This window comes from Rutidosis leptorrhynchoides, chromosome 3, assembly GCF_046630445.1.
Source record: "Rutidosis leptorrhynchoides isolate AG116_Rl617_1_P2 chromosome 3, CSIRO_AGI_Rlap_v1, whole genome shotgun sequence".
NCBI lineage: Eukaryota > Viridiplantae > Streptophyta > Magnoliopsida > Asterales > Asteraceae > Rutidosis > Rutidosis leptorrhynchoides.
Window position 1 is genome coordinate 118,909,957 of NC_092335.1, and position 72,089 is coordinate 118,982,045.

Sequence of the window (72,089 nt, forward strand, 5' to 3'; positions counted from 1 at the left end):
TATATCCAAAAATTATGATTAAACTCAAAGTGGAAGTATGTTTTCCAAAATGGTCATCTAGACGTCGTTCTTTCGACTGAAATGACTACCTTTACAAAAACGACTTGTAACTTATTTTTCCGACTATAAACCTATACTTTTCTGTTTAGATTCATAAAATAGAGTTCAATATGAAACCATAGCAATTTGATTCACTCAAAACGGATTTAAAATGAAGAAGTTATGGGTAAAACAAGATTGGATAATTTTTCTCATTTTAGCTACGTGAAAATTGGTAACAAATCTATTCCAACCATAACTTAATCAACTTGTATTGTATATTATGTAATCTTGAGATACCATAGACACGTATACAATGTTTCGACCTATCATGTCGATACATCTATATATATTTCGGAACAACCATAGACACTCTATATGTGAATGTTGGAGTTAGCTATACAGGGTTGAGGTTGATTCCAAAATATATATAGTTTGAGTTGTGATCAATACTGAGATACGTATACACTGGGTCGTGGATTGATTCAAGATAATATTTATCGATTTATTTCTGTACATCTAACTGTGGACAACTAGTTGTAGGTTACTAACGAGGACAACTGACTTAATAAACTTAAAACATCAAAATATATTAAAAGTGTTGTAAATATATTTTGAACATACTTTGATATATATGTATATATTGTTATAGGTTCGTGAATCAACCAGTGGCCAAGTCTTACTTCCCGACGAAGTAAAAATCTGTGAAAGTGAGTTATAGTCCCACTTTTAAAATCTAATATTTTTGGGATGAGAATACATGCAGGTTTTATAAATGATTTACAAAATAGACACAAGTACGTGAAACTACATTCTATGGTTGAATTATCGAAATCGAATATGCCCCTTTTTATTAAGTCTGGTAATCTAAGAATTAGGGAACAGACACCCTAATTGACGCGAATCCTAAAGATAGATCTATTGGGCCTAACAAACCCCATCCAAAGTACCGGATGCTTTAGTACTTCGAAATTTATATCATATCCGAAGGGTGTCCCGGAATGATGGGGATATTCTTATATATGCTTCTTGTTAATGTCGGTTACCAGGTGTTCACCATATGAATGATTTTTATCTCTATGTATGGGATGTGTATTGAAATATGAAATCTTGTGGTCTATTGTTACGATTTGATATATATAGGTTAAACCTATAACTCACCAACATTTTTGTTGACGTTTAAAGCATGTTTATTCTCAGGTGAATATTAAGAGCTTCCGCTGTTGCATACTAAAATAAGGACAAGATTTGGAGTCCATGTTTGTATGATATTGTGTAAAAACTGCATTCAAGAAACTGATTTCGATGTAACATATTTGTATTGTAAACCATTATGTAATGGTCGTGTGTAAACAGGATATTTTAGATTATCATTATTTGATAATCTACGTAAAGCTTTTTAAACCTTTATTTATGAACTAAAGGTTATGGTTTGTTTTAAAAATGAATGCAGTCTTTGAAAAACGTCTCATATAGAGGTCAAAACCTCGCAACGAAATCAATTAATATGGAACGTTTTTAATCAATAAGAACGGGACATTTCACCTAACACATGTGGGAACCATCATTTGGCAACTAGCATGAAATATCTCATAAAATTACAAAAATATGAGTAATCATTCATGACTTATTTACATGAAAACAAAATTACATATCCTTTATATCTAATCCATACACCAACGACCAAAAACACCTACAAACACTTTCATTCTTCAATTTTCTTCATCTAATTGATCTCTCTCAAGTTCTATCTTCAAGTTCTAAGTGTTCTTCATAAATTCCAAAAGTTCTAGTTTCATAAAATCAAGAATACTTTCAAGTTTGCTAGCTCACTTCCAATCTTGTAAGGTGATCATCCAACCTCAAGAAATCTTTGTTTCTTACAGTAGGTTATCATTCTAATACAAGGTAATAATCATATTCAAACTTTGGTTCAATTTCTATAACTATAACAATCTTATTTCAAGTGATGATCTTACTTGAACTTGTTTTCGTGTCATGATTCTGCTTCAAGAACTTCGAGCCATCCAAGGATCCATTGAAGCTAGATCCATTTTTCTCTTTTCCAGTAGGTTTATCCAAGGAAATTAAGGTAGTAATGATGTTCATAACATCATTCGATTCATACATATAAAACTATCTTATTCGAAGGTTTAAACTTGTAATCACTAGAACATAGTTTAGTTAATTCTAAACTTGTTCGCAAACAAAAGTTAATCCTTCTAACTTGACTTTTAAAATCAACTAAACACATGTTCTATATCTATATGATATGCTAACTTAATGATTTAAAACCTGGAAACACGAAAAACACCGTAAAACCGGATTTACGCCGTCGTAGTAACACCGCGGGCTGTATTGGGTTAGTTAATTAAAAACTATGATAAAATTTGATTTAAAAGTTGTTATTCTGAGAAAATTATTTTTATTATGAACATGAAACTATATCCAAAAATTATGGTTAAACTCAAAGTGGAAGTATGTTTTCTAAAATGGTCATCTAGACGTCGTTCTTTCGACTGAAATGACTACCTTTACAAAAACGACTTGTAACTTATTTTTCCAACTATAAACCTATACTTTTTCTGTTTAGATTCATAAAATAGAGTTCAATATGAAACCATAGCAATTTGATTCACTCAAAACGGATTTAAAATGAAGAAGTTATGGGTAAAACAAGATTGGATAATTTTTCTCATTTTAGCTACGTGAAAATTGGTAACAAATCTATTCCAACCATAACTTAATCAACTTGTATTGTATATTATGTAATCTTGAGATACCATAGACACGTATACAATGTTTTGACCTATCATGTTGACACATCTATATATATTTCGGAACAACCATAGACACTCTATATGTGAATGTTGGAGTTAGCTATACAGGGTTGAGGTTGATTCCAAAATATATATAGTTTGAGTTGTGATCAATACTGAGATACGCATACACTGGGTCGTGGATTGATTCAAGATAATATTTATCGATTTATTTCTGTACATCTAACTGTGGACAACTAGTTGTAGGTTACTAACGAGGACAGCTGACTTAATAAACTTAAAACATCAAAATATATTAAAAGTGTTGTAAATATATTTTGAACATACTTTGATATATATGTATATATTGTTATAGGTTCGTGAATCAACCAGTGGCCAAGTCTTACTTCCCGACGAAGTAAAAATCTGTGAAAGTGAGTTATAGTCCCACTTTTAAAATCTAATATTTTTGGGATGAGAATACATGCAGGTTTTATAAATGATTTACAAAATAGACACAAGTACGTGAAACTACATTCTATGGTTGAATTATCAAAATCAAATATGCCCCTTTTTATTAAGTCTGGTAATCTAAGAATTAGGGAACAGACACCCTAATTGACGCGAATCCTAAAGATAGATCTATTGGGCCTAACAAACCCCATCCAAAGTACCGAATGCTTTAGTACTTCGAAATTTATATCATATCCGAAGGGTGTCCCGGAATGATGGGGATATTCTTATATATGCATCTTGTTATTGTTGGTTACCAGGTGTTCACCATATGAATAATTTTTATCTCTATGTATGGGATGTGTATTGAAATATGAAATCTTGTGGTCTATTGTTACGATTTGATATATATAGGTTAAACCTATAACTCACCTACATTTTTGTTGACGTTTAAAGCATGTTTATTCTCAGGTGAATACTAAGAGCTTCCGCTGTTGCATACTAAAATAAGGACAAGATTTGGAGTCCATGTTTGTATGATATTGTGTAAAAACTGCATTCAAGAAACTGATTTCGATGTAACATATTTGTATTGTAAACCATTATGTAATGGTCGTGTGTAAACAGGATATTTTAGATTATCATTATTTGATAATCTACGTAAAGCTTTTTAAACCTTTATTTATGAAATAAAGGTTATGGTTTGTTTTAAAAATGAATGCAGTCTTTGAAAAACGTCTCATATAGAGGTCAAAACCTCGCAACGAAATCAATTAATATGGAACGTTTTTAATCAATAAGAACGGGACATTTCAGTTGGTATCCGAGCGTTGGTCTTAGAGAACCAGAAAATTTGCATTAGTGTGTCTTATCGAGTTTGTTAGGATGCATTAGTGAGTCTGGACTTCGACCGTGTTTTCTTTAAAAATGATTGCTTAACATTTTTGTTGAAAACTATATATTTTTAACATATGAATATTATGTGATATATTAATCTCTTAACGTGTTTGATATTATGTGATAGATGTCTACGTCTAGAACAAGTCCCATTGACTCACCTAATAATAATGAAGAGTCAAATGTAAATTGGAATGATTCGTGGACTGATTCACAAGTTCCCGAAGAGGAATCGGAAGAAGAGTCGGAACCGGAAGAAGAATCAGAACCGGAAGAAGAATCGGAACCGGAAGAAGAAATAGAACCGGTGGGGGAAATAAAAAAACGGTTAAGTAAAAGAGAATCCTCAACCAACCGACCAAGGTTAATTATGGTCAATGGTGTTTCCACCAAGGAAGCAAAATATTGGGAGGATTACCAATTCTCCGATGAATCGGATTCCGACGAGAATTCCGATGATGTTATAGAAATTACCCCAACTGAATTTAAAAAGGCAAAAGAAAATAATAAGGGAAAGGGCATAAAAATAGAGAAATCTAATTCCAACCCCGATGAACTTTATATGTATCGTCAACCCCCGAAGTCCTTAAGTTGTAACAATGACCCGGGAACCTCTAAACCACCAGGTTTTTCTAAACCAATGTGGACAACGACGGCTCGTATTAGGGGAACATCATATATCCCTAGAAACTTGGCAAAACGAACCAAAACCGAACAAGAAGAAATGAGCGAGTCGGAATAAGATAGTTATATTCGTGTGGTGTAATATATGTAATATAGTGTGCTTATGCTTTATGATATATGTAAAAATTGCTTGTATTAATAAGTATTTTTTTTATGAATCTAACTCTTGTCTATTTTACAGTATAAAAACACAAAATGGATAGACAACCCAATATTTTAAGAGACCTACCCGGAGACATGATTGATGAAATCTTGTCTAGAGTCGGTCAGAATTCCTCGGCACAACTATTTAAGGCGAGATCAGTTTGTAAGACATTCGAAGAACGTTCCAAGAATGCCTTGGTTTATAAAAGGCTTTCGTTCGGAAGATGGGGGATATCACATTGGGAAATCCATAAGTTACGATGTGTTTACTTTGACGCATATATTGCGGGGAACCCAAATGCTATTTTACGCAACGGGTTAAGAAATTATTTTGACTCAGTATATCCGAATATAGGACTTCGTGATTTAGAAAAAGCGGCTAACATGCAACATAAAGAAGCATGTTATGCTTACGGGTTAGTAATGTTCGCTTCTCACCAAAGTGAGAACAAGAACATCGGGCTACAACTATTAAACAAAACGTTCCCACAAGTAACGGAGTCGGTAATTGGGATAAGAAATGAGGTTTTTAGGTTATTACGAGACTGTTGGTCATTACGTAACCCTCGTCCCTTTGACGACGTTACAACACGCTGTCTTATCAACGGCCATAACGGTTATGTTCCACAAGACCAAGGATGGGAAGTAGTCCTAGTAAAACCAGAATGCATGACTTGTTTCTGGACGTATGAATTACGTGTCTTTATTGCCTTTGCTGAACGACTTGTGTACTAGCTAGAATTATCTTCACAACTATCTTGTATCAAAGTTATTGTGTGCTATATTTCATGCTTTATGTAAAATAAGCGGTATTGTAAGTTTGTAAAATATTGTATAAAAGTTTGAACGTGAAATATTATTACAATCAGTTTTTCATATAGAATTGTAGTAGTTGAATTGTATATTAGCTACTAAGTATGAACTTAACGGGTAGGTACTACCCGAATTTAAACTTATAAAATGCTAATATGAAGAAAAAGCTTTTATAAATGAGTTCATATTATGCTACAAAATACTATTAACTACTCTTAATATTCTGTATGATTAACTTGTTCCATTTGACTATTTTGAAGGAAATGGCACCGACTACTCGACACACCGTGAATATGAATGAAGAGGAATTCCGTACTTTTCTAGCATCAAACATAGCCGCGGTACAGGCTACGCTACATACCAACAATAACCTTGGATCTGGCAGTACAGGAAATCGTGTAGGATGCACCTACAAAGAATTCACTGCCTGCAAACCTTTGGAATTTGATGGAACCGAAGGACCGATCGGATTGAAACGGTGGACTGAGAAGGTCGAATCGGTGTTTGCCATAAGTAAGTGTACTGAAGAGGACAAAGTGAAGTACGCTACGCATACCTTCACAGGTTCTGCGTTAACATGGTGGAATACCTATCTAGAGCAAGTGGGACAAGATGATGCGTACGCACTACCGTGGTCAGCATTCAAGCACTTGATGAACGAGAAGTACCGTCCCAGAACCGAGGTCAATAAGCTCAAGACAGAACTTAGAGGGTTACGAACCCAAGGATTTGATATTACCACGTACGAAAGACGATTCACAGAATTGTGCCTATTGTGTCCGGGAGCATTCGAAGATGAGGAAGAGAAGATCGACGCGTTTGTGAAAGGATTACCGGAAAGAATCCAAGAAGATATAAGTTCACACGAGCCTGCCTCCATACAACAGGCATGTAGAATGGCTCACAAACTAGTGAACCAGATTGAAGAAAGAATTAAAGAACAGACTGCTGAAGAGGCCAATGTGAAGCAAGTCAAAAGAAAGTGGGAGGAAAACGGTGATAAGAATCACCAATACAACAACAACAGCAATTACAACAATAATCGCAACAATTATCCCAACAATCGCAACATCAATCGCAACTACAACAAACGGCCCAACAACAACAACAACAACAACAACAACAACAACAACAGCAGCAACTACAACAATCATCCCAACAACAATAATAACCGCAACAACAACAACAATCAGAAGCAGCTATGCCAAAGGTGTGAAAAGTATCACTCGGGGTTCTGCACCAAATTTTGCAACAAGTGTAAAAGAAATGGTCATAGCGCGGCGAAGTGTGAGGTCTACGGACCAGGGGTTAATAGAACGAAAGGAACAAATGGTGTCGGAACGAGTAATGGCGGAGCAAGTAGTGTCGGAGCAAGTTATGCCAATGTAGTTTGTTATAAATGTGGAAAACCGGGCCACATTATTAGAAATTGCCCGAACCAGGAGAACACGAATGGACAAGGCCGCGGAAGAGTTTTCAATATTAATGCGGCAGAGGCACAGGAAGACTCGGAGCTTGTTACGGGTACGTTTCTTATTGACAATAAATCTGCTTACGTTTTATTTGATTCGGGTGCGGATAGAAGCTATATGAGTAGAGATTTTTGTGCTAAATTAAGTTGTCCATTGATGCCTTTGGATAGTAAATTTTTACTCGAATTAGCAAATGGTAAATTAATTTCAGCAGATAATATATGTCGGAATCGAGAAATTAAACTGGTTAGCGAAACATTTAAGATTGATTTGATACCAGTAGAGTTAGGGAGTTTTGATGTGATAATCGGTATGGACTGGTTGAAAGAGGTGAAAGCAGAGATCGTTTGTTACAAAAATGCAATTCGCATTATACGAGAAAAAGGAAAACCCTTAATGGTGTACGGAGAAAAGGGCAACACGAAGCTACATCTTATTAGTAATTTGAAGGCACAAAAACTAATAAGAAAAGGTTGTTATGCTGTTCTAGCACACGTCGAGAAAGTACAAACTGAAGAAAAGAGCATCAATGATGTTCCCATTGCAATAGAATTTCCCGATGTATATCCGAAAGAATTACCGGGATTACCCCCACATCGATCCGTTGAATTTCAAATAGATCTTGTACCAGGAGCTGCACCAATAGCTCGTGCCCCTTACAGACTCGCACCCAGCGAGATGAAAGAACTGCAAAGCCAATTACAAGAACTTTTAGAGCGTGGTTTCATTCGACCAAGCACATCACCGTGGCGAGCTCCTATTTTGTTTGTCAAGAAGAAAGATGGTACATTCAGGTTGTGTATCGACTACCGAGAGTTGAACAAACTTACCATCAAGAACCGCTACCCACTACCGAGAATCGACGACTTATTTGATCAACTACAAGGCTCGTCTGTTTATTCAAAGATTGACTTACGTTCCGGGTATCATCAAATACGGGTGAAAGAAGATGATATTCCAAAGACTGCTTTCAGAACACGTTACGGTCATTACGAGTTTATGGTCATGCCGTTTGGTTTAACTAATGCACCAGCTGTGTTCATGGACCTTATGAACCGAGTGTGTGGACCATACCTTGACAAGTTTGTCATTGTTTTCATTGATGACATACTTATTTACTCAAAGAATGACCAAGAACACGGTGAACATTTGAGAAAGGTGTTAGAAGTATTGAGGAAGGAAGAATTGTACGCTAAGTTTTCAAAGTGTGCATTTTGGTTGGAAGAAGTTCAATTCCTCGGTCACATAGTGAACAAAGAAGGTATTAAGGTGGATCCGGCAAAGATAGAAACTGTTGAAAAGTGGGAAACCCCGAAAACTCCGAAACACATACGCCAGTTTTTAGGACTAGCTGGTTACTACAGAAGGTTCATCCAAGACTTTTCCAGAATAGCAAAACCCTTGACTGCATTAACGCATAAAGGGAAGAAATTTGAATGGAATGATGAACAAGAGAAAGCGTTTCAGTTATTGAAGAAAAAGCTAACTACGGCACCTATATTGTCATTGCCTGAAGGGAATGATGATTTTGTGATTTATTGTGACGCATCAAAGCAAGGTCTCGGTTGTGTATTAATGCAACGAACGAAGGTGATTGCTTATGCGTCTAGACAATTGAAGATTCACGAACAAAATTATACGACGCATGATTTGGAATTAGGCGCGGTTGTTTTTGCATTAAAGACTTGGAGGTACTACTTATATGGGGTCAAAAGTATTATATATACCGACCACAAAAGTCTTCAACACATATTTAATCAGAAACAACTGAATATGAGGCAGCGTAGGTGGATTGAATTATTGAATGATTACGACTTTGAGATTCGTTACCACCCGGGGAAGGCAAATGTGGTAGCCGATGCCTTGAGCAGGAAGGACAGAGAACCCATTCGAGTAAAATCTATGAATATAATGATTCATAATAACCTTACTACTCAAATAAAGGAGGCGCAACAAGGAGTTTTAAAAGAGGGAAATTTAAAGGATGAAATACCCAAAGGATCGGAGAAGCATCTTAATATTCGGGAAGACGGAACCCGGTATAGGGCTGAAAGGATTTGGGTACCAAAATTTGGAGATATGAGAGAAATGGTACTTAGAGAAGCTCATAAAACCAGATACTCAATACATCCTGGAACGGGGAAGATGTACAAGGATCTCAAGAAACATTTTTGGTGGCCGGGTATGAAAGCCGATGTTGCTAAATACGTGGGAGAATGTTTGACGTGTTCTAAGGTCAAAGCTGAGCATCAGAAACCATCAGGTCTACTTCAACAACCCAAAATCCCGGAATGGAAATGGGAAAACATTACCATGGATTTCATCACTAAATTGCCAAGGACTGCAAGTGGTTTTGATACTATTTGGGTAATAGTTGATCGTCTCACCAAATCAGCACACTTCCTGCCAATAAGAGAAGATGACAAGATGGAGAAGTTAGCACGACTGTATTTGAAGGAAGTCGTCTCCAGACATGGAATACCAATCTCTATTATCTCTGATAGGGATGGCAGATTTATTTCAAGATTCTGGCAGACATTACAGCAAGCATTAGGAACTCGTCTAGACATGAGTACTGCCTATCATCCACAAACTGATGGGCAGAGTGAAAGGACGATACAAACGCTTGAAGACATGCTACGAGCATGTGTTATTGATTTCGGAAACAGTTGGGATCGACATCTACCATTAGCAGAATTTTCCTACAACAACAGCTACCATTCAAGCATTGAGATGGCGCCGTTTGAAGCACTTTATGGTAGAAAGTGCAGGTCTCCGATTTGTTGGAGTAAAGTGGGGGATAGACAGATTACGGATCCGGAGATTATACAAGAAACTACCGAGAAGATCATCCAAATTCAACAACGGTTGAAAACCGCCCAAAGTCGACAAAAGAGCTACGCTGACATTAAAAGAAAAGATATAGAATTTGAAATTGGAGAGATGGTCATGCTTAAGGTTGCACCTTGGAAAGGCGTTGTTCGATTTGGTAAATGAGGGAAATTAAATCCAAGGTATATTGGACCATTCAAGATTATTGATCGTGTCGGACCAGTAGCTTACCGACTTGAGTTACCTCAACAACTCGCGGCTGTACATAACACTTTCCACGTCTCGAATTTGAAGAAATGTTTTGCTAAAGAAGATCTCACTATTCCGTTAGATGAAATTCAAATCAACGAAAAACTCCAATTCATCGAAGAACCCGTCGAAATAATGGATCGTGAGGTTAAAAGACTTAAGCAAAACAAGATACCAATTGTTAAGGTTCGATGGAATGCTCGTAGAGGACCCGAGTTCACCTGGGAGCATGAAGATCAGATGAAGAAGAAATACCCGCATCTATTTCCAGAAGATTCGTCAACACCTTCAACAGCTTAAAATTTCGGGACGAAATTTATTTAACGGGTAGGTACTGTAGTGACCCGAACTTTTCCATGTTTATATATATTAATTGAGATTGATATTTACATGATTAAATGTTTCCAACATGTTAAGCAATCAAACTTGTTAAGACTTGATTAATTGAAATAGGTTTCATATAGACAATTGACCACCCAAGTTGACCGGTGATTCACGAACGTTAAAACTTGTAAAAACTATATGATGACATATATATGGTTATATATATAGTTAACATTATATTATGATAATTAAACATATCATTAAGTATATTAACAATGAACTACATATGTAAAAACAAGACTACTAACTTAATGATTTTGAAACGAGACATATATGTAACGATTATCGTTGTAACGACATTTAATGTATATATATCATATTAAGAGATATTCGTACATCATAATATCATGATAATATAATAATTTAAAATCTCTTTTGATATTATAAACATTGGGTTAACAACATTTAACAAGATCGTTAACCTAAAGGTTTCAAAACAACATTTACATGTAACGACTAACGATGACTTAACGACTCAGTTAAAATGTATATACATGTAGTGTTTTAATATGTATTTATACACTTTTGAAAGACTTCAATACACTTATCAAAATACTTCTACTTAACAAAAATGCTTACAATTACATCCTCGTTCAGTTTCATCAACAATTCTACTCGTATGCACCCGTATTCGTACTCGTAAAATACACAGCTTTTAGATGTATGTACTATTGGTATATACACTCCAATGATCAGCTCTTAGCAGCCCATTTGAGTCACCTAACACATGTGGGAACCATCATTTGGCAACTAGCATGAAATATCTCATAAAATTACAAAAATATGAGTAATCATTCATGACTTATTTACATGAAAACAAAATTACATATCCTTTATATCTAATCCATACACCAACGACCAAAAACACCTAAAAACACTTTCATTTTTCAATTTTCTTCATCTAATTGATCTCTCTCAAGTTCTATCTTCAAGTTCTAAGTGTTCTTCATAAATTCCAAAAGTTCTAGTTTCATAAAATCAAGAATACTTTCAAGTTTGCTAGCTCACTTCCAATCTTGTAAGGTGATCATCTGAGACGTCCCGTCCCAATCCATAGGGACGAAAACAATAACATATGATTACATCGCGAGGTATTTGACCTCTATATGATACATTTTACAAACATTGCATTCGTTTTAAAAGACAAACTTTCATTTACATCGAAAGTTGACAGGTATGCATACCATTTCATAATATCCAAACTATAAATGACCTAATCTGTCATTTACTTAATAATAATCTCTAATGAACCTCAACGACTCGAATGCAACGTCTTTTGAAATATGGCATGAATGACTCCAAGTTATATCTTTAAAATGAGCTAATGCACAGCGGAAGATTTCTTTCGTACCTGAGAATAAACATGCTTTAAAGTGTCAACCAAAAGGTTGGTGAGTTCATTAGTTTAACTTAAACAATCGTTTCCATCATTTTAATAGACCACAAGATTTCAGATTTCCATTTCTCATAAACATACGTCCCATGCATAGAGACAAAAATATCATTCATATGGATTGAACACCTGGTAACCGACATTAACAATATGCATATATAAGAATATCCCCATCATTCCGGGATCCTCCTTCGGACATGATATAAATTTCGAAGTACTAAAACATCCGGTACTTTGGATGGGGCTTGTTGGGCCCGATAGATCTATCTTTAGGATTCGCGTCAATTAGGGGGTATGTTCCCTAATTCTTAGATTACCAGACTTAATAAAAAGGGGCATATTCGACTTCGATAATCCAACCATAGAATGTAGTTTCACGTACTTGTGTCAATTTCGTAAAACAGTTATAAAAGTTGCGCATGTATTCTCAGCCCAAAAATATATATTGCAAAAGCATTTAAAAGGGAGCAAATGAAACTCACCATACTGTATTTTGTAGTAAAAATACATATAACATCATTGAACAAGTGTAGGGTTGGCCTCGGATTCCCGAACCTAAATTATTTATATATATTTATGTATTTGTCAATATTTGTCTAATAAATTAAGTTAAGTCATAGTGTACCACAATCCTAATGCTCGAGTCTAATATGCAAAGATCGACGAAAATTAGTTTGACTCAAAATAATTTTCAAAAGTTTATAAATGATTATTATATAATTTAAATATCGTCGTTTTATATTTTTAAAATATTTAAAAGATTTAATAGAGTAAATAATATAATTCATTTATTAATAAATATAATTTTATATTAAAGTATACTTTTATATATCTTAAGTAATAAAATTTATAAAGTTCATTTAATATCATAAAAATATTGTGATAGATTCTATTGAGATAATTTTATTTGATAAAATAGCATTGATAATAATAATTAAAAGTCGTATTGTTTTGTAATTATAACAATCGATATTTATATTTACTAACAATGATGTTATTGAAAAATGATAATTCTAATTATGATATCTTTAATATTTACGATATTTTTAATATTAACTTTAAAGTAATAATTTTTATTCAAAATGATAATAATAATGATATTTTATAATAACAATGACATTTCTATTAAATTGATAATTTTTGAATAACTGATAGTTTTTATACCAACGGTACTTTTAATAATACTAGTAATATTGAATATTATAATAATGAATATACTAATAACTATTTTATGTGATAATAATAATAATACTAATTATAACTTTAACGATGATAACTATAAAAATAACAATTCTTAATAATAATAATAATAATAATAATAATAATAATATTGGCAATTAGATTAAAAATTAGATCAACGATATTAACGACGATAATAATAATCATTTTTACGAAATTTCAATTGGCTATAACTTCTAATCCGTCCATCAGATCCCTTTGTCATCTAAAGGAAAAGTTCTTAATTTCTCACTAGCTTTCCAACGACATGCATATCTTATATCTTATCCCATCCCTAGTATAACAACCTTTAAGATTCAACATAACCTATCTAGGGGCAATATCAAATATACAAGCATGCATAATTTTATTTTCTCGAGCACTAGTCAGGGATACACTATTGATAAATAAAAGTTAAGTTATGAGTGCTCACGTATCAATATTGAGGTTCAATATTGTAGGAAAGGTACGTAGACGCAACGGAGATGACAAACACTAAATTGACCTCACGGGCATACCCATGAACCATACCCATCACCTCCATAGCCATAACTCATAATTTCCTTAGCCCTATCCTACTCATAAAACTTGTCTTGAAATGACCCGCTCATGACCTCGTCGTAATATTTTATGTATAATACTAATAATATTACTCCTAATAATACTAATAATAATAATAATAATAATAATAATAATAATAATAATAATAATAATAATCTTAATAATATAAATAATATAAGAGTAATATATAGATTAGAGAGATATCGATCAATTGATATGAATGGAACTAGAACCAAATTTCGTTCAACTTATAGCAATTTTTTTTTTTTCCTACCTAACCCCATCATTGTCCAGCATAAAAAAAAAAAAAAAAAAAAAAGAGATAAAACTTGCCGACACTCATATTTACATACATTGCACACATAACACATAAACTATATTTTATTTAATATAAATTATATTTAATCTTTAGAATTAATTAAATATTATATTATATTTACGCTCATGGTAAAAATTTAATTTTTATAAAAATGACACGGTTGTGGTCTCACGACTCATGTACCACTTTCGGTTTTTCGGGCGCACTTTCGTACGTTTAGAAAACTAGCCTTTTACGTTACGTGACGTGTACCTTTTACAAAAATCAGACTTACTCAACAATAAATTACCTTATAAAAATGTAATTTATAAAATTGAGTGTTGTGGTCATTTACTTTTATAAATCAGTGACTCGTTGTTTAACAAAATATTTTATTTTAAATTAAACGTTTTGTGACATGTACCTTTATTATGAACTAGACTTAAATTAATTAAAAACTAACCCACTCAAAGTGTAACTTAATCTTTTGAGTGTTTTGGTCATTTACTTTTATAATTCATACCCTCGTTAGTTATCGAAGTATATTTAATAACATTAACTTAAACCAAAACGTCTTTTGACTAAATTGAAATATATTTATAATATATAGGTTTGAAATACTTTAATAAAATATTTAGATTTTAATTATATTTCAAAGTATATTTGAAGATCGTTTATAATATTATATCCTATAACGTTTATAAAAAAAAAAAAAAATTTCCTTATGCGTCAACGTTTAGTTTGTTTTCCTTAAACTTTCTAAATAATATAACTATATTCCCAAAATTTCACTTTCACTCTAAATAATAGGAAGGTTAACTAGTTAACGTTTATTTTAGTTTTCTTAAACTTTCTAAATAAATACCTTAGTATCAATTGAATCAAATAACAAGGGTTATGAAATTCAATCCTCCACCAACTTATGTCTAATCCTCAATAATTAAAACTTTTGTTCTTATATACAATCACTTTTCCAAATATTCCGAATACCGTTAAAAGTAAGGGTTTCCTAATTCAAAGTGGACCTCATAACAGAGACTCTTCATCCTAATTCAATGTATCTGATAATTCAATCATTTGATATTATCTTTTAATCTCGTCGATAAACTTACATCGAACAAATACGTTCGTATAAAGTATTATTAATTCAATACCTTGATAACATTTCTAAATTCATAAAATAGATCTCATAGCTTATATTCATATCAACTAATCCATTCAATGTTTTATAATATATGTCAATCTAATAAGCACACATGTATATATACATAAATATTTATTTACACATAATTGTTCGTGAATCGTTTGGCATGGTCAAAGGGTATTTAATTAAATGAATATAATTTCAAAACTTTCGAGACTCAATCATTACAGATTTGCTTATCGTGTCGGATACATATAAAGATTAAAGTTTAAATTTAATCGAAAATTCCCGGGTCATCACAGTACCTACCCGTTAAAAGAAATTTCGTCCCGAAATTTGATCGAGGTCTTCATGGCTAACTATAAGAATGTTTTCATGACGAATATGAGTTGATAAATAGAGTTTTATCATCATGGAGTAATATGGATAAAACAATTCATTTATGTGAAGATTACGAATGAAGCTATCACATAGGATTGAAAATGAATAAATGCTGGTTTGACTTAACCGGCGGTGTAGTCAAGATTGATTTCCAGAATTTAAGGAATTTAGAAGAAATCTTCATAATAAGATTTGATTCTTCGGTAATTAAGGAGATTTAGATCTTCTTTGGTTGAACGCGATAATCTGCTTCGATTGTTATGTCGGATATTTCCTTATAAATCCGCCTTCTTCATTTCCTTACGACTCACACCCTCTATTCTTTCTTCCTCAATTCATACTTTAAAACATTCGTTAATATGCTCCATCCCATCCTGATCCTTGATATCCTCTTAACGTTCATATCCGTCATTCTTCTTTTTAATCTGCCACCAGAAAAATCTATTTACTTTTACTATACCCTAGGGTTTATAGTATTTTTAGTTCTCCCGTGTCTTTACGTTGCTATATGCATCGATATATACGGTTTGTAATTTTTCGGGTTGTTGCTAGATTTTTATATCTTCCCTGATATTTCGATGTCCCTGCTTCTGTCTTCTATAATCATCATCATCCATAGTTAATGCTCTCTTCTATTTGCTGCGGTTTATACCCCACATTTCCATTTCGAAGCTTTGTCCTTTCGTTTCTTCTTCTTGCGATTAAATAGCTCTTGTAATGGTCCGGAATTCATATGTATGGATTTAAGAAGGAATATAGTAATTGTTCTAAGAAGGAAAGGGTAATGGTAAATCCTGATTTTTTTAAATTACCAGAATACCCTGAAAAAGACCGAATCATCAAGAAATAGTTCCTTGATATGTTTAGAGATTAAGTAGAATGTAAGAGTCGTGTAAATGGTACATGATGACGGTATGTCCTGTGAATCATCACATCCATTAGAAACTCAGCATGAATTACTTTAATATAATGACGTTGATCAAGTGTCATTATATTATACTAACTCATGCATCAGTTCCCAACACTACTTCAAAACATTCATATTTGAATTTTTCAGAATTTAGAAACTAACACAGTTTCTTTTATGTTGCAGATATTACCGAGAGATAAATGATCTCAGATAAGGATAGTGGTGAAGATATCTCCAGAAATATGAAGAATATGTATAATGGGAGATACGAAGATATCTTATAATATTTAAGATATGATGATGATGAAGAATATCTGTCCGTGAAGGTTTAGAATAAGAAGTAAGGTGTTTGCTAACGAGTTCATTAGGCACTGAATCATTTGGATCCTTTGAAGGCAGAATCAGTCTCTGTGATTTGTCCACGGCTTCCTTCATACTTTGCTCAATTCATTTTTCAGTACCAAATCCTTTCTTTTTCTGAGCTTTACCAACTCACTATCTTTTATCATCAAACTTTTGACCGTTTAAACCATCTACCATTTTTATGTTTCCTCTGCATTTAATGCTATAATATCTGAATCTCTGGTTATCAATCCGAGGTGGGTTCAGAAGAATCGTGTTTTAGATGATTAAACGCTGGTGGTAATATGGTGGAATATGAAAGGTTCCCCAGTAATAATGACGAAAGGGCAACGTATCTATCGGGGTTATAATAAGACTGGTCCGACTGAAAAATCGAAGTTGACTTGCTGGAGCTGTGACAAAACTGGCTACTTGAAATGGAATTGTAAGGTTGTTTTTGCTAATAAATGATAAAGAATTGGATGTGGGTACGTGTCAACCTACGACCTTGGTTTCGAGAGCTTTTCAGGTACAAAACTTCAGGTAATGTGTGGTTGGATCACCATCTCGATTGTTCAATGTTTGAAGTGTCTTTCAGAATTTCGAAGGGTTTTAAATGCAGATTGTCATAGTCAATATCCAAATGATGGAATTGTCCTGACTCCCGAATGATTTTCATATCCATCTTGTGTGTTACGATTAAAAGTGATGTTCTATCACAGTTTTGAAGTCAAAGTATAGCTTTGAAAAATGTAAAGATCTAAGAGTGATGATTTTGGTTGTATCTCGAGTTGAATTCTGAAATTTCCAAAATCAGAATATGTATTTAGATTCGAATGAGTATGGTTGTTTTGATTTATTATAGAAGAATGTATATTGGTTTAGTTGATGATTATTGAATCAGAATTGAAGACTGTAACATATTAATTGTGATTTTATATATCTCTCGGGTATTACCTACCCGTTAAAAATTTTCACAAATAATATTTTGAACAAGAATTCTCATTACAATCTTTATGAAAATATAGGTGGGTATATTTTCTTCAGATGTAGTACATATTCAATGAGTTAATATCATACTAAGCTCATTTGATTTTTGGATTGAATTAGAAATGAATTTTCTCTAAAACATTAGAGATTACATAATCTTTGCGGAGTATTTCACTAATGTAACCAATGCTTCAATATTTATTGGTATTTCCTTAGTGAATCATGCTGATGCTCATAGAACTCTTGCTAACTTCTCAAGGTACGAATATTGTGTTCCCGTAAATTTCGGGTATATCGAAGATGAAAGTGTAATAATCAAACATGTTATTGAATGGTACACTTGATTTATTATGAAATAAAATTCATTGAGTTGAAGTAGAGATTGTAGTTAACAATGATTAAATTGTTAACGAAGAAAGTACATCATAGCAAATTAGTAATATGAATTAACCAGATAGTTAAGTTCCATACATAATAGCTTAGTACATAAAGATTTATTATGGTAAAAAAAATTTATATATATATATATATATATATATATATATATATATATATATATATATATATATATATATATATATATATATATATAATATACATATAAATTCTTTGGAGAGACTGAGTTAATACTTCATAACTCATTGATACAATATACTCGTTATTAATTCGTAATGGTTTCCACAGTGATTCTTAAATTGGCGAAACTTGTGAGGTTGGAGGTGCTGACGATTCTAACAATGTTGACAGCATTGACTGTGTTGGTGAGGCTATTGGTACTGCTGATGCTGTTGGTAAAACAAGTCTAGCTTGTACCTTACGCACTAGTCTTGTTAGGGTTTCGGTTCTTCTCTCGATCCTCTCTGTCCACTCATCTGATTTAGGGTTAGGGTGGAAATAGATAATCTATAAGACTTTAGAGATTACATAATCGCCGTAGAATATTCCTCAGATGAAGTTATGAATCAATACTTCATCGTTTGTTGTTGTTGGTACTCCTTGGTATCTATGATGCGTATGATGTTGATATCCGAGGTATAGATTATGATGTTGAGGCGTGTGATGCGAATGTGATTGTTGATGATGGTAATGGTGCTGTTGGTGTTAATGATGATGATACCGTTGATGCCGGTGATGCTGCTGATGTCTAGAGTATTGAGGTTTGCGATGTGGATGTTACTGGCGGTACCGGTTATGCTGCTGGTGCTGCTGATAATGTTTGTAACCTTCGCACCGTATTTTCCAAAGCCACCACCTGAGCACGAAGCTCGTTGACTTCTTCTATCACACCGGGATGGTCAGCAGTTCGGACGAGCGGATAGATATAATCTAGAATTTGGTGTAGTATATAATCATGACGAGATACTCTGGAAATGAGAGAGAAAATTGTTTCTCGAATAGGTTCGCCGGTAAGTGCTTCAGGTTCATTGCCAAGAGGGCAATGTGGTGGATGGAAGGGATCACCTTCTTCTTGTCGCCAATGATTGAGGAGGCTACGAACCCATCCCCATTTCATCCAGAATAGATGATGGCTGATTGGTTGATTCATTCCGGTCACACTGTTGTCAGAGCTCGAATGAAACTCCATATCGGAATAGCTATCGTAATCTGAGGAGTTCGAACTGGTTGAGGGATCCATCTCGTATGATCAAGGGAATGAATTTTGGTATAAAATAGATTGTAGAATTTAGATTTGGTATTCCTCAATACATAATTTACATATGTATATATAATACCAAAATCCCATAGATTTCGGAGAATCTTTGAAAGATGTTAGTCAAAGTTCACAGTAATAAATACGCTAAGATATTAATTAGCAGATATGCTAAGATGTGAATTTCGTCTATACGCTGTTATGCAATAAATGCAGGAAAACGCGTCTAGACTTAAGATGATAAGCAGATAATTTCCTAAGGATGATAAGTAGATGATTTCCGACATAAAATGATAAGCAAAACTTTTGACATGCAGACACGGTCGAAGTCCAGACTCACTAATGCATCTTAACAACTAACAGTAAGACACACTAATGCAAGACCTGGTTCGCTAAGACCACCGCTCTGATACCACATGAGACGTCCCGTCCCAATCCATAGGGACGAAAACAATAACATATGATTACATCGCGAGGTATTTGACCTCTATATGATACATTTTACAAACATTGCATTCGTTTTAAAAGACAAACTTTCATTTACATCGAAAGTTGACAGGTATGCATACCATTTCATAATATCCAAACTATAAATGACCTAATCTGTCATTTACTTAATAATAATCTCTAATGAACCTCAACGACTCGAATGCAATGTCTTTTGAAATATGGCATGAATGACTCCAAGTTATATCTTTAAAATGAGCTAATGCACAGCGGAAGATTTCTTTCGTACCTGAGAATAAACATGCTTTAAAGTGTCAACCAAAAGGTTGGTGAGTTCATTAGTTTAACTTAAACAATCGTTTCCATCATTTTAATAGACCACAAGATTTCAGATTTCCATTTCTCATAAACATACGTCCCATGCATAGAGACAAAAATATCATTCATATGGATTGAACACCTGGTAACCGACATTAACAATATGCATATATAAGAATATCCCCATCATTCCGGGATCCTCCTTCGGACATGATATAAATTTCGAAGTACTAAAACATCCGGTACTTTGGATGGGGCTTGTTGGGCCCGATAGATCTATCTTTAGGATTCGCGTCAATTAGGGGGTATGTTCCCTAATTCTTAGATTACCAGACTTAATAAAAAGGGGCATATTCGACTTCGATAATCCAACCATAGAATGTAGTTTCACGTACTTGTGTCAATTTCGTAAAACAGTTATAAAAGTTGCGCATGTATTCTCAGCCCAAAAATATATATTGCAAAAGCATTTAAAAGGGAGCAAATGAAACTCACCATACTGTATTTTGTAGTAAAAATACATATAACATCATTGAACAAGTGTAGGGTTGGCCTCGGATTCCCGAACCTAAATTATTTATATATATTTATGTATTTGTCAATATTTGTCTAATAAATTAAGTTAAGTCATAGTGTACCACAATCCTAATGCTCGAGTCTAATATGCAAAGATCGACGAAAATTAGTTTGACTCAAAATAATTTTCAAAAGTTTATAAATGATTATTATATAATTTAAATATCGTCGTTTTATATTTTTAAAATATTTAAAAGATTTAATAGAGTAAATAATATAATTCATTTATTAATAAATATAATTTTATATTAAAGTATACTTTTATATATCTTAAGTAATAAAATTTATAAAGTTCATTTAATATCATAAAAATATTGTGATAGATTCTATTGAGATAATTTTATTTGATAAAATAGCATTGATAATAATAATTAAAAGTCGTATTGTTTTGTAATTATAACAATCGATATTTATATTTACTAACAATGATGTTATTGAAAAATGATAATTCTAATTATGATATCTTTAATATTTACGATATTTTTAATATTAACTTTAAAGTAATAATTTTTATTCAAAATGATAATAATAATGATATTTTATAATAACAATGACATTTCTATTAAATTGATAATTTTTGAATAACTGATAGTTTTTATACCAACGGTACTTTTAATAATACTAGTAATATTGAATATTATAATAATGAATATACTAATAACTATTTTATGTGATAATAATAATAATACTAATTATAACTTTAACGATGATAACTATAAAAATAACAATTCTTAATAATAATAATAATAATTATAATAATAATAATATTGGCAATTAGATTAAAAATTAGATCAACGATATTAACGACGATAATAATAATCATTTTTACGAAATTTCAATTGGCTATAACTTCTAATCCGTCCATCAGATCCCTTTGTCATCTAAAGGAAAAGTTCTTAATTTCTCACTAGCTTTCCAACGACATGCATATCTTATATCTTATCCCATCCCTAGTATAACAACCTTTAAGATTCAACATAACCTATCTAGGGGCAATATCAAATATACAAGCATGCATAATTTTATTTTCTCGAGCACTAGTCAGGGATACACTATTGATAAATAAAAGTTAAGTTATGAGTGCTCACGTATCAATATTGAGGTTCAATATTGTAGGAAAGGTACGTAGACGCAACGGAGATGACAAACACTAAATTGACCTCACGGGCATACCCATGAACCATACCCATCACCTCCATAGCCATAACTCATAATTTCCTTAGCCCTATCCTACTCATAAAACTTGTCTTGAAATGACCCGCTCATGACCTCGTCGTAATATTTTATGTATAATACTAATAATATTACTCCTAATAATACTAATAATAATAATAATAATAATAATAATAATAATAATAATAATAATAATAATCTTAATAATATAAATAATATAAGAGTAATATATAGATTAGAGAGATATCGATCAATTGATATGAATGGAACTAGAACCAAATTTCGTTCAACTTATAGCAATTTTTTTTTTTTCCTACCTAACCCCATCATTGTCCAGCATAAAAAAAAAAAAAAAAAAAAGAGATAAAACTTGCCGACACTCATATTTACATACATTGCACACATAACACATAAACTATATTTTATTTAATATAAATTATATTTAATCTTTAGAATTAATTAAATATTATATTATATTTACGCTCATGGTAAAAATTTAATTTTTATAAAAATGACACGGTTGTGGTCTCACGACTCATGTACCACTTTCGGTTTTTCGGGCGCACTTTCGTACGTTTAGAAAACTAGCCTTTTACGTTACGTGACGTGTACCTTTTACAAAAATCAGACTTACTCAACAATAAATTACCTTATAAAAATGTAATTTATAAAATTGAGTGTTGTGGTCATTTACTTTTATAAATCAGTGACTCGTTGTTTAACAAAATATTTTATTTTAAATTAAACGTTTTGTGACATGTACCTTTATTATGAACTAGACTTAAATTAATTAAAAACTAACCCACTCAAAGTGTAACTTAATCTTTTGAGTGTTTTGGTCATTTACTTTTATAATTCATACCCTCGTTAGTTATCGAAGTATATTTAATAACATTAACTTAAACCAAAACGTCTTTTGACTAAATTGAAATATATTTATAATATATAGGTTTGAAATACTTTAATAAAATATTTAGATTTTAATTATATTTCAAAGTATATTTGAAGATCGTTTATAATATTATATCCTATAACGTTTATAAAAAAAAAAAAAAAAAATTTCCTTATGCGTCAACGTTTAGTTTGTTTTCCTTAAACTTTCTAAATAATATAACTATATTCCCAAAATTTCACTTTCACTCTAAATAATAGGAAGGTTAACTAGTTAACGTTTATTTTAGTTTTCTTAAACTTTCTAAATAAATACCTTAGTATCAATTGAATCAAATAACAAGGGTTATGAAATTCAATCCTCCACCAACTTATGTCTAATCCTCAATAATTAAAACTTTTGTTCTTATATACAATCACTTTTCCAAATATTCCGAATACCGTTAAAAGTAAGGGTTTCCTAATTCAAAGTGGACCTCATAACAGAGACTCTTCATCCTAATTCAATGTATCTGATAATTCAATCATTTGATATTATCTTTTAATCTCGTCGATAAACTTACATCGAACAAATACGTTCGTATAAAGTATTATTAATTCAATACCTTGATAACATTTCTAAATTCATAAAATAGATCTCATAGCTTATATTCATATCAACTAATCCATTCAATGTTTTATAATATATGTCAATCTAATAAGCACACATGTATATATACATAAATATTTATTTACACATAATTGTTCGTGAATCGTTTGGCATGGTCAAAGGGTATTTAATTAAATGAATATAATTTCAAAACTTTCGAGACTCAATCATTACAGATTTGCTTATCGTGTCGGATACATATAAAGATTAAAGTTTAAATTTAATCGAAAATTCCCGGGTCATCACATCATCCAACCTCAAGAAATCTTTGTTTCTTACAGTAGGTTATCATTCTAATACAAGGTAATAATCATATTCAAACTTTGGTTCAATTTCTATAACTATAACAATCTTATTTCAAGTGATGATCTTACTTGAACTTGTTTTCGTGTCATGATTCTGCTTCAAGAACTTCGAGCCATCCAAGGATCCATTGAAGCTAGATCCATTTTTCTCTTTTTCAGTAGGTTTATCCAAGGAAATTAAGGTAGTAATGATGTTCATAACATCATTCGATTCATACATATAAAGCTATCTTATTCGAAGGTTTAAACTTGTAATCACTAGAACATAGTTTAGTTAATTCTAAACTTGTTCGCAAACAAAAGTTAATCCTTCTAACTTGACTTTTAAAATCAACTAAACACATGTTCTATATCTATATGATATGCTAACTTAATGATTTAAAACCTGGAAACACGAAAAACACCGTAAAACCAGATTTACGCCGTCGTAGTAACACCGCGGGCTGTATTGGGTTAGTTAATTAAAAACTATGATAAACTTTGATTTAAAAGTTGTTATTCTGAGAAAATGATTTTTATTATGAACATGAAACTATATCCAAAAATTATGGTTAAACTCAAAGTGGAAGTATGTTTTCTAAAATGGTCATCTAGACGTCGTTCTTTCGACTGAAATGACTACCTTTACAAAAACGACTTGTAACTTATTTTTCCGACTATAAACCTATACTTAAAACATCAAAATATATTAAAAGTGTTGTAAATATATTTTGAACATACTTTGATATATATGTATATATTGTTATAGGTTCGTGAATCAACCAGTGGCCAAGTCTTACTTCCCGACGAAGTAAAAATCTGTGAAAGTGAGTTATAGTCCCACTTTTAAAATCTAATATTTTTGGGATGAGAATACATGCAGGTTTTATAAATGATTTACAAAATAGACACAAGTACGTGAAACTACATTCTATGGTTGAATTATCGAAATCGAATATGCCCCTTTTTATTAAGTCTGGTAATCTAAGAATTAGGGAACAGACACCCTAATTGATGCGAATCCTAAAGATAGATCTATTGGGCCTAACAAACCCCATCCAAAGTACCGGATGCTTTAGTACTTCGAAATTTATATCATATCCGAAGGGTGTCCCGGAATGATGGGGATATTCTTATATATGCATCTTGTTATTGTCGGTTACCAGGTGTTCACCATATGAATGATTTTTATCTCTATGTATGGGATGTGTATTGAAATATGAAATCTTGTGGTCTATTGTTACGATTTGATATATATAGGTTAAACCTATAACTCACCAACATTTTTGTTGGCGTTTAAAGCATGTTTATTCTCAGGTGAATACTAAGAGCTTCCGCTGTTGCATACTAAAATAAGGACAAGATTTGGAGTCCATGTTTGTATGATATTGTGTAAAAACTGCATTCAAGAAACTCATTTCGATGTAACATATTTGTATTGTAAACCATTATGTAATGGTCGTGTGTAAACAGGATATTTTAGATTATCATTATTTGATAATCTACGTAAAGCTTTTTAAACCTTTATTTATGAAATAAAGGTTATGGTTTGTTTTAAAAATGAATGCAGTCTTTGAAAAACGTCTCATATAGAGGTCAAAACCTCGCAACGAAATCAATTAATATGGAACATTTTTAATCAATAAGAACGGGACATTTCACAGTGGTTACCTCGATAAGTTTTTATTTTTCTTACCCTTTCGATTTTAATCTATTTTTGATCTCAAGTAATGGGGACATTGCTTGATCTCAAGTGTGGGGAGGGGATGTAAAATCTTTCGGGTTGGTTGTTAATGGAATCATCATCATACTAGTTTTGATATTAAAAGACTTGACGTTTCACGGGGTTTTGGTCGTAAAAAAAAAATTTGAAAAATTTAGGGGAAAAAAACAGAAAAGTTAGTTCAAAAATAAAAAAAAGTAGAAAAACAATTGAAAATTCGGCCAAAACCTTAATTTTGAAAATTGGCTTGGAATTTTATGGTATAATTCGTGTTTTCAAAGAAGCCAAAAGTGTTCCACATGTTCATTTCCATTGGACATGAAATCCTACTAGTTTGGGGAACTCAATAGTAGGTCACCTGTACCAAAACGGGTGTTAACCGTGAGAGAGCGGTGATTGCATAGCGTGATTGTGACCGAATCACGTGCTAGATCAAAAACTTTTGGTTACTTGGTATAGCAGACTTTCGAAACTATATCATTTTATTATTACATCATTTAATGGTGTGATACTGTGGGAAGAGGAACCTCGAGTTTCACCAGTGCTGTCCTTTTTAGGAGCAATAGCTACGTGCTTGTGTTTGCTTAGACAACACAACCCATAGCCAAAAGCTATGGCACCCAAAAGTTTTTGGGATTTATTGAAAGGGTAGTATCTACTTCTTACCTTTCTTAAAACAAGCAGAAAAGCTTGTAATGTGGGAAGTAGGCAAACCGGTGTCAATTGAAATAGATTGGCACTTCCGAGTGACTCAGATCCACTCATTAAGGAAGTAAAGTCTTCCAACCGTTTCACTTGGTACGTATACCTATTAAGCGTGCCATTTCATTACCCATCATTTCACGATGAGGTACTGTTAGAGGAGAAAGTCTTGAACTTTCAAAACATGTTCATTATTTTGAATGTGAAATCCTACATGAACATTAAAATTCATACGTAGGTCACTTGTACAAAAACGGGTGTCAACCGTATGAACGGTGATAGTGGCGTATAGTCGAAACCGGACCATTCGCTAGATCGAAAACTTAAACAGGGCGATCCTCATTGTTTCTCCTAACAAGGACAATGTTGCACACGACCACCTTATTTAACCACACAGGATGTATCTTTTCCATCCTTAAGGGAGTCAAGTCTCCCGAACGACACACTTGCTGATTTGTTTCAGAAGATGTAGTCCAGACCAGTTGTAGGGTGACGAAAAGTCTTGAAAAGTCATTGCTAAAATCGACTGGAAATCTACCAGGCCTCAACGTCAAACAGGGAAGCTGGTAGTCAAAGCTTATCTCAATGAGGGAGATTTGCTAGCCAAATGGGAAGCGCACCATGATACACAAAATGTCAGTGATTGATCAGATTCCCAGTGGATAACCTCCGAAAAAATAAGATATCAGCTTTTAAGCCTGATGAACCTCAATCTTTATGGTTGACTTAACAGATTAGATGATCACCTCATGATTATCGATGATATCTGGACGTAATGTGTATCCTCCTAAGCACATTATTTTCTTACCGACATCTCGCGATGTTAGGTACTGTGGGAGGCTTGGCTTGACCAATTGCGGGGTAGCCCGTGCGTTCTTTTGGCACATTTGTTCGATTGCTATACTTTTTGGTGCTCGGTTCCCACTTGATTCCCGTTTACTTTGAAGACTTATTTTTCGAGATTTTCTACTTCATCATTATGGTACGTAATTCGAGGTTAATTTTGGTTGATATACTAGTTACATATTGTTTGCAGTTTAGGAAGTTATTTCGGGGGAATGCAAGTGGGAACCATGGTTGTTACTTACTCCAAATCGTGCCCACGCTAGTTGTTAGTTTGGTTTCTTGTTCCTTTGGTTCTACATACATTTTTGAAGACGTTGTTATATGGTAGAAGATTATTATCGAGTTTAATTGCTTGAGGACAAGCAAAACTATAGTGTGGGGTGGTTTGATATCGCATATTTTATACACGTTTTCCTTAGCGATATCGATCATAATTTAGTCCGTTCGGATACGATTTGGTGTTTATTTTGATAATATTGAGAATGTTCGAGTTTGAAGAGCTATTGGTAGAAGAGATGCGGTTTTTGAAGCTTTTGAGGCATTTTGTCGATTGGTTGATATTATTAGTGCATCGAGGATTAAAACGTTAATGTTTTATTGATTAATGAGGTTTTGAGATTATTTAAGCAAGTAAAAAGAGAAAAATAGACGAAGGAATCAGTTTACTTGTTATGCCGCGGCGCGACAATTGCTTCCGCGGCGCGACGAATGACGTGTTTCCAGATCAGAAGTTGGTTTAAAGAGGTCAAAAATTCAAGCTATAGTTTTGGCCGCGGCGCGACCATGTGTCGGTTCAGGTGATTTTGGCAAGTTATAAAAGGCCCGAAAAATACCCTAATTATTCATTCTTCCATCCAGACGAATTGGGGCAGCTTTTGGACGATTTTTGGTGATCTTTGGAGAACTTCAAGGTCATTCTAACACATCCATCATTCCGGAAACAAGTCTCGATCCGTTTATCATTCAAGATTCAATCATTAATTAGGTTAATCTCTTTGTTTAAAACAATGATTTCTTCTATTACTTTGATTGTGATTTTTGTTCTAGCCATGATTATTGGCTAAACTTTTAATGTTTGACTAGATTGAATATTTGCATGTGTTTGGATGATACTTTGTAGTTTTATTAATTAATGCATGATAATTATGAGTTTTGATTAAGAACCATTCTTGTGGGTGTTGATTATTGTTACTAGGTTGATTAGTGAATCTTGTTTGAACAAAGGGAACTCTGTTTCAATTTAGTGATCTAATTTCCAATTGATTTGTCTTAAACGATTGGGTACTTACTGGACCAAGGGGGTAAACCGGGTAACATTGATTGAACAAAATAGGCGTGAATTGTGTGGAGCGAACGCGTAACCAATTGAATCTTAATCTTATAATTAGCTAATTACTAAGTCACAAACGAAAGAGGTCTTTGGTGAAAGGGAACCCTAAGCCAATAAATCCAAGTTTGACGTGTTTGCTAAAAGAGAACTCTGGGTGAACCGACTCTGTAATTGCATGCATTGATAAATAGAACTAGTGCTTAATAACAAATCATCCAACACTGCGAATAGGAGATCTAGGCGAACATTCTTCTATCTATTGAATTCAAATATCTTTACTTTTTGTTGAGTCAGTATTTATTTTTATAAACTTAAAAAAATACAAAAATATCGTCTTTTACTTTTAATCAATCTTTGATTTGGCTAATCGTTAAATAGCCACCAAAACAAACTATCTCGTACTTTCGATTTTCATAGATTAACTTAGTTTATTTTATTAGTTTCAATCTTAATTCTCACGTTAAAACTGTCCTTGGAACGATTTCGGAATTACCAATTCTATACTATTACACGATCGGGTACACTGCCCGTTAGTGTGTAGTAATCTTTAAACCGGCATTTTCCAGAGATAAATTATATACTAGATTTTACACATCAGGAACAGATACTCTAATTGACGTGAATCCTAAAGATAGATCTATGGGCCTAACAAATCCCATTCTGGAATTTGGAATGCTTTAGTACTTCGAGTTATTATCATATCCGATGATAGTCCCGGAATGATGGGGATATTCTATATGCATCCTTGTTAGTCGGTTACCAGGTGTTCACCATATGAATGATATTTATCTCTATGCAGTTTGCGAAATGCATGATATGATATGTATATTTATGGAAAAAACAATGAAATCTTGTGGTCTATTAAAATTATAGAAATGAATGATTATGATAAACTAATTAACTCACCAACCTTTTGGTTGACACTTGTAAGCATGCTTATTCTCAGGTATTAAAGAAATCTTCCGCTGTGCATTTGCTTATTTTAAAGATATTACTTGGAGTCATTCATGACATATTTCAAAAGACGTTGCATTCGAGTCGATCGAGTTCAAAAAGATTATTATTAATTAAATGACAAATTAAGTCATTCATAGTTTGGATATATTGTGAAATGATAGGCATATTTGTCAACTATCGTTGTAATGAAAGTTTTTTTTTTAAAACGAATGCAATGTTTGTAAAACTTATCATATAGAGGTCAAATACCTCGCAATGGAACCAGATGTTATTGTATTCGTCCTTATATATTAGGACGGGTTGTTTCATGTGGTATCAGAGAGGTGGTCTTAGCGAACCAGGTCTTGCATTAGTGTGTCTAACGGATAGTTATTAAGATGCATTAGTGAGTCTGGACTTCGACCGTGTCTGCATGTCAAAAAGTTTTGCTTATCATTTCTTGTCGAAAATTACCTGCTTATCATTCTTAGTCTAGATACATCTTACTGCATTGATTGCATGAATAGTGTATAGACAAAATTCATATCTTAGCGTATCTGCTAATTCATATCTTAGTGTATCTGTTACTGTAAACTTTGCCTGACATATTCCGCAAATTCCTCCGTAATCTACGAAATCTTTTGTTCTATATATATAGATATTCTATGTAATTAGAATACCATCCGATAGCCGGAAATCATTTCATATCCAAAAATCCTTTATTCAATCGTACGAAATGGAACTCGCCACTAGTTTAAGTCCCTCGAATTTCGATATGGAGTTTCACTCAAGCTCCGAAAGCAGTGTGACCGGAATGGATCAACCAATTAGCCATCATCTATTCTGGATGAATTGGGGATGGGTTCGTAGCCTACTTAATCATTGGAGACAAGAAGAAGGCGATTCCTTCCATCCACCACATTTCCCTCTTGGCGAAGAACCTGAAGCACTTACCGGCGAACTTGTCCGAAACACCATTTTCTCTCTCATTTCCAGAGTATCTCGTCACGATTATATACTATCTCAAATGCTAGATCTTATTCATCCGCTCGTCCGAACTGACAATCATTCCGGTGTAATAGAAGAAGTCAACGATCTTCGCGCTCGAGTATTGGCTTTGGAAAATATGGTGCAAATATTACCAGCACCATCAACAACACTAGTACCACCAACAACATCCACATCGCAAGCCTCAATAACACAAGCACCATCAGCATCACTGGCATCAACGGTACCACCATCATGAACATCAAGGGTACCATTACCACCACCAGCAACAACGTCCACATCACAATTTGTCCCACGAGCATCAACTTCATATGCACCATAGATACCAAGGAGTACCAACAACAATAACCGATGAAGTATTAATTCATAACTTCATTGGAGAAATATTTTGCGGCGATTATGTAATGTCTAAAGTTTTAGAGATTATCTATTCTAGCCCTAACCATAAATCAGATGAGTGGATCGAAATGATAGAAGGAAAAGTAGAAACCCTGACAAGAATGGTGCGTGATTTACAAGCTAGATTTGTTATACAAGCACCACCGATAGTACTGATAATGCTAAAAACGAACATATATTTCATAGCATTATCCCTCAAGAAAGACAAGCTATTAGTTGCAATTGTTCTATTTACAAGTGATATTCGTTTAAATAATAAAAGGTAAAGACAAAAGACAGATTCGACGAATTGAAGATGTAAACGACCAAAAAGCTCAAAAGTACAAAGTACAATCAAAGTAGTTCCAATTATTGATAAGAAACGTCTCAAAATTACAAGAGTACAAGATGCGAAACGCAAAGTACAAGATATTAAATTATACGCAAGGACGTTCGAAAATCCGGAACCGGGACCAAAGTCAACTCTCAACGCTCGACGCAACGGACTAAAAATTACAAGTCAACTATGCACATAAATATAATATAATATTTAAATAATTCTTAAAATTTTTTATATATTATATATTATATATTATATTTAAAACCGTCGGCAGAATGCAAACAAGCTCATGTGAGCTGGAAAAAGTGGCCATGCGATCGCATGGCCTGAAAGCCTAAACTCCATGCGATCGTATAGTGAACAGTGACACGCGACATCCTATAAATTTCGCAGTTTTGGTTGATCTTTTACACAATATCCATCCTATCTCTCTATCTCACTCACGTATATATATATATATATATATATATATATATATATATATATATATATATATATATATATTTATATTATAATTTTAAATTTAAATTCTAATAATAAGGGTATGTTAGCGAATGTTGTAAGGGTGTAAGTCGAAATTCTGCCCGTGTAACGCTACGCTATTTTTAATCATTGTAAGTTATGTTCAACCTTTTTAAATTAATGTCTCGTAGCTAAGTTATTATTATGCTTATTTAAGCCGAAGTAATCGTGATGTTGGGCTAAATATTAAAATTGGGTAATTGGGCTTTGGACCATAATTGGGGTTTGGACAAAAGAATGACACTTGTAGAAATTAGACTATGGGCTATTAATGGGCTTTATATTTGTTTAATTAAATGATAGTTTGTTAATTTAATATAAAGATGTACAATTGGACGTACCTATAAATAACCATATACACTCGATCGGACACGATGGGTGGGATATTTATATGTACGAATAATCGTTCATTTAACTGGACACGGGAATGGATTAATAGTTAATGGAATTATTAAAACAAGAGTGAAATTATGTACAAGGACACTTGGCGTAATTGTTAACAAAGTATTAAAACCTTGGGTTACACGCAGTCGATATCCTGGTGTAATTATTAAACAAAGTATTAAGACCTTGTTACAGTTTAAGTCCCCAATTAGTTGGAATATTTGACTTCGGATATAAGGATAATTTGACGAGGACACTCGCACTTTATATTTATGACTGATGGACTGTTATGGACAAAAACCAGACGGACATATTAAATAATCCAGGACAAAGGACAATTAATCCATGGAAATAAACTAAAATCAACACGTCAAACATCATGATTACGGAAGTTTAAATAAGCATAATTCTTTTATTTCATATTTAATTGCACTTTTAATTATTGCACTTTTATTTATTGTCATTTTATTTAATTGCACTTCTAATTATCGTTCTCTTTAATTATCGCAATTTTATTTTATCGCACTTTTATTTATCGCAATTTAATTATCGTTATTTACTTTACACTTTAAATTAAGTTATATTTATTTTTAATATTTTACATTAGGTTTTAACTGCGACTAAAGTTTTAAAATCGACAAACCGGTCATTAAACGGTAAAAACCCCCTTTTATAATAATAATACTACTTATATATATTTTTGTATTTTTACAATTATAAGTTAAAAATATAGCGTTAAGCTAGTTTAAGTCTCCCTGTGGAACGAACCGGACTTACTAAAAACTACACTACTGTACGATTAGGTACACTGCCTATAAGTGTTGTAGCAAGGTTTAGGTATATCCACTCTATAAATAAATAAATCACTTGTGTAAAATTGCATCATTTTTAATAGTATTTCCTTGTAAAAATTAATACTATTTCATATACCCCTCTCATAACATCAAGTATTTTTGGCGCCGCTGCCGGGGAAAGCTAAAACGCCGAAAGCACAACGCTAAATATAAAAAAAAAAGATTTTTATAAAGTTCCTTTTTTTATAAAAATATACGTTTTAATTATTAAAAACCAAAAATATAAAAAAGAAAAACAAAATCTATATATTTGTTATTAAGAGTTGTTAAAAATTTATAAAAGTATTTTTATTTTAGTTTTTAAAATTAAATTTTTATTTAAGTTATTTATTTTTTTTATTTAAATTAAAACAGAAAAACAGAAAAAAAAAAAATAAAAGAAATCAAACGGCTCGGTACTGTAGCAGCCCAGAACCTGGCCCGAAACCCTAGCTCATGCGATCGCATGAGCCCGAAGGCAAAACTTCATGCGACCGCATGAAGCTGTCTGACACGCCACAGTTGACTGGTTCCAGCAATAATTACGTAATAATTATTATTATTATTTAATTAAACCCTAATTAGGTTTAGTATTTTTAATTATTTGTTTTAGTTTTTATTATAAATTTGTATTATTTAGTTTATTTAGTTTTAATAATTTATAAAATTAATAGTTTTATAAAATAAATAATATAAAAATAATACTTTTATAAAATTGTACTTTTTACAACTTTAAGTTTATTTTTATATTTTGTAACTTTTTGTTTGTTTTAGCGTAATATTTGTATTTTTCGCTCGTATTTACTTTTAAATGTAGTATTTTACCATAGTTATTTTTATTTCTAGTTTTTAGGATTTGCCGTAAAATCCCTTAAGTGCTTTTTCTTTAGACTAAGATTTAGGTGCTTTAGAATTTTGCGACGCCGTTTTATATTTTAGTACCTTTTTAAGTTATTGCCATTTGGGATATAGTTTTTCTTTTAAGCTTTAATATTTTTAGACGCGACTTTTAATTCTTAGTTTTAAGTTCCTTTTTAAGTTTCGACGCGTTACTTTCTTATTTTTATTTTTCGACACCTATTATTTTTCGACCTTTTATTTTTCAACGTTTTTCGACGCGCTCTTTTTCTTTTTTATTTTTCGCCGCTCTAGTTTTTAGGACTTAGATTTTTTTTCTATTTCTTATCTAAAATTTCTTTAAACTTCAACGAAAAATTATTTTAAGTGGTTGAATTGATAGACATCCAAATTTTCTGCTTCGTAGTAATAGTTGGATTTGTTAGTGGCTGAGTTGTGAGCTTCCGATTTAAAGGGTTCTGGCTCCCTACTGCATCTATTGGCTATTCGAAACGTGGGCAAAAGCAGAAAAGTCTGTTAATTTGATAACTTAAATAATTTTTATCTTTTATAACAAATAGGATATTCAATGAATGCACCGAGCAAAACGTTCACCACCTTTTGTACGTTCACCACCTGTAACTCGATCAAGACAACAAGCAAATATTGTCGCCTTTGATTTTTCTTTAGAATCGTCATCCAGTCAACCAAGTACTCCAATTCAAATTTCTGATAATTCATTTTTTGAACCAGACCTCACAATTGAGAATCCGGAGAATATTCAGGGACAATTCAGAGATCCTGAACCATTAATCTTTCTTCCGGAACCACCAATCATTCAAACAGAGATTGTTGAGGAACCTACCATTAAATCAGAATCCTATAGTTATTCAGATTCAACAAATTCAATCATGGAGAATCTGGAACCTCTAAGTATGGAAGATCAAATGAGAGCCACACGCAAGGGCCAAGGTCACGCCATTATTAAGCCAGATATTAATGCACCAGATTATGAAATCAAAGGACAAATCCTACACATGGTAACTAATCAATGCCAATATAGTGGTACGACAAAAGAAGATCCAAACGAACATCTTCGAACCTTTAATAGGATCTGTACTCTATTCAAAATCAGAGAAGTTGAGGATAAACAGATCTATCTCATGTTATTTCCCTGGACTTTAAAGGTAGAAGCCAAAGATTGGTTAGAATCGTTACCTGAAGGGGCGATTGATACATGGGATGTTTTAGTTGAAAAATTTCTTAAACAATTCTTTCCGGCATCTAAAGCCGTGAGACTTCAAGGATAAATTGTTACGTTCACACAAAAGCCAAATGAAACTCTATATGAGGCGTGGACAAGATTTGGAAAGTTATTAAGAGGATGTCCGCAACATGGTTTAGACACCTGTCAAATAGTACAAATATTCTACCAAGGATGCGACATCACTACAAGGAAAGACATCGATATAGCAGCCGGTGGTTCTATTATGAAGAAAACCGCAACTGATGCTTACAAAATTATTGATAACACTGCTTCCCACTCACATGAGTGGCACCAAGAAAAAGATATCGTTAGATCATCTAAAGCAGCTAGAGCCGATTCTAGCCATGACTTAGATTCTATTTCTGCAAAGATAGATGCTGTCGAGAGACGAATGGAAAAGATGACTAAAGATATCCACTCAATACGAATTAGTTGTGAGCAGTGTGGAGGACCACATTTGACAAAAGATTGTCTCAGTATTGAACTAACAATGGAACAAAGAGAGAATGTTTCATACATAAACCAAAGGCCTGAAAATAATTATCAGAATAATTATCAACCGCCAAGACCAATCTACAATCAAAACCAGAATTATAACCGAAATATTCCATACAACAACCAACAAGGTCCTAGCAATAAACAAATATCCAATAATACTTACAATCAACAAAGACCTAATTTTCAAAATAAACCACCACAAACGGATGATAAAAAGCCAAATTTAGAAGACATGATGTCAAAGCTAGTTGAATCTCAAACTCAGTTTTTCACATCTCAGAAACAAACCAATGAACAAAATGCTCAAGCATTTAGAAATCAACAAGCTTCTATTCAAAATTTGGAACAAGAAGTAAGCAACCTAGCAAGGTTGATAGGTGAAAGAAAACCAGGAAGTCTACCTAGTGATACAAATGCTAACCCCCGGAATGAAACAGCTAAAGCTATTACCACAAGAAGTGGTATTACACTTAAACCACCTGAAATACCTGTAATCTCTGATGTAGCTATTCCTACTCCACAAGAACCACAACCTGAGCAAGATAAGGAAAAAGAACCGGTAGTTGAAAAGGTTAATGAAGATAACACGGTTAAGGCTAAACCTTATGTTAAACCATACCAACCACCACTTCCTTACCCGAGTAAAATGAGAAAAGAGAGACTTGAAGCCGAGCAATCCAAATTCTTGGATATGTTTAAACAAATAAATGTCAATCTTCCTTTCATTGATGTGATTTCAAGAATGCCTAGATATGCTAAATTCTTGAAAGATTTAATCACAAATAGAAAGAAAATGGAAGAACTCTCGGCTGTTACAATGAATGCTAATTGTTCTGCAGTGCTGTTGAATAAGATACCAGAAAAACTTTCAGATCCAGAAAGTTTCACAATTCCATGTTTTCTGGGTAGTCTTAGTTCAATAGAAGCATTGGCAGACTTAGGTGCTAGTATAAATCTAATGCCGTATTCACTATACGCTAAACTAGACCTTGGAGAATTGAAACCAACATGAATAAGCATACAACTAGCCGATCGATCAGTAAAATATCCTAGAGGGATAATGAAGAACATGCTAGTTAAAGTTGGTACTTTAGTATTTCCAGTAGATTTTGTTATTCTGGACATGGAAGAAGATTCTCGAGTTCCTCTCATATTAGGAAGACCATTCTTAAACACGGATAAAGCAATAATAGACGTGTTTGGTAAGAAATTGACCCTAAGTATAGAAGACGAGAGTGTTACCTTTTCAGTTGATAGAGCAATGCAACAACCGCAATCTGCAGATGATACATGTTATTATATTCAAACTATAGATTCACATGTAGAATTGTTAGAAGAATTTCCAGAATTACAAGGAACAGGAGAATGTTCTTTAGGAGAAAGTACTGAACCAATTGATGAAACTGAAATGTTAGCTACACTTATGGCTAATGGATATGAACCAACAACAGAAGAAATTCAAATGCTAAAAGAAGAAGACAGATATCGATACAAATCATCGATAGAAGAACCACCGACATTAGAGTTAAAACCACTTTCAAACCATTTGGAATATGCTTATTTACATGGTGAATCTGAATTACCTGTAATAATATCGTCTTCTCTTACTGAAAATGAAAAATCACAACTCATTTCTGTGCTAAAAGCTCATAAACCAGCTATTGCATGGAAAATTCATGATATTAAAGAAATAAGTCCTTCGTATTGCACACATAAAATCCTTATGGAAGAAGGTCATAAAATGTATGTGCAACGCCAACGAAGACTAAATCCTAATATGCAAGAAGTTGTTAAGAAAGAAATAATTAAACTACTAGATGCAGGTTTAATTTATCCAATCTCTGATAGTCCATGGTTAAGCCCAGTTCAATGCGTACCTAAGAAGGGTGGCATGACTGTCATCACAAATGAAAAAAATGAGCTTATTCCTACTAGGACTGTAACAGGATGGCGTGTTTGTATTGATTATAGAAAATTAAATGACGCCACCAGAAAAGATCACTTTCCCTTACCTTTTATTGATCAAATGTTGGAAAGATTAGCCGGAAATAGTTACTATTGTTTTCTTGATGATTTTTTCGGGTATTTTCAAATTCCAATAGCACCCGAGGACCAAGAGAAAACCACATTCACGTGCCCTTATGGTACTTTTTCTTACAAACGCATGCCATTTGGACTTTGCAACGCCCCTACAACCTTTCAAAGGTGCGTGATGGCAATTTTTCACGACATGATAGAAGAATGCATGGAAATTTTCATGGATGACTTTTTAGTCTTCGGTGATACATTTGAATCATATTTAGTTAATCTGGAACGAATGCTTATTAGATGTGAACAATCAAATCTAGTACTTAATTGGGAGAAATGCCATTTCATGGTTAAAGAAGGCATCGTTCTTGGTCATAAAATTTCAAAAGAAGGAATTGAAGTGGATAAAGCTAAAGTAGATGTAATTGCTAAACTTCCACATCCCACCAATGTTAGAGGAGTTAGGAGTTTTCTAGGGCATGCCGGTTTTTACCGACGTTTTATAAAAGATTTTTCTAAAATTGCCACTCCTATGAATAAACTCCTAGAAAAAGATGCTCCATTCATCTTTTCGGATGAATGTATCAAATCTTTTAATATTCTTAAAGAGAAACTCACTAATGCGCCGATCATGATAACACCAAATTGGAATCTACCATTTGAACTAATGTGCGATGGAAGTGATTTTGCAATGGGAGCTGTTTAGGACAAAGGATTGAAAAACGATTTCAACCTATATATTATGCTAGTAAGACGTTACAAGGAGCACAAACGAATTACACAACTACTGAAAAAGAACTCCTTGCTATTGTCTTTGCTTTTGACAAATTTCGTTCATATCTCGTTCTAGCTAAAACGGTGGTCTATACTGACCATTCTGCTCTTAGATACCTATTTTCGAAACAAGATGCTAAACCAAGATTAATCCGTTGGATCTTACTCTTACAAGAGTTCGATATTGAAATCCGAGATAAAAAGGGAGCAGAAAATCTCGCCGCTGATCATCTTTCTCGTCTTGAAAATCCCGAATTAGAAGATCTGAATGAATCAGCCATACAAGACAACTTTCCTGATGAATATCTATTGAAGATAGATTATAATGAAATTCTATGGTTTGCAGACTATGTAAACTACTTAGTATGTGGATTCCTTGAAAAAGGGTTGTCGTACCAAAAACGAAAGAAATTCTTTAGTGATATAAAACACTATTTCTGGGAAGATCCACATTTGTTTAAAAGTTGTCCCGATGGAATAATACGCCGATGTGTATTCGGAGATGAAGCCAGTCAAATCTTAAACCATTGTCACACAGGACCAACAGGAGGGCATTATGGGCCTTAGCTCACAGCAAGAAAAAGTTTACGATGCTGGATTCTATTGGCCTACAATTTTCAAAGACGCACAACTTCTTTGCAAATCATGTGATGCTTGTCAAAGGGCCGGAAAAATAAGTCAACGTGATGAAATGCCACAAAATGTCATTTAAGTATGTGAAGTATTTGACATTTGGGGTATTGACTTTGTGGGTCCATTTCCAAAATCTCATAATAATCTCTACATTCTCGTTGCCATTGATTATGTATCTAAATGGGCGGAAGCAAAAGCTCTCCCAACTAACGATGCACGAGTTGTAGTCAACTTTTTAAAACGTCTTTTTGCAAGGTTCGGAACACCGAAAGCTTTAATAAGTGATCGGGGTACTCATTTTTGTAACAATCAACTTGAGAAAGTTCTTAAAAGATATGGAGTAACTCATAAAATCTCCACTGCTTATCATCCACAAACAAGTGGACAAGTTGAAAATACCAACCGAGCTTTAAAATGTATTCTAGAGAAAACCGTAGGATCAAATCCGAAGGAATGGTCCATGAAATTGGAGGATGCACTCTGGGCTTTTAGAACAGCCTACAAAACTCCAATTGGAACCACACCTTTTAAACTAGTTTACGAAAAATCATGTCATCTTCCAGTAGAAATTGAACACAAAGCATTTTGGGCTTTGAAGACATGTAATCTTGATTTACATGAAGCTGGACGTCTACGATTAAGTCAACTAAACGAATTAGAAGAATTAAGACATGAAGCATATGAAAATTCGTTAATCTATAAAGAAAGAACGAAGAAATGGCATGATAAAAGAATCAGAAGTTCAAAAGAATTTAAAGAAGGAGACAGAGTTCTTCTTTTCAATTCATGATTCAAGCTATTTCCTGGAAAATTGAAATCAAGATGGTCTGGACCATTTATAGTCAAAAGAGTTTTCCCGTACGGAACAGTAGAGTTAATAAATTCAAATAGGATTGAATTTAAAGTTAATGGTCACAGAGTTAAACATTACATACATGGTCTGATAGAAGTTGACAACGAAGTTAATCACAATTTCAACACCACAGCTAACTAAGTGTGGGGAGAATCAAGTCTTTTAAGGATAATATGTATTTCTGTTAGAGTTAGATATTCTGTTTTCGTGTAGTTCTCGAGAATGGAATCCGAATGGTCTTTTCCTAGCAGACCCTAAAGAACTAGTCTTCTCCCCCTATTCTGAATTTTTATTTTTTTTAGGTTTTACGAGATGAAGACTTCCTGTGAATTAAACCATGGTCTAATGCTACACGCTTTGATCACTAAACGTAATAATGACACCCTTCCAAGTGAATTGGTATCATTAATCAGAGGTAAATTAGATGGAGTAAGAAAAGAATCCAGGAACAAAAATAATAAGTTACAGTTTGGTAAAGGAAAATCAAAATCCGCAGCGAAAAGAAGAGCACGACACCTTAAAAGATGTCACAAATGTGGAAAATGGTCACACGAAGGAAAATGCTCGACAAATCAGACATATTCCAATATCGAGTTCGTTACTTTATGCAGAGAAGGACCGTTCATATGTTTCAAAGAAAAATCGTTGAATGCTCGAGGTTATTCCTATGTAGCTATGGAAAACCAATTAGTCCGACTATCTTATGAGTGGGCTAAAGCAGATCACTGAGAATTCTATCTCACAGGTAAGTATGTACAGTTTTTATTTTTATTTTATTGCTTTTAACCTTTTGATAATAAACGCTGAATCATTCGCTATAAAGTATTAAATTGGTATTCAATAAAATTAGGTATGCGTAACCGAAATTATTGATATCATACAAAAATTTATTACATCACTGTGAAATTTACCGTTTATTCTTAAGGTATAAATATCTTTAATCAATCAACCCAAAATATTTCAGAAATTCGTCAGGAGTAAAACTAGGTAATATAGCCGAAATTACTTTACCGAAAAGAGGGACGTATATTTTTGATAATATTTGATTGATTAAAGTGGGATAAAAGACCAAAAAGATTTTTAATTTTTAATTTTTACTTTATTTTTAAAATTAATATATAAATATTAAATTATTATTGTAAACTTTTTAAATCAATATATATTTAAGTTTGTAAATATTTGAAAAAATTAATATTTTTAATATAAGTTTGTATGTATAAAAACAAAAGTATAATATTAGTTTGGTGTGAATTTTTAATTTTAATATGAATTTTTAATTTTATGCATTTAAGTTTGTTGTGAATTTAAAAACAAAAAATTTACTTTATTTCGTTAAGTTAAAAATATGATTTTTAAAATTCGTCGTAAGTTGAAGACTAGGTCATTGAACCGAAATTGCTTTACCCAAGGGAGGGACGAGAACTTTTATTATCATTATTTTTAGCCTTATTGAATTAAAATATGCCAAAAATATTTAAAAAAAAAACTAAAAATCTTTGCTTTTAAAACTAAGCTTAAAAATGACAAATTTTAAAGTTTTGTCGAGGGACGGACTAGGACAACGATCCGAAACGCCCTCATCCTAAAAAGAAACAAATTTTTAAAATTTAATTTGATTATATGTCTTAAAAGTTATAAGGTTTTTTTTTTAAAAAAAAGTGAAAAGCACTGTACCCGGACCCCATGCGATCGCATGGGGTTTGCACTGCAACTCCATGCGATCGCATGGAGCTGGAAAACAGGCCAGAAACAAAAGGCAGTTGAGCTGTGTTCTTCACCACAATACACACATACACATACGAAACTCTCTCAAATTCTCACCAAATTTCACCATTTTTTCACCATAAATCGTCAAATTTCTTGCTCTAATCATGCCTAGGTTCGGATTCTTCAAGAAAAAGGTAAAAATTGCACCCCTAAACTCTAACAATTTCTAGTTTTTGTGATAATTACTAATATTTTATCTAATGCAATTTTGTTAATTTCTATTGTAATTAGTGTTAAATTGTTAGTATATTATGCATGTATAACCTAGATTGATGCTATTTAATATGATTTGAAGCAAAAAACTTCAAAAATTTTAGAAATCTAGGGTTTGTGTTCTTGAGCAATTTGGGGCTTTTTGATATAAACAGGTTATGGCCGATTTTTGTCATGAATTATTGCTAAATTAAGTAGTGTAACATGTTTAGGTAGCTAAATGATCCAAACATTGATCCTAAACATGATTTTTGGAGATTAAAGTAGACTTTTTAAGTCTAAAATTCATGAACTTGATTAATTTGATATAATTGCCATTTGAGACTTGTTTAATTGTTTGTAATGACTATTTTGACATGTTATTTGAGTTAAATGCTTATGGACTTTGTATACATTTTCATATGTGCTTATTTGAAAAAGTGTAGAATTGTAAAAAATGTGAAAATGTGTATAAGTTTAATTTTGATTGAACATATTATTGTGGTTAATTTAAGTTGTTATTTTGCTAACACTAATGCATATTTGGATGCACAAATTTTATGTTTAATGTGTTTTGCAGAAAATCGATACTGCTGGTGCTTCATCATCATCTAGACAACTACAACAGGAGCCTGAACCAGAATATGAGCCGCAATACGAGCCAGAACTCGAACAAGAACCACAACAGGAACACCAACATCAGCCTGATCAACACGTACCTTATTATGATCCGCTACAGTTTGTTGATGACTTCATAGTATTTTCGATGCATCCGCCAGTAGAATACCCAACGATTCCTGAACACACGTTGCATCCTAATCTGAGATTCGATAGAAGCTGAAGAGATTACCCGGCATATCAAAGTAATAAATTCAAATTAGTAACGAAAGATGTAGAGGTGCCTAGGGTAATTGATTGGAATCCTTTGGAAACGGTACATCTAGCTGACCGTGTTAGACTGCTACTGATTCAAAGGTATGGCAGTTCTTCTTTTACCGATTGGGAACGCTTATTCACCATTCGTAGACCTGTATATAAGGAATTGTGTGTTGAACTTATGAGTACTATAGCGTTAAATGTAGATGTAGATAGATTAGATTATAGAAGTTTTCTTAGATTTATACTTGGACGTAGGATGTACAGGATGTCCATGCTGGACATGGCCAGGGCTTTACAGATATATACGCCCGCTGAATTACTACTACCCGATTGTATTAATTTGATTTATCGTGGTGAAAGGGTAGATAGGAATTTTGATGCGAACGCCGTCTGGAGGCGTATGTCAGATTATAATATTTTTGGGCGGGCAGGAACACATACCTACTTACATATTAACAGAGCCGAGCTTCGTATAATTCATAGATTTTTGGCTAACTCGATTACACAGAGAGGTCATAACAAGGAAAAATTGACCTTATATGATTTATTTTACCTAAAGTGTATTCGAGACCCAAGAGGCTTTGTTAATAATTATTATTATTAATACGTGTGATTAAACGAATGTATGTTATTACATTTACATGTTGCCATGATTGCCCGTACTTGACTTTAATTGCCCGAAATGTCTTTGTGACACGCGAAACTTACACGAATAATATTTTCAAGTATTATTTACATTCATGATTAGTTTTATTAATCATTTTAATTAACTATGGTTATTAGTTAATTACTTGGGCTTTAATTGGATTCATTTGTTAATTACATACAACTTGGGCTTTTAATTGAACATGGGCTTATAAAGCCCACCCTACACCCTTAAGTGGACTAGTTAGCCCATACATACATGTAAGTAATCCATTTGAACTTAACTAGTTAGTTAAAGACTTAAGGAATCTAGTTAACATACAATCCCCATGCATGGCCATCCATTAACCAACTTTTTTCAAGCTTTACATACAAGTGACCAAGGAACAACTCTCTCCTCCCTTCCCCACTTCTTGACCGACAGTTTTGGAGTATTATAAGGGGAGTTCAAACTTTTTTTTTTCATTACTCACTTGCTAGCATTTTGCTTTCACTTTCACACACAAAAAAAATACTTGTAACTTCTCTCATTTTTCTCTCAAGGTTTCTTTCTTTCTTGTAAGTAAATGGAACTTATTTTCTCTTCTTCTTTTCTTACAAAAATCGAACCATACAACACATATCATCATCATTCTTTTGTTGTTGTTACTTATCTTTGGTTATTATTTACTTACTTGTTCATTGATTAATTATTACTTACAAGTTACAAGATCAAAATTACTAGTTTGATTCTTCATTTATCTTGTATTTACAAGAACACTCAAGAACATAAACTTACTAGTTTATGTTCTACTTTTAAAGTTTCAAAGACTTAAGTTCATGTGTTGTGAAATCATACTTGTAATTCATGTTAGTAAACTTTAAAGTTTACTTTCTTAAAGATCAAACTTTGGTTTGAATCTTTAAAGTATGCAACCCATGAACTCATTACTTAGCTTATACTTGCACTTTAATTTCATGATTTATGTTCTTGTTGGTCAAATGTTACTAGTTAACTTTGATCTCATTAATCTTGAACTAAAAGTTAACTTTAAAAGTTCAAGAACATGTAAATAAGCTTTCTTTAATTATAACTTTCTACACTTATGTTAGATCTAGACTTTTGAGTCTTGGATCTTCAAGATCAAACTAAGAACTATGTTCTACATCTTAAGATCTTGATTTCATAAGTTTACTTTCAAGTTTGTAGTTCAATATTACTTTTAAAGTTCATGTATGTGTTAGATCTAAGACTTTGATGTAACTTTGGTTCATCAAAACACTTGCAACACTTAAGTGAGTTGTGCTTCATGTCTTAGACTTACACTTGGGTTATGATAGTCAAACCTTGGTGAAAATGATGCAAACACATCAACGAGTTGTACACTTGAAGCTATATGCATCAAGGATGAGAACCGTGATAAGCATCGAGCACCAAGACCACCGGAAGCCACTATTTTTCTGTTTTCTGTCTTCTGCCTAATGTTTTCTGGGTTCTGTAACAGACCAGTACACCTGGGATACTGTAACCTTGATTTTCAGATAGATCTTTTCTAGTAGATAATTTTTCATATAGGACTCGTCTTAATCCGAGTTACGGTTTAGGCTTTAAGGCCCTCCGATCGTCACTATGTCCTTTTAATGTTGTGCAGAAATTTCTGACATACTCGCACTTAGACTGTCGCCACGGTCAAACGAAGACGAGTTTGCTTCTGTAAATTTTACCACACTTAAAGGACTCATATACAGAGCCATGGCCACTGTTCTCACCTTATTTCAGTAGGTGTAGAGGCCGTGGTGACTGACCGAACTCAGCCTTTGTTTTAAACTACTTTTATGAACGAAATTTACTTTACGCCTTTTGTTTGATGATGAATGATGATGACCCTTAAGACCTTATTTACATACTTTTAAACCTTTTGGAACAATTTACTAACTTAGTACTATTTGACTTAGGTTGAGGACCCGTTTGGACAACCTTCATTACTTGCTTACTTTCCGAGTCATACTTTACCGCTACTTTATCATTGTGAGTTATAGCATTCCCTTTTTACTTTAACTTATTTTGGGAACTGAGAATACATGCGGATTTTATGTTTTACATACTAGGCACGAGTACTTAAACTTTATATTTGTGTGGGTTATATAACGGCAGAAACATTCCCTTTAGCTCGGTAACGTTTAGTCATTGGTTTTTGAACCGGTGAACGCGAATCTTAGATATGGATCCATAGGGTTTGACATCCCCACTCGGGCTAGTAGTGCTAGTATTTAATGAGTGTTTAATACTTCGTAAATATACTTTATCATACTGTTTTGAAATGCTCTTTATAGCACTGAAATCTCGTGGCCTACCTCACATACTGTTATACTTAAACTATAGCTCACCAACCTTTGTGTTGACGTTTTTAAGCATGTTTTTCTCAGGTGCTTAAGGTTATTTGCTTCCGCTGTCGTGCTAGTCTTGCCGTAGACACCCGCTGCTCTAGTGTTATCACCACATGAACTGTTTATCTTGCATTCAAACTTTAATACATTTGAAACTATGTTTTGTAACGACCTAAGGGTTACATACATTTATTCATGCTTGCTATTCGTAGAAGCATATTGTTGGTGTAAAACAATTGACGTCGGTTATGACATCATCTTTTTATCGTGCATGCAACTTCTTTTATTACAGCATATAGTACTTAACCTTGTAATGATCCTCCGAGCTCGGGTAGCTGAGCTTAAGGATCAGATGTCTCAGGTTATGGACATCCTTCACCCACCTTCACCGTAGGACTTTTGTATTTAGATTTCGTTATGTAATCTAGTTGTAGTTTTATGTTTCACTTATGTATTGTACGAACTTATTCGGATGTATGAAACTTATTATTATTAATGGAACTTTGCATTATTTAATTCTTGTACGACGTTCTATTTACATTACAGTTTGATGATTCTGTGACATTTGTACCTAGATGCGTTATTTAATAACATGTGATGTGTTGATTCCGTGTTGGTTACTATATACTGTATTATTACTACTTGCATACTGGATTTTGACTTGAGTCAAAATTTTTGTTTAGAACACCATGGCTAACTGTCGATCCACACCTACTGCTGCTCAAATTGAAGAGATGATCCAAGAACGTGTAGCCACAGCCATTGCGGAAATGTAACCCCAAGCTCCACCGCCACCGCCACCACCACCGGTTATTCAACCCGTTCGAAATGGGTGTACTTACAAGGAATTCCAGAGCTGTAAACCACGTAACTTCAGCGGCACTGAGGGACCGGTTGGTCTCACCAGATGGTTCGAGAAACTTGAATCAGTATTCCGAGTTAGCAACTGTTCGGAGGACAACAAAACCAAATTTGCTTCTTGCACGCTGTCTGACGGCGTGCTCACGTGGTGGAACACAATGGCACAGGCACAAGGCATTGATGAGACGTATGCTACGCCATGAGAAGAATTTAAATTTGCCATGATTAAGGAGTATTGTCCGAGAACCGAAATCCAAAAGATGGAGATGGAATTCATGCAGTTAAAGGCCGTTGGGAACGACCTTGATGGTTACAACAGGAGATTTTTGGAACTAGCCCTGATGTGTCCGACAAGGGTCACCCTAGAATTCAAGCGAATGGAGAGATACTTCTGAGGACTCCCTAAGAGCATTAAGGGAAACGTCACCTCATCCAAGCCACCAAATGTTCCCAAAGCGATGCGCATGGTGCATACTTTAATGAATCAAATAACCATTGATGAACCGGAGAAAACTAAGTCTGAAGCGGGTACTAGTGAGAAGCGCAAATGGGATAACCACAACAACAACAACAACAACAACAACAACAAGGGGAGGAAATATGAACAGAACCCGGCGAAACGACATGAGGGTTTCAGGGGAAACAACAACGGTGGAAACCCCAACCCCAACAACAACACCAACTCCAACCAGAACTATAAGGGAACCCTACCTCAATGCAAGAGGTGTTACAAACACCACACTGGGTATTGCAATGTTGTCTGCGAGAAGTGCCAATGATCTGGGCATGTTGGAAAAGACTGCAAGGTCACCACTTTGAATGGGAAGCCGAACACCAATGGATGGAAAAAGTGCTATGAATGCGGACAGACGGGCCATTTCAGAAATGCGTGTCCAAACAAGCGAAAAGATGGCGGACCACCCCATGGTAGAGCTTTTAATGTTAATGCAAGGGATACACGCGATAATCCCGACTTGGTGACAGGTATATTCATAATCAACAATCATTTAGCTTCTGTCTTGTTTGATACTGGTGCGGATAGAAGTTATGTATGTAGACATTTTTGCGATAAGATTAATTGGTCGTTAGTCCCATTAAAAGAGAGTATGCTTGTCGAGGTCGCCAATGGAAAACTTGAAAAGGTTGACCATGTTAGTCATGGAGCTATTATCAACATAGCTGGTGCAAATTTCAAAATTGATTTGATACCTATCAAACTGGGAAGTTTTGACGTGATCGTTGGTATGGATTGGTTGAGTAAGATAAGGGGCGATATTATCTGTAGAGATAAAGCACTTCGCATACCACAAGGAGACGGTGAGCTACTGATCATCTATGGAGAGAGATGTACCTCGAAGTTGAACCTCATTAGTTGTGTGAAAGCGCAAAAGATCATGAAGAAGGGACGTTTTGCTGTCCTAGCACATGTGAAAGCGGTAGAAACTGAGGTGAAGAGCGTGAACGACGTTCGAATTGTGAACGAATTTTCCGATGTTTTCCCAGAGGAATTGCCTGGATTGCCACCGCAGATTGCAGTAGAGTTTCATATCGACTTAGTGCCGGGAGCTGCACCTGTAGCTCGCGCACCTTATAGACTCGCACCTTCCGAGATGCAAGAATTACAGGGCCAACTACAAGAACTATTAGACCGTGGATTTATCCAACCAAGTTTCTCGCCTTGGGGCGCACCTGTGTTGTTTGTGAAGAAGAAGGATGGATCCTTTCGTATGTGTATCGACTACCGTGAACTCAACAAATTGACTATCAAGAATGGGTATCCTCTTCCACGAATTGATGATCTTTTTGATCAACTACAAGGATCGAGCGTTTACTCAAAGATCGATTTACGATCCGGTTATCACCAGTTAAGGGTGAAGGAAAGTGACGTGATGAAAACTGCATTCAGGACCCGTTATGGTCATTATGAGTTTCTCGTGATGCCATTCGGTTTGACAAATGCACCTGCCTTGTCCATGGACCTCATGAATCGTCTCTGCAAGCCGTACTTGGATAAGTTTGTTATCGTCTTCATAGATGATATCCTCATCTACTCTAAGAGCGAAGAAGAGCATGAGCAACACCTCCGACTAGTGCTTAAACTCTTGAGACAAGAGCAACTTTACGCCAAATTCTCCAAGTGTGAATTTTGGTTGAAGGAAGTACAGTTTCTGGGTCATGTTGTGAGCGACCAGGGTATCAAAGTTGATCCCACCAAGATTGAAGCTATCAGCAAGTGGGAGACCCCCACTACTCTGACGCATATTCGCCAATTCCTAGGTATCGCAAGTTACTACCGAAGGTTCATTGAAGGATTTTCTCTGATTGCGCGTCCTTTGACCGCGCTGACTCACAAGGGCAAGAAGTTCATTTGGGAACCCGCACACGAAACAGCATTTCAAACTTTGAAAAAGAAGTTAACCACCGCACCTATCCTATCACTTCCTGAGGTCAGTGACGACTTTGTTGTTTATTGTGATGCATCGAAGAGTGGTTTTGGTTGTGTACTGATGCAACGATCAAAAGTTATTGCCTATGCCTCCCGCCAATTGAAGATTTACGAGCGGAACTACACTACACATGATCTTGAACTTGGAGCCGTTGTCTTTGCACTTAAATTATGGAGACACTATTTGTATGGAATTAAGAGTACTATCTTCACCGATCACAAGAGTCTCCAGCATATCTTTGATCAGAAGCAACTGAATATGAGACAGTGTCGATGGATCGAGACGCTCAATGACTACGATTGTGAACTCCGTTATCATCCCGGCAAGGCCAATGTTGTAGCTGACGCTTTAAGCCGAAAGGAGAGGATGGCACCTCTTCGTGTTAGGGCTCTGAACATCACCATCCATTCGAACCTCAACAGCCAGATCAGAGTAGCCCAAGATGAGGCTCTCAAGGAGGAGAATATATCTCACGAACATTTGAACATACTTGTCTCTCGATTCGAGGTTAGGGAGTCTGGACTCCGATGTTATGCCGGAAGAATTTGGGTACCTTGTTATGGAGATCTATGGAACCTTATACTTGATGAAGCACACAAATTGAGATATTCGTTTCACCCCGGTGCGGGCAAGATGTACCACGATCTTAAAGAACAGTATTGGTGGCCGAATCTTAAGAAGGACGTTGCGACTTATGTTGGTAAGTGTTTGACTTGCTCGAAGGTTAAAGCCGAGCATCAGAGACCTTCTGGTTTACTTCAACAACCAGAAATCCCACAATGGAAGTGGGAAAGGATAACGATGGATTTCATCACCAAGCTACCAAAGACGGTGGGTGGATACGATACTATTTGGGTTATCGTTGACCGTCTTACCAAATCTGCACACTTTCTAGCGATGAAGGAAACAGATACAATGGAGAGACTTGCTCAACTATACATCAAGGAGGTTGTATCTCATCATGGTGTACCTTTATCGATCATCTCGGATCGCGATCCCCGTTTTGCTTCTAGATTTTGGCGTTCTTTGCAAGAAGCCATGGGAACTCGTCTTGACATGAGTACTGCTTATCACCCTCAGACTGATGGGCAAAGTAAACGAATGATTCAGACCTTGGAGGACATGTTACGTGCATGTGTCATTGACTTTGGAAAAGCCTGGGAAAGGCATTTGCCACTAGCCGAATTCTCGTACAACAACAGTTATCACTCAAGCATTAATGCCGCACCTTTTGAAGCATTGTATGGCCGCAAGTGCCGATCTCCTATTTGTTAGGCCGAAGTAGGCAAAAAGCAAATCACCGGACCCGAGGTAGTCCATGAAACCACAGAGAAGATTGCTCAGATTCAAGCTAGACTTAAGACTGCCCGTGATCGCCAAAAGAGTTATACTGATCTTAAACGTAAAGACTTTGAATTCAACGTTGGTGATCGTGTTATGTTGAAGGTGGCACCTTGGAAAGGTGTGATTCCTTTTGGAAAACGTGAAAAGTTAAACCCACGATACATTGGTCCTTTTGAAATCTTGGAACGTGTGGGACCCGTTGCTTACCGTTTGGATCTACCAGCACAATTGAGCTCAGTTCATCCTACCTTCCACGTGTCAAACTTGAAGAAGTGCCTTGCAGCACCGGAACTTATCATACCACTGGAAGAACTTACGATTGACGACAAACTTCACTTTATGGAAGAACCTGTTGAAATTATGGATCGTGAGATCAAAACTTTAAAACGCAACAAGATTCCGATCGTCCGAGTACGATGGAATGCCAAACGAGGACTTGAGTTTACTTGGGAGCGAGAGGATCAAATGATGCGGAAGTATCCTCACCTTTTCCCGACTCCTCCATCTACCTCAGCTTAAAATTTTGGGAGGAAATTTTCTTTAACAGGTGGGTAATGTAACGACCCTGGATTTTCCAATGTTTATTTATTAATAATTATTATTATTAATACGTGTGATTAAACGAATGTATGTTATTACATTTACATGTTGCCATGATTGCCCGTACTTGACTTTAATTGCCCGAAAAGTCTTTGTGACACGCGAAACTTACACGAATAATATTTTCAAGTATTATTTACATTCATGATTAGTTTTATTAATCATTTTAATTAACTATGGTTATTAGTTAATTACTTGGGCTTTAATTGGATTCATTTGTTAACTACATACAACTTGAGCTTTTAATTGAACATGGGCTTATAAAGCCCACCCTACACCCTTAAGTGGACTAGTTAGCCCATACATACATGTAAGTAATCCATTTGAACTTAACTAGTTAGTTAAAGACTTAAGGAATCTAGTTAACATACAATCCCCATGCATGGCCATCCATTAACCAACTTTTTTCAAGCTTTACATACAAGTGACCAAGGAACAACTCTCTCCTCCCTTCCCCACTTCTTGACCGACAGTTTTGGGGTATTACAAGGGGAGTTCAAACTTTTTTTTTCATTACTCACTTGCTAGCATTTTGCTTTCACTTTCACACACAAAAAAATACTTGTAACTTCTCTCATTTTTCTCTCAAGGTTTCTTTCTTTCTTGTAAGTAAATGGAACTTATTTTCTCTTCTTCTTTTCTTACAAAAATCGAACCATACAACACATATCATCATCATTCTTTTGTTGTTGTTACTTACCTTTGGTTATTATTTACTTACTTGTTCATTGATTAATTATTACTTACAAGTTACAAGATCAAACTTACTAGTTTGATTCTTCATTTATCTTATATTTACAAGAACACTCAAGAATATAAACTTACTAGTTTATGTTCTACTTTTAAAGTTTCAATGACTTAAGTTCATGTGTTGTGAAATCATACTTGTAATTCATGTTAGTAAACTTTAAAGTTTACTTTCTTAAAGATCAAACTTTGGTTTGAATCTTTAAAGTATGCAACCCATGAACTCATTACTTAGCTTATACTTGCACTTTAATTTCATGATTTATGTTCTTGTTGGTCAAATGTTACTAGTTAACTTTGATCTCATTAATCTTGAACTAAAAGTTAACTTTAAAAGTTCAAGAACATGTAAATAAGCTTTCTTTAATTATAACTTTGTACACTTATGTTAGATCTAGACTTTTGAGTCTTGGATCTTCAAGATCAAATTAAAAACTATGTTCTACATCTTAAGATCTTGATTTCATAAGTTTACTTTCAAGTTTGTAGTTCAATATTACTTTTAAAGTTCATGTATGTGTTAGATCTAAGACTTTGATGTAACTTTGGTTCATCAAAACACTTGCAACACTTAAGTGAGTTGTGCTTCATGTCTTAGACTTACACTTGGGTTATGATGGTCAAACCTTGGTGAAAATGATGAAAATACATCAACAAGTTGTACACTTGAAGCTATATGCATCAAGGATGAGAACCGTGATAAGCATCGAGCACCAAGACCACCGGAACCCACTATTTTTCTGTTTTCTGTCTTCTGCCTATTGTTTTCTGGGTTCATAGGTTTATCGTAACAACCGTTATCAATAGTTTCAATAGACCACAAGATTTCATAATCATAAACATAATACACTCGCAAGTGTGTGTAAAGCATTCTAAGTGGTTGAGCACTTGGTAACCATACTTAACATTTAATCAACGTCGCATATTCCCTTTATTATGAAATCTCACTACACCGTACCAAGTGTAGTTACCGAAACGAAGTACTGTGCAACCGTTGAATACTGGTCGTCCAGTCCGGTTGGGGTTGTCATGCCCGATAGATCTATCAACAGGATTCGCGTTTACAATACCCATGTAAATAGTAGTTACCAAGCTACAGGGAAGTATGTCAGTGGTACAACTCAACGTAGAATATATTTTTGAGTACTTGTGTCTATTTTGTAAATATTTATAAAAGCAGCGCATGTATTCTCAGCCCAAAAATATATATTGCAAAAGCAATTAAAAAGGGAGCAAATGAAACTCACCTTTGTAGCCCAATAAACAATTCACGTAGATGTAACCAATACTCGGAATGCAAGTAACCGTAGACCTCATCCTAAAGAATATATGTTGGTTAATAAATGTCTAACAAGCTAGGTCAGGTCATAGGGTTCGTATAGTCCTATTGCTCAAGTCCGACTCATAAATTTATCAAAATTTAGCAAAAGTCAACAAAAGTCAACGCAAGTCAAAGTAAGTCAAATGTAAGTCAAACGCAAGTCAAACACAGTCAACATGATTAACACAAGTCAACAACCGCATAAAATTACACAAGTTGATCAAGTAGTCAAACATAGGTCAAACTTAAGTTATTCATTTTTACTTAGAAAAATTTATATTATTTACATATATGTATTTTTTAGTATTTTGCAGCTGATTCCGGGTCCCACCAAATTTGATATAATACCTTAGGTCATGACTATTGGAAATTATGTCATCCCACCTTTCTATAGACAGTTTATTTGACAAAAATGGAGTTACGGTTTTAAAGTTATGACCTCGCGAAAACAGTCTCCCGAAACATAAAATGCTGATAAAATTTTTGTTAAGTGTTCAAAATCAGCAACGATTGCCCATTTTCTCGCTTGTTTTATACCTATTTAAACTCAACAAAATTATACAAATAATATATCGTTTTAAAGCTTGTCGCAAATACTTTCAATACCAAATAATAGTTTTTATCTAAACTTAACTGATTTCAACTTGCGAGTCCTCAAAGTAGGTCCGAGAGTCATTTTGACAATTTTGTTAAAATACTAAAATTTTCGGTTGACGATCCAAATTTGAATCCGGCTGACCTGACTTAACCAAATTTTTATCACAGCTCAAAAATGACATTTTAGATGTGTTGGTGACTTTCGTTTTCCAAAATTATGCATATGGGTCAATTTATGCACGTTTAACCCGAATGAGTCATAAAACTTTCTTTAAACCAAATTTGACCCAACCTCATTTTTAAAGCACCAAAACTTGCAAACATACTTAAATCAATATACGGGATGTGTTACATACCTTTGGTTCTCAAAATTTCGCATATGGGTCAAAGTAGGCTCGTATGACCCAAATGGGTCATAAACACCCATTTTGACCAAAACATGCCACAACTTATTTTTTAAACACCACAACCTTTAAACTTACTTAAATCGACGTTTGGGACTTTTCTACACTGACCGTTACCCATTTTGACCCACTAAACCCATTTGGTCAAACAAAGTCAATTGCACATATTATTTAGCTTAAATAATGTAGTCAACTTCCAGAATTTTTATAAAAATAAGTACACGTCCATTTGACTTGAAATACGCGCCAAAATCTCTGAAATTTAGTCGAATATAACATATCCGAAGCACAACCTCTAACCCTAAACAGAAAGCTTGCAGTGACTAAAAATGTACCAGGCTTTAATGCTGAATCGTTTCAGTACTTATGTATAAACTTTGAAAAATCATATAAGATCCAAAAAGTATCCAAATGACGCGTTTCTGGAGTCTAAACTTATTAATTTTTCGATACGCACGCAACCATGAACCCAGAATTCTGAGATCAGGTCGCACGCATCCCAATGAAACTGTTCTGTCCGGTTTTAAATAATATAAAATTCTAACTTTGATTTGGCCATAGATTTTGACTCTTTTATCGGAATTGGACAATATCTAAATGAAAACTAAATATTTTTTTTTTTGCAAGCAATACAACTATATACCTCTCCGGACCTGAATATATAGCATACTTTCCCAGATTCACAGTTTCAATTACGAATTTTTAAACCGAAATAAATTTTTAAGCATCAAAATCACAAACCTTTAATTAACCATAACGAGGGCTATACATATCCGATTAACATGAATCTTAAGTCTATCTTGGGTGTTTTTCAATTATCTATACATCTAACATCAGTTCACAAACTCAATCATAAAGCATTCATCTCAGAAAATTCGGATTCATAGCAAGATCACATGAAAACTTCAATTTAACATATCGGGAGCATATGATAACGAAATCAATTGATTCTTGAGCCTAAAATTAGTAATTTTTCAATAGTAATCCATCTACATACTTATATTTACAGATAACAAAGTCAAAATTCCAGAAACATGGCAAAACAATTCGGATTTCATGTAATATCATGTTAAACTTCAATTAATCATACCGGAAGCAATTCTAAACGAAATCAAGTGATTCTTGAGCCTAAAATTAATAGTTTTTCACAAGGATTTCATTTATAAGTATTTCATAAACTGAAAATATCATGTTCATATCAGTAGCATACCATTCAAATTCGTGATTCATCAACAAGTCAACAAATGATCAAATTAACGAACAATATCATGCATACATACAAGGACTTGAGCACTAGACACTATATCTACCCTAATATGTAACAAAAATATGAAAACTAGAAAATTAGAGTTTTTAAAACTTACACAAATCAAGAAATTGTTGGTATGGCTGAGTAGAGCTCTTCGAGAGGAGTCCGAATATGTAAACGATTTTATGATCAAGTGATTTCTTGAAGGTGTTTATAAGGAAAGAAGATCGATGATGATGATAAATAGTAATGGGTATTTTAAGGAGAGAGTCTATGTACATGTGTGTTAGATGAAATGAATTAGGTTTAATAATATAGATGGGATAAAGAGTCACGGGTGATAAATCTATCTCAATTATTGATATAACGGACGTAATAATGTGTAGTCACGGGTATAATAATTAAACACGGGTATTACTATGTAATCACGGGTTATAATTAAATTTTTATCCGATATCTAAAACCCAATGTATTTTATTTTAATATGATTCAATAATTGGTAAATTTTTATATTTATAAAATACATTTACATATATATTGTTCAAAACCTTTTAAATTCTAGACATCGTACCTAGTTGGTGTTTTTCATAAATACTTATTTAATATATTTTTAAACTAAATAATATATGTCTTTTATTGAAAATATAAGTGTTTAAAATAATCCCCCGAGTTTAATTTAAGAGTATACTAACTAATTAAAATGATTTTAGAACTCAATTATTGTAAAATATAATATTTATATTAAGTACTCATACGTTTCGTTCTCTGGAAAAAAAATTATTTTATTTTATTATTATTTTATTTATTTATTATTTTTTTTCTGGTTACACTAATTGTAGTGTTTTATTTAACACCTATAAAACTTATGTAATAATATATATATATATATTTTAAAAAAAAAAAATTAGCGTTGAAAAACGTTGAATTTAACAGACAGTTGTTAAGTTTTTAACGGAAAAAGTCGGGTTGTTACACATAGTATGGTCGAAGACAGGACCTTGTGCCAGACCGAAAAACTATAGGGTGAGCTTTACTATTGCTCCTACAAAGGATAGTAATTGCATCCGACACGTTATAGACCATAATTAAAAGCATGTCAGGGGACAATGCCTTAACAATTTCTTATTCAACGCTTTCCTTTACAACCGGACGGTAGTTTACTGAAAGGTAATATACGGAGCAAGTATACTGGACATGTTGCTTTCCTAATACAAGATTAGCAAGTGGGTGACACAAAACCGCAAGTTTTGAGCTAAAATTTTCAAATCTGAAACCCACCAAACCCACAAAAACATTTTGCAAACACCGGTGAAGGGTTATTCTGGAAAACTTATCTAGGGTAAAAGCTAGATCGTATTTTCAAAAGATCAAATGTTTTCATAAAGATCCAATTTCCTTAAGGATCTAAATTTTCATAGTCATGTGGGACTGTAAACCACAACGTTACTACCATTGTTCATACCGCCGTATAGAAATCACTGATGTACAAAGTGTGAAGAATAAAGAAGTGATTCTAGTATTTTTATTTCAAGACTATATTGCTTGAGGACAAGCAACGCTCAAGTGTGGGAAGATTTGATAATGCTAAAAACGAACATATATTTCATAGCATTATCCCTCAAGAAAGACAAGCTTTTAGTTGCAATTGTTCTATTTACAAGTGATATTCGTTTAAATAATAAAAGGTGAACACAAAAGACAGATTCGACGAATTGAAGACGCAAACGACCAAAAAGCTCAAAAGTACAAAGTACAATCAAAGTAGTTCCAATTATTGATAAGAAACGTCTCAAAATTACAAGAGTACAAGATGCGAAACGCAAAGTACAAGATATTAAATTATACGCAAGGACGTTCGAAAATCCGGAACCGGGACCAAAGTCAACTCTCAACGCTCGACGCAACGGACTAAAAATTACAAGTCAACTATGCACATAAATATAATATAATATTTAAATAATTCTTAAAATTATTTATATATTATATATTATATTTAAAACCGTCGGCAGAATGCAAACAAGCTCATGTGAGCTGGAAAAAGTGGCCATGCGATCGCATGGCCTGAAAGCCTAAACTCCATGCGATCGCATGGTGAACAGTGACAGGTGACATCCTATAAATTTCGCAGTTTTGGTTGATCTTTTACACAATATCCATCCTATCTCTCAATCTCACTCACGTATATATATATATATATATATATATATATATATATATATATATATATATATATATATATATATATATATATATTTATATTATAATTTTAATTTTAATTTTAAATTCTAATAATAAGGGTATGTTAGCGAATGTTGTAAGGGTGTAAGTCGAAATTCTGTCCGTGTAACGCTACGCTATTTTTAATCATTGTAAGTTATGTTCAACCTTTTTAAATTAATGTCTCGTAGCTAAGTTATTATTATGCTTATTTAAGCCAAAGTAATCGTGATGTTGGGCTAAATATTAAAATTGGATAATTGGGCTTTGGACCATAATTGGGGTTTGGACAAAAGAACGACACTTGTAGAAATTAGACTATGGGCTATTAATGGGCTTTATATTTATTTAATTAAATGATAGTTTGTTAATTTAATATAAAGATTTACAATTGGACGTACCTATAAATAACCATATACACTCGATCGGACACGATGGGCTGGATATTTATATGTATGAATAATCGTTCATTTAACCGGACACGGGAATGGATTAATAGTTAATGGAATTATTAAAACAAGAGTGAAATTATGTACAAGGACACTTGGCGTAATTGTTAACAAAGTATTAAAATCTTGGGTTACACGCAGTCGATATCCTGGTGTAATTATTAAACAAAGTATTAAGACCTTGTTACAGTTTAAGTCCCCAATTAGTTGGAATATTTGACTTCGGATATAAGGATAATTTGACGAGGACACTCGCACTTTATATTTATGACTGATGGACTGTTATGGACAAAAACCAGACGGACATATTAAATAATCCAGGATAAAGGACAATTAACCCATGGGAATAAACTAAAATCAACACGTCAAACATCATGATTACGGAAGTTTAAATAAGCATAATTCTTTTATTTCATATTTAATTGCACTTTTAATTATCACACTTTTATTTATTGTCATTTTATTTAATTGCACTTCTAATTATCGTTCTCTTTAATTATCGCAATTTTATTTTATCGCACTTTTATTTATCACAATTTCATTATCGTTATTTACTTTACACTTTAAATTAAGTTATATTTATTTTTAATATTTTACATTAGGTTTTAACTGCGACTAAAGTTTTAAAATCGATAAACTGGTCATTAAACGGTAAAAACCCCCTTTTATAATAATAATACTACTTATATATATTTTTGTATTTTTACAATTATAAGTTAAAAATATAGCGTTAAGCTAGTTTAAGTCTCCCTGTGGAACGAACCGGACTTACTAAAAACTACACTACCGTACGATTAGGTACACTGCCTATAAGTATTGTAGCAAGGTTTAGGTATATCCACTCTATAAATAAATAAATCACTTGTGTAAAATTGTATCGTATTTAATAGTATTTCCTTGTAAAAATTAATACTATTTCATATACCCCTCGCATAACATCAAGTACCACCAGCATCACCATCAGTATCACCAACACCACGAACACCTGTAGCACCACAAGCTACACAAGCTCCATAAACATCAACGATATCGAAGCCACAATCATCAATGGGTATATTGAAATAACGAGTTATGGAAGTATTAACTAATTATTTCCAAAGAATTTTGGAAACCATAATATATCTTTTCGCACTAAGCTATTAAGTATGAATTAAATAAGGGTAGATACTACTCGGTTAGTTCATGTTACTGATATGCTATGATGTACATCCTTCGTTAACAACTTAACCATCGTTAACTACAATCTCTGTTGCAACTCAATGAATTCCATTTCATAATAAACCAAGTATATTAATCAATTACATGTTTGATTTTACACTTTCATCTTTGATGTACTCGAAACTTTCTAGACAACATCATTCGTACCTTGCGAAGTTCGCAAGAATTCCACGAGCACCAATATCATTCACCGAGAAATATCAATAAAAATGAATAATGAAGTATTGATTCAAAATTTCATTTACGTTGAAGAAATAATCCGCGAAGATTAGGTAATCCCTAATGTTTTAGAGATTATTCATTCCTAGTTCCAGCCGAAAATCAAATGAGTTTAATATTATATTAACTCATTAAATCTATGTTACATCTGCATAAAATATACATATATATATATATATATATATATATATATATATATACATATATATATATATATATATATATATATATATATATATATATATATATATATATATATATTCATAAAGACTGTAATAAAAGTTCTCTTGTATAAAATATTACTTGTGAAACTTTTAACGTGTAGGTAATACCCGAGAGATATATAAATTCACAATTAATATTTTACATTATTCGATTCTAATCCAGTAAATCATCAACTACACTCATTACTTTCACAACGATATATATTCTTGTATAGAAATCAAACAACCATACTCATTCAAATCCAATTACATATTCTGATTTTAACATATCAGAATCCAAGTCGAGATATAACCAATATCATCACTCTAAAATCCCTACATCTTTCAAAGCTATACTTTGACTTCAAAATTGTGATAGAACATCACTTCTATTCATAAAGCCCAGAAAAATATTCATGTCGTTCAAAAATTCTAGAACATCATATGTATATTGACGATTACAATCTGCATTCAAACCCTTCAGGATTCTTGAAAACCCCTCAATTAAGAAATAACCGAGAAGATGATCCAACCATACGTTATCTACGAAAAGAAGAACTTATGCATACAGTCATGCACCTGGAAAACTCTCGGAACCTAAGTAGAAGTTTAACACAAATCCGTGATCCATTGGCGTTGTTATTACCGAAAATAACTTTGCAATCCCTTTCTAAAATAGCCAATTTTGTCACACCTCTAGCAAAATCAATTTAGACTTTTCATTCGGATTAGCCTTATTATAACCTTGATATATACGTTACCATGTATGTCATTGCTACCGGGGAACCTTTTATATCCCACCACATTAGCAGTAAAGTTACCAGCAACTTTATTGATCTTTGAATTTCCGAAAAATCATTATATTCATTGAAACCCTATCATGTACTCATCTGCATCTTGTAACGGTAATTGTCATACCAAAAAGCTTCAATCATTATTCTCGAATTTCGCATCAATTCTACGTCAACAGTTATCTCCTGGACTTACGTACATATAACATCTATCTCCTAGACTTACGTACTTCAATTGTGAACTTCTGAAAAGCACCCCAAACTGAAAGGACCCGTCCTAATCTATCCGGACGAAGTCCGTATCGATTATAAACGATTCACAACAGTTGATTACATCGCGAGGTACTTGACCTCTATATGATACATTTTACAACATTGAATTTGTTTTGAAAAGACAATCTTTCATTACATCTAAAGTTGACAGACATGCATACCATTTCATAATATATCCAACTATAATTGACTTAATAATGATCTTGATAAACTCAACGACTCGAATGCAACGTCTTTTGAAATATGTCATGAATGACTCCACGTAATATCTTTAAAATGATCAAATGCACAGCGGAAGATTTCTTTCGTACCTGAGAATAAACATGCTTTCAAGTGTCAACCAAAAGGTTGGTGAGTTCATTAGTTTAGCATAAATAATCATTTCATAATTTTAATAGACCACAAGATTTCATATTTTCATTTCTCATAAACATACGTCCCATGCATAGAGACAAAAATAATCATTCATATGGATTGAACACCTGGTAACCGACATTAACAAGATGCATATATGAATATCCCCATCATTCCGGGATCCTCCTTCGGACATGATATAAATTTCGAAGTACTAAAGCATCCGATACTTTGGATGGGGCTTGTTGGGCCCGATAGATCTATCTTTAGAGTTCGCGTCAATTAGGGTGTCTGTTCCCTAATTCTTAGATTACCAGACTATATAGGGGCATATTCGATTCGATCATTCAACCATACAATGTAGTTTCGATTACTTGTGTCTATTTCGTAAAACAGTTATAAAAGTTGTGCATGTATTCTCAGCCCAAAAATATAAAGGGTAAAAAGGCAAATGAAACTCACTGTATTGTATTTTGTAGTAAAAATACATATGACGACATTGAACAACTAAACAATGTAGGGTTGGCCTCAGATTCACGAACCTGTATCATTTGTATAAATATATTAACTCATAAATCAATTAAATTTATATAATCTGTTATGTTTTAAGATTAATATTCTTATATATAATTTTATTAATATTTATAATACCTTATGATACTTACTTAATCTTTAATTAATGTTATATCAATAAAATTAGTTTAAACATAATTTTTGAATAATATTAGTATACCTTGTGTGATAAATATATATATATATATATATATATATATATATATATATATATATATATATATATATATATATATATATATATATATATATATATATATATATATATATATATCTCCTTTGTTTTTGCAAAAATTTAATATTTGTAGTAATATTGGATTAAAGATGATAATAATAATGATAATGATAGTAATAATAGTAATCTTAATAAATATGATAGTTTTTAATGATTACATAAAGATAATTTTAGTGAACATAATATTAATGATAATAACTTTTAGTAGTAACATTACTAATAATGAAAATTTTATATTAATAATATAAATGATGATATTTATAATAATAATAATACCTATTTTAGAAGTAAAACGATAAGAGTTATAATTTAAATGATAATTTTAATCATGATTCTGATAACTGATAGTAAAAATAATAACTTTATTACCAAAGTTAATTATAATACTAATAATAATAATAATAGTAATAATAGTAATAATAATGATAATACTTATCATAACTATAATAACAAAAATGATAATAATAATAATAATAATAATAATAATAATAATAATAATAATAATAATAATAATAATAATAATAATAATAATAATAATAATAATAATAATAATAATAATAATAATAATAATAATAATAAAAAATATAAGAGTGTATACCTCCAATTAAAAGCTTTTCTTAAAAAGAACGCCCTGGACCGGGCTCGAACCCAAGACCTCTCGCCCGCTCCCTAACACCCTTAACCGTATCACCAATTCTGCTTTTCTGATTAACACACTAACCCATTTAATATTAACCCATTTTATTTTGTCATCTTCTTCCTTAACAATTTGGAACTCGACCAGTGAACTCCTTTAATCCAAACAACCAACACGATTCCATAATTGAAACAGAGAAAAACGAATTGTTGAAATTGTGAAACACAAGACTCAAAAGAAAAAAAAATATAAATAAAAGAGCTGTTGCTCGTCGAAAAAAAAAAATAATGATTACAGAATTTTGAATGTTTTAGGCAAACATTATAACACGAAATGTGTTTAAATCTACTTCTAAAAACTTTATCAATCACCAATTAATCCTCAAATGTAACAGCTAAATCAAATTTGATAAAGAACATTCGTTTGACTTTTTGTTTCCAAAACTTTGACTCCAAAATTCTACCTTGATACAAAGAATTGAGATATGATAATTTGCAGATAGTTTGTATATGGAATTTCTAACAAAATGGCATTAATAGATTTTTCTAATCGTTTTGAATTTGGATTAAGGGTAAAAAGTATCACGAACAGAGATACATCGATTTTTTTAATTTTTGTTTTTGAATTTCAGTGTAAATTGAGGTGTCTGAGTAACAGAACGATTGGTAACCCTTATAATCGACCCTAAGTTGTTTGTATTGTAATTGATATGGACGTGTAACAACTTTTGAGACAAGATTGTACGAGCAGAGAAAATAAGTCTCAAGAAAGTAATAAAAAAATAAAAAGCTAAATCCTAAAGGTTAATTGATCCCAATTATAGCTGCTAATTTGAAGATAAAAACAAAAAAATACGAAAAGCTGGATGGGGTTGTTGAACTGAATTGATTCTTTTTTTTTTATTTAAAAAAAAACACTAATTAATATAAATGCATTAATAAATAAAATTCTATTAATATTAATAATAATAGATGATAATGATAATAATAATTATTAATAATAATGTTATTCCTAATAATAATAAAGATAATAATAATATGAATATAACACTAAAGATAATGATAAAAGTAATAATAATATTTTTTAAATAATAATTTTTACTAATAATTAAATAATAAAAATAATCATAATAATCAAAATTATAGTTTATATCATTCTTATAATAACATTTATGTTTAACATCTTTATTTTGATAACCATAACTTCTTAATTATAACAATAATAATACAATACCGATATTGATATAAATTTTGATAATAATAAATAACATTCTTAATGTAACAAATTTTATTTTTAGCTTGTAGTTACATTTGATGTGTTAATATCACAATTTATCATTCATGTCATAGTGACTAATTATATATTATGTAATTAAATATTCATACTCTATACACATATTATAATATACATAAAAATCAATTATATTTGTATATAGATTCTTTTTAAATTACAACATAATTATTTTATAACTTATCTTATTTTTTTTTTTTTAATTCAAATGTTTAAATCCTATTTTTATTATTTTTTAATTATCATATATATATATATATATATATATATATATATATTTAATTACATATTTATTTGCGAATAAATTGTTCGTGAATCGTCGGGAATCGTCAAAGGGTAATTGCATTCATGATAATAGTTCAAAAGTTTTAAGACTCAACAATACAGACTTTGCTTATCGTGTCAAAATCAAATAAATATCAAGTTTAAATTTGGTCGGAAATTCCCGGGTCGTCATAGTACCTACCCGTTAAAGAAATTTCGTCCCGAAATTTGAGTGAGGTGGTCATGGTGAATTATAAAAATGTTTTCATGACGTATATGAGTTGATAAATAGAGTCTTATCATCATTGAGTAATATGGATAAAATGATTCGATTAATCGAAGCGTATGAATGAAGCTATCACAAAAGATCGAGATGAAGAAATGGAGATTTTCCATAACTTTTGACGTAGTCACGATTGAATTTCGGAATTCCAGGGATTTAAAGAAAATCTTCAAAATCTGAGAGATTTGATTCTTCGGCGAATAAGGAGATTAAGATCTCTATAATTAAATACCGTGATCTGCCTCGGTTACTCTGTCTGATATTTCCATTATAAATCGAACTCTTCCGTTTCATTATTCTCACCATTCCTACACTTTCTTTCTTAGTCCATACATCCAAAAGTTTGTGAAAATGCTTAATCCATTTCTAATCCTTGATATTTTCCCAATTATCATTTCTGTCATCCTTCTTTTCGTTCTTCCACCAGAAAAATCTGTTTACTTCTACTATCGCCTTCAGGTGATACTATTCTTAATTATACCGTGTCTTTATATTGCTATTCGTATTAATATCTACGATTTGTAATTTATGTGTTGTTATCGGGCTCTATATCTTCACTTATACTTCGAAGTCCTTGCTTCTATTTTCTATAATCATTGTCATTCACAGTTAATGCTCTCTCCTATTTGCTGCGATTTATATCCCCTTTCTATTTCGGAGCTTCATACTTTTGTTTTCTTTTCACAAGTAATGGTCCAGAATTCGTAGGTATGGAGTTTCGAATTATCATAATATACAGGGTAGAGAGGAATGGTAGTAGCACGATTTAGTTTGTCAAATTACTAGAATCACTGAGAATAGAACTATCAAGAATATATTTTCTTGATATGTTCATAAGTTAAGCAGAATAAAAGAGTTATGTAACATGGCACATGATGATGTTATGATTTGTGAATCATCATGTCCCATTAGAAACTCAGCATGACTTACTGTAATATAATCACGTTGATCAAGTGTCATTATATTATACTAACTCATGCATCAGTTCCCAATATTACTTCAATCACATTCATATTTTAAGCTCGAGAGTTTTCAGAATATAGAAACTAACAGTTTCTATATGATGTAACACTGATAGCACGAAGAGATTAATGATTTCAGATATGATTAGTTATGAAAATATCTTCAGAAATATGGAGGATATTTATAATGAAAGATACGATGATATCTTGGAATTTCTAATATTAATGGATGATGAAGAAGATTTATCCGTAAGGGTTTAGATTCGGAAGCAAGGTATTCGCTAAAGATTTCATCAGAAACAGAATCATTTGGATTCTTTGAAGTCAAACTTATTCTTTGTGATTTGTCCACGGCTTTCTTCATAGTTTCGCATAATCTGCTTTTCGGTACTAAATTTTCTATTGAATGTTTCCAATATAATGATACACAGGAAGCACGAAGAGGTATATAATTTCGGACGAGAATATTTATGAAAATATCCTCAGAAATATCGAAGATATTGATGATGATATTTTAGAATTTCTAAGTTCGATGGTTGATGGAGAAAGATTTTCTGCAAGATTTTAACATGACTTCGGAGCAAGATATTTGTTGAAGGTTTCATCGGATCCAGAATTACCTGGATTCTTTGAATATATGGCATAGTCCTTGTATTTGGCCTTGGTCTCCTTCATGGTTTGCTCAATATGTTTTTCAGTACTAAAATTTTTTTATCGAGCGTTCCTAACACTCCCTTCTTTATCATCAAACTTTTGGCCGTTTAGATCATCTACAATTTTTCTGTTTCCTCTGCATTTAATGCTACGATATCTGAATCATCGGTTATCAATTCGAGGTGGTTTCAGGAGGATTGTGTTTTTAGATGATTAAACGCTGATGGTAATATGGTGGAATATAAAAGGTTCTATGGTAATAATAAATGAGCGCACATATATATCAAGGTTATAATAAGGTTGTTTTGAATGAAAAATCGAAGTTGTCTTGCTGGAGCTGTGACAAAATTGGCTACTTTGAAAAGGGATCGCAAAGTTATTTTTGCTAATAAATGTCAAAGGATCTGACGCGGCTACGTGTTAAACTTTTACTCAGTTGCCGAGAGTTTCTCAGGTGCATAACTATATGCATAAATCTTTCCTTCCGTTAATGAAGTGCGGTTGATTCATCCTAACGATTGAGGTGTTTTCAAGAATCATGAAAGGTTTGAACGCAGATTGTAATCGTCAAGATACAAATGAGGTTTAAGATGAAATCAAGTGGCAACTTGAAGAAATGTTTAGTTTCATATGTTATATTCAATATTTTAATTCATTTTAATTGTCCAATGTTATTAGTCCACAGTCGATAGTCCACAGTTGACAGTCCAATAATTCATATATAATTTAGTATATAATATTCGAATTAATTAATACGTATCGTGACCCGTATACGTCTCAGACTCGATCACAACTCAAAGTATATATATTATTATAGAATCAACCTCAATCCTGTATAGCTAACTCCCGCATTACTGCATATAGAGTGTCTATGGTTATTCCAAATAATATATATAGGTGGGTCGATATGATATGTCAAAACCTTGTATACGTGTCCCGATATTTAAAGTGCGTAAAAATAAATAACAGAAATTAAATGACGATAAATAAAGTTCGTAAAGTAAATAACAAAAATTAAATGACGATAAATAAAATTGCGAGAATGTAAATTGCGATAATTAAATTGCGATAAATAAAATGTAATTAGTTAGCTAGGAACAATTAGCTAGGAACAGTTAGCGTGGATTCTTAACAAAATTTCTCATAGTTAATTTGTTTGTTTCTAACAGATTTTATTTGTCCAATGTTTTCTTCTTTATGCCACTTGTTGGATTCTGAGAAGCCAAAATCCAAATATGAAATTTGAATGAAAATGGTTATTTTGTGGTGAACAGATTCGTATATCGGTGAATGCAAATAGGATAGTAAATGACTGTTGAATCAGCTTCGTCGAATGTACAGTGTAACTTATTAAAGTGAAATCTAAATATTCCTCGGGTATTACCTACCCGTTAAAATATTTTCACCATTAACAGTTTGTACGAAAGAATTTTTAATTACAATCTTTATGAAAATATACTTGTATATATATTTTCTTCAGATGCAATCATGGATTTAATGAGTTAATATGATATTAAACTCATTTGATTTGCGTTAGAACAAGAATATATAATCTCTAAAACATTAGAGATTACATATTCACCATGTTGAACGAAGATAAATGATGTAGAATGTCATGTAGAACGAAGATAATCGATGTAGGTCATCATGTAATATGATGATTATGCTGGAGGTACAGACTGTGAGTTTGAGGCGTGTAGTGTTGAGGCTTGTGCTACGGATGTTGTTGTTGGTGGTACTGGTGTTGCCGGTGCTGTTGCTGAAGTTGGTAGGTTTTGCACCACGTTTTCCAAATTGATTACTCGAGCGCGAAGCTCGTTGACTTCTTTTATTACCCCGGACTGATGGTTGGTTGGAATGAGCGGATGAATAAGGTTCAGAATTGTGGATAGAATATGATCTTGTCGAGTTACCCTGGAAATGGGACTGAAAATGGTGTCTCGAACAGGTTCGCCGGTAAACGCTTCAGGTTCATTGTCAAGAGGTGAATTCAGTTGGTGGAAGGGATTGCCTTCTGCGCGTTTCCATTAATTAAGTCAACTACGAACCCATCAGATGAATTGATAATGGCTGATTGGTTGATTCATGCCGATGACGCTGTTTTCGGAGATTAGGTGAACATCTATGTCGGAATAGCTGTCGGAATCCGAGGGACTCGATCTAGTTGAGGGATTCATCTCGTGCGATCAGATGAAGGATTTTCGATAAGAAATAAATTATAGGATGTAGATTAGTATCCTGCAATACATAATTTACATATACATATATAATACTAAAATCCCATAAGTTATGGAGGAATTTCACGGAAGCTGTCAGGCAAAGTTTTTAGTAACAGATACGCTAAGATATGAATTTTGTCTATACACTATTCATGCAGTCAATGCAGTAAGATGTGTCTAGACTAAGAATGATAAGCAGGTAAATTTTTGACACAAAATGATAAGCAAAACTTTTGACATGTAGACACGGTCGAAGTCCAGACTCACTAAAGCATCCTAATGACTTATCAGTTAGACACACTAATGCAGACCTAGTTCGCTAAGACCACCGCTCTGATACCAACTGAAAGGACCCGTCCTAATCTATCCGGACGAAGTCCGTATCGATTATAAACGATTCACAACAGTTGATTACATCGCGAGGTACTTGACCTCTATATGATACATTTTACAACATTGAATTTGTTTTGAAAAGACAATCTTTCATTACATCTAAAGTTGACAGACATGCATACCATTTCATAATATATCCAACTATAATTGACTTAATAATGATCTTGATAAACTCAACGACTCGAATGCAACGTCTTTTGAAATATGTCATGAATGACTCCACGTAATATCTTTAAAATGATCAAATGCACAGCGGAAGATTTCTTTCGTACCTGAGAATAAGCATGCTTTCAAGTGTCAACCAAAAGGTTGGTGAGTTCATTAGTTTAGCATAAATAATCATTTCATAATTTTAATAGACCACAAGATTTCATATTTTCATTTCTCATAAACATACGTCCCATGCATAGAGACAAAAATAATCATTCATATGGATTGAACACCTGGTAACCGACATTAACAAGATGCATATATGAATATCCCCATCATTCCGGGATCCTCCTTCGGACATGATATAAATTTCGAAGTACTAAAGCATCCGATACTTTGGATGGGGCTTGTTGGGCCCGATAGATCTATCTTTAGAGTTCGCGTCAATTAGGGTGTCTGTTCCCTAATTCTTAGATTACCAGACTATATAGGGGCATATTCGATTCGATCATTCAACCATACAATGTAGTTTCGATTACTTGTGTCTATTTCGTAAAACAGTTATAAAAGTTGTGCATGTATTCTCAGCCCAAAAATATAAAGGGTAAAAAGGCAAATGAAACTCACTGTATTGTATTTTGTAGTAAAAATACATATGACGACATTGAACAACTAAACAATGTAGGGTTGGCCTCAGATTCACGAACCTGTATCATTTGTATAAATATATTAACTCATAAATCAATTAAATTTATATAATCTGTTATGTTTTAAGATTAATATTCTTATATATAATTTTATTAATATTTATAATACCTTATGATACTTACTTAATCTTTAATTAATGTTATATCAATAAAATTAGTTTAAACATAATTTTTGAATAATATTAGTATACCTTGTGTGATAAATATATATATATATATATATATATATATATATATATATATATATATATATATATATATATATATATATATATATATATATATATATCTCTTTTGTTTTTGCAAAAATTTAATATTTGTAGTAATATTGGATTAAAGATGATAATAATAATGATAATGATAGTAATAATAGTAATCTTAATAAATATGATAGTTTTTAATGATTGCATAAAGATAATTTTAGTGAACATAATATTAATGATAATAACTTTTAGTAGTAACATTACTAATAATGAAAATTTTATATTAATAATATAAATGATGATATTTATAATAATAATAATACCTATTTTAGAAGTAAAACGATAAGAGTTATAATTTAAATGATAATTTTAATCATGATTCTGATAACTGATAGTAAAAATAATAACTTTATTACCAAAGTTAATTATAATACTAATAATAATAATAATAGTAATAATAGTAATAATAATGATAATACTTATCATAACTATAATAACAAAAATGATAATAATAATAATAATAATAATAATAATAATAATAATAATAATAATAATAATAATAATAATAATAATAATAATAAAAAAAAAATATAAGAGTGTATACCTCCAATTAAAAGCTTTTCTTAAAAAGAACGCCCTGGACCGGGCTCGAACCCAAGACCTCTCGCCCGCTCCCTAACACCCTTAACCGTATCACCAATTCTGCTTTTCTGATTAACACACTAACCCATTTAATATTAACCCATTTTATTTTGTCATCTTCTTCCTTAACAATTTGGAACTCGACCAGTGAACTCCTTTAATCCAAACAACCAACACGATTCCATAATTGAAACAGAGAAAAACGAATTGTTGAAATTGTGAAACACAAGACTCAAAAGAAAAAAAAATATAAATAAAAGAGCTGTTGCTCGTCGAAAAAAAAATAATGATTACAGAATTTTGAATGTTTTAGGCAAACATTATAACACGAAATGTGTTTAAATCTACTTCTAAAAACTTTATCAATCACCAATTAATCCTCAAATGTAACAGCTAAATCAAATTTGATAAAGAACATTCGTTTGACTTTTTGTTTCCAAAACTTTGACTCCAAAATTCTACCTTGATACAAAGAATTGAGATATGATAATTTGCAGATAGTTTGTATATGGAATTTCTAACAAAATGGCATTAATAGATTTTTCTAATCGTTTTGAATTTGGATTAAGGGTAAAAAGTATCACGAACAGAGATACATCGATTTTTTTAATTTTTGTTTTTGAATTTCAGTGTAAATTGAGGTGTCTGAGTAACAGAACGATTGGTAACCCTTATAATCGACCCTAAGTTGTTTGTATTGTAATTGATATGGACGTGTAACAACTTTTGAGACAAGATTGTACGAGCAGAGAAAATAAGTCTCAAGAAAGTAATAAAAAAATAAAAAGCTAAATCCTAAAGGTTAATTGATCCCAATTATAGCTGCTAATTTGAAGATAAAAACAAAAAAATACGAAAAGCTGGATGGGGTTGTTGAACTGAATTGATTCTTTTTTTTTTATTTAAAAAAAACACTAATTAATATAAATGCATTAATAAATAAAATTCTATTAATATTAATAATAATAGATGATAATGATAATAATAATTATTAATAATAATGTTATTCCTAATAATAATAAAGATAATAATAATATGAATATAACACTAAAGATAATGATAAAAGTAATAATAATATTTTTTAAATAATAATTTTTACTAATAATTAAATAATAAAAATAATCATAATAATCAAAATTATAGTTTATATCATTCTTATAATAACATTTATGTTTAACATCTTTATTTTGATAACCATAACTTCTTAATTATAACAATAATAATACAATACCGATATTGATATAAATTTTGATAATAATAAATAACATTCTTAATGTAACAAATTTTATTTTTAGCTTGTAGTTACATTTGATGTGTTAATATCACAATTTATCATTCATGTCATAGTGACTAATTATATATTATGTAATTAAATATTCATACTCTATACACATATTATAATATACATAAAAATCAATTATATTTGTATATAGATTCTTTTTAAATTACAACATAATTATTTTATAACTTATCTTATTTTTTTTTTATTCAAATGTTTAAATCCTATTTTTATTATTTTTTAATTATCATATATATATATATATATATATATATATATATATATATTTAATTACATATTTATTTGCGAATAAATTGTTCGTGAATCGTCGGGAATCGTCAAAGGGTAATTGCATTCATGATAATAGTTCAAAAGTTTTAAGACTCAACAATACAGACTTTGCTTATCGTGTCGAAATCAAATAAATATCAAGTTTAAATTTGGTCGGAAATTCCCGGGTCGTCACACAAACTACGAATTAGTTCTCCGAATTTTTGAAAAATGTTGATGAAGCAGCAAAAACTATAAACAACCTTAACAGTCAAAATTTTGATGATAAAGAATAATGTGTTGGCAAAGCTCAGAAAAAGAGAAGGTTTGGAACTGGAAA